Below are 72089 nucleotides of genomic sequence, written 5' to 3' on the forward strand. Positions count from 1 at the left end.
TAAAGAATGTGGGAACAATATACAGTAAATACCGTCACTGTCAAACATTCTAGAGTAACTGCAATCTGTATTTAGCAATAACAATTATTTTCTCAATCTATGCTCTTTTCAAAACTTAGGGAGTGCCAGTTTCTTTAATAAACAAAAGGCTTCTAAACTATAATGAGAATTACAAGTTAACAAATGTTAGTGCCCTTTATTACAAATTACAGCAATAAGCTACAAGACTGTCTATTCTAACATTACTGACTCTGGTACCCAAGGCTTACAGAGTTTATCAAGAGCTAGATTCTAGTACATGGCTTTATTTAGGTCTCAGGGAATGTTTCTGTACTACTAGTCTTTGCGCCCATCTGCATACCTTTTTATTTTTGTATAAGCATACACATTGTCTTCACATCCACTTCTTAAAATTATGAATTAACATACTGCAAATTAGTGATTCAACACAGTAGAAATTTCAGTGGAAAAAAACTGAAAGTTTATGTTTGTTCTTACCCATCTGGTGGACTGAATAACAGCAAGCCTTCCTGTCGAGAAAGCATCGTAGGATTCTGTGATATTCTTCTGGTTGTTTTTTGTGTTTTTCCCATTGCCAATCTGAAAGGAAAAATTGATATAGAATAAAAAATGGTGACGTTTTCATTACACTGATCAAATGTCTAGACAGCAGAAAGCTTTATAATGAGATGTTAAAAGACATTTCAATTCATCTCGAATATTTACATTTTGTGTAGAGCTCCTAGAATTCCAAGCTTGTTATTTATCATCAAGCTGCACTTTATCATCATAGGCTAGATTGTAAAAACAGGGAAAATAAAACAAAACAAAAACATCAACTGCAAACATATTCTGACGGATCATGCTGCGTGTTGATAGCCATTCCAGTATCTCTGAGCTTCCAAGATTATTTAAAAGTACAGGCTGTGTTTAGACCTTGTTGGATTTCTAAGCACCCATTAAATAACAACATAAGATCCATACAGAAAGTCCAAACACTCCACTGGCAGCATCCTGGGATGTGACATGCATGCTTAAGAGCTTGCACCAGGGGGGTTTGGACCTCGTGCTGCTGACAAGTGAGTAGTGAAGAGAAGGGTAAGAGCACTGTCCCACGGTGGCAGGTTTTCCCTTGGCCTCAACTTGGGTGTTACACTAAAAGGTTTATAAAATAATGGCGACAGGATTCCCCATTTGTTCTCCTTCTATGCCTATTTCTCTGCTTCAGGCTGGGATGATTTCACCCAGCTGAATATGAATTGATTCATTAGGAACTGTTACCAGGGCATCAAAGAAAGTCTCACTAATAAATTCAGGGTTTGTGCTTTTAATGGAGTACTTACGAAGAAGCATCTGCAGACAATACCGAAGTTCCCTCAGGACCAGCACTCACCTCTCCCTAAGTGTCTGCAGATCAGTGCTTGGGCCAGCATCATCTGCCCGCATCGCAGCATACATCCCCAGCCAGCGTCCGACGAAGGACCCGTGCCTCCTGTTAGGAAAGTTCAGCACAATCAGTGCAGGCTTTCAACTGGGTGCAGCACCACAGAGGACATTTCAGAGTGCTAGAAAACAGATAGGGCTGATGAAGCCTCCATGAACTGTCCTACAGATAAAAGGCACACAGCAAGACTTTGGTTCCATGCTGTTGGTCTAATTCTAATCTCTGCATTGCACAGATAAACAAAATTCATTTATTCCTTGTGGAGCTGACTTACTCTTTTCATTCTTCAAGCAGCATTCGCAAACCATTTACTGCATGCTATACAACATGATCACCTGTTTACATATAGACATAAATAAACACTGATTTTAATAATCTTCATGTTTGCATAAACAGTTAAAATGATGCTCAAAATGCGCTAATACTCTAGAAATATTTTCCCAGCCTACGATGCCATCACTTATCTTGCTATTTAATTTAGAACAATGCAGCAAATCTGCAGTATACTCACCAATAGGCGAAAACTTTCTTCTACACGTAAACCACAGTAAACCACACGTGAACACACCTTGGCTTATTGTCTGACTTTGGCTTATGGTGCGTCTGTTGCTGTGTCCAGCACAGTGCAGCCCCTAAATTGCTACCAAAACCTTGCCACAAACCTCAATCCCCCTGTTAAAAGAGACCCTCTTGTTTGTTGCCCTTCTTTCGACACTCTCTAACAGTTTTATGTCTTCATACATAAATATACAACAAAACATCAAAGAGCTCAGCAAGGTCCACCAAGGAGAGGAAGCAATGCAGGAGAAAGAAGACAGGACAACAGGGAGAATGGGCAGCATAAGGGAGGAGGCAGCCAGTGGCCTTAAAAACAAAGCCTAAAAAATAACTTCCACTAGTGGGACATAGTGAATTGGAGCTCTGGGGTCTGCATCTAGAGATGTCTTTTCTATTTATCGTCTTGTTGCGGAGATGGGTCCTCTGGCTTTGGTTGTGTTTTTTCATGTTGGGCAATTATCTCCCAAGAAGAACCCCCTGTTGGACAGAAAGGTAGAGGTGTGCTCCAGAAACACAGTGATGGCAAGGAGTCCTCCACTTCATTCTGGCATTTTTTTCCAGCTGGAAGCATTCCCAGTTGTCAACGGAATTGGTTTTGAGGAGTAGGAAAGACAGCATTGCTGGATTTCTGCTTTCTCCTCCATCCTATCAGACCACATCATGAGAGTTGTCTTTGTTTGATGTTCTTATGTCGCGTTCTGTTATTCTATATTTTTTTCTCTCTTATGTGATTTTATGTTCTTCTGTTATGTTATGTTCTTATGTTCACAACAGGACTCCTTGCCAACACCGCCTCACAGACACCTGGGCCAAAGAGCAGGGCCTTGAGCGGCTAGCTCACCATGACAGAGCTCATTTCCTTCCCAGTAGCTGCCAGGTGCCCTCTGGGGGCATTTCGGGGCTACAGCATGGGAAGACTTCCTTGGGGTGGGAAGCCATTGGGCTAGGAAATGGGCAATGTTCCCTAGGAAGGAAATCCCTGGGAAGCAAAAGCCTTGGGATGGGAAGTCTTGAATGGGGTGGGTACCATTCCCTGGGGAAGGAAGTGCTTGGAGAAGTCCTCCAAGAGAGAGGAATTCTTTGGGACGAGGTCTCTTTGGCTGAAGAAACGCTTCGTGTTGATGGGGCAGATTTCGTCTGGGTTGCTGGGAATGTGCCATGCGGTGAAATGGCAAGGATGGGCACTGCCGCTGAGGCCGAGAAGCTGGTCCTGGGCTGGGCAAGCCTTGGGCCGGGCAAGTGGTGGTGTGGAAGCGTCCTGGGCATGGCAAGTGCTGCGTGGGAGGGAAAGCCTGCTGGGGATGGCCAAGTCTTGCGCTGGGCAGCCTGCTTGGCTCCAAAGCCTGCAGTCCTCCCCAGGATGTCGGCGAGGGGCTGGTCAGCCGTTGGGACGGAACCCCCGTTGCCCGCGTTCCCCAAGCAACCGCCCCACTCTCCAGCCACCATGGCAGGTCCAGCAGCCGACTCCCGCTCCTCCCGGGGCTGCGGCCCTGCTGGCGAGCCCAGCGCCCCAGAGCTCAGCCCAGCGCCCTTTTTCCCACAGAGGGTTTCCCCAGACGGCTTCCGCAGCTTCCGCAGACGCAAAACTCCCCCTTCGTCATCCCAGCCATGCCGCCAACGGTGGCTGCCTGGCTGCTTCCCTCCCTCTCCGGAGCGATGGTGCTGCCCTTGCAGCCCCCCCAGGTACCCACCCTCCCCTCCGCACTGCCCCAGGCCACCGTCTGGCACGTGGTGCCGGGGGTCCAGGGGCAGGTGCTGCAGCTCCCCGCCAGGGTGCAGCTGCCACCTGGGGGGCACCTCCCAGCCCAGGGGCACCACCTGCAGCTTGGGCAGATCCCCGCCGCCGCCGTGGGGCAGCTCCCTGCTGTGGGGCAGCTCCCCCACAGCGCTCCTGTGGGTGCCCCCAGTGTCTCCCAGCCCCTGCTGATGTGGACGGGGACGCTGGTGCCCCAGGATGGTGCTCCCCTCTGCTTGGGGCCCAGGGCCGTGCTCCATGGGGAGCTCCTGCACCCCGCAGGCACCTGCCTGCTGCAGGCCCCTGCCTACCCCGGCCCCCCACCACTCCTCGTGCCGGGGCCTCCGCTGCGGGGGCAGGCGCTCCCCGCGCCCTGCACCCTCAGCAGCAGCCGGGGGCAGCTGCCGGAGCCCTGCTTGCATGCCGTGGGGCTCAGCGAGGACCAGGGGCCCCCGCTGCCCGGCCCCACTCCCCCCGAGCCTGGCCAGGCTCCAGCGACTGCCAGCACCCAGACGGCGACGCCCGACGGTGAGTTTGGGGCTGGCCCAGCCGGCCGCTGGGCGCCCCACACCCAGGAGCCATGGCAAAGCTGGCAGCGGGGGATGCTTGGGGGATTGCATTGGCTTGCTTTTTCCTCAGCAGCGACACTTGCAGAGGTGCCTGAGGAGCCCCTGGAGCTGCTGGAGCTGGGCCCCGATGCCTTCGCCGAGGCCTTTCCCCAGCTGGCAGGGGACAGCCAGCAGCTGCAGCACCTGCAGGACCAGCTCCCGGCCGACCTGGACAGCTCCGGCTTGGAGGAGCTGCTCAGCTGCCTGGATGCCGTGGATGCCTTCGCCGCCGTCCCCAGCAGTCCTGTCCTCAAGCGCTTCCTCTCGCAGCTGCCCGACCTCTGCGAGGACATCGAGGAGCCCAGCACACAGGGACTGGCAGCCACCAGAGCGCTGGGTGAGGTCCCCTCAAGCCCTGGGCTGCACCCCGACAAGGTGCAGGCTGGGTGGGCGCTGCAGCCCCCTGCAGCTGCTGTGCCGCCACTCAGCTCCCCCCTCAAGCCTGCAGCCCGGCCCCAGCTCAGGAGAGCCCTGCCCAAAAGGCCCCCCCAGCAGGAATTCATCCCTGCCCGCAGGAGAACCCTGCCCCAGCCTCCCTTGGCTCCCCTCAAGAGGCGCCCCGACCCTGACTGCCTCCCTGCCCGCAAGAGACCCCTGCCCCAGCCTCCCCAGGCTCCCGTCCAGAGCCCCCCCGACCCTGACTTCCTCACTGCCCTCAGGAGAGCCCTGCCCAAGCCTCGCCTGAGTCCCCTCCAGAGCCCCCCCGACCCTGCCCGCAGGAGACCCATGCCCAAGCCTCTCCCCAAAAGGCCCCCCCAGCAGGAATTCATCCCTGCCCACAAGAGAACCCTGCCCCAGCCTCCCTTGGCTCTCCTCAAGAGGCCTCAACTTCTCCCAGCCCTCAGGAGAGCCCTGCCCAGTCCCCCTCGCAGTCCCCTCCAGAGCCCCCCGCTCTGGAGGGGACTGCCCACGGCTCTGCCCACGCAGCCGCGCACGCTGCAGCGTCCGGCGCAGCCCCGCGGGGACTACGTGCCCTGCGTGGGGCCCTGGGCGGGCGGCGACGCAGCGCCCACACCGCTGGAGGAGCAGGAGTCATCGGTGCCCATCACGCCGCAGCAGCGTCCCGAGCGGGAGCGACTCAAGAAGCTGGCCCAGGAGGAGCGGCAGCGGGCGGCCCACCACATGAAGATCGGCCCCGGGCAATTCTTCGAGCAGCGGCAGAAGGACCACGCCAGAGCCTACTCTTACGGCTACCCGTGACCGACCTCGGGCTTCTCCTCGACGGCCCCCGCAGCACCCAGGCCCGCTCAGCACGCAGGCAGGCACAGAGACCTCTGCAGGCACCTGCTCCAGCTTCAGCCACGCTCCTCAGCCCTTGCCCCTCTCGCTTGCCCTCTCCCCTCTCTCGTGCTGGACCTACGCACTGCTTGCCACTCTCAGGGATGGGCAACGGCAAATGCCAATGGCAAATGCGCGCGCGCCTCACCCAGGAAGGTGGCAATGGCAAGCTGGGGGGATGCTGGCAGCAGCTGGGCTGGGAAAGCTTGCCCATGGCAACTGCTGCTTGGGACACCAAAGGGCTGAGAGACAAGACTTAGCTCTTCTTTCGGGGCATTGCTCTTCTTTGCTGCCTTCTGGATTACATTCCTCTCCTTAGGTGCTCACTCAGCAAGGCCTCTGCCTGCAGCTCTTCTTGCACTGGGACACCGAGGGGATCAGAACTGGGACGTTGTTGGGATAGGAAATGATCAGTGGGATGGGAAGTGATGATGGGGATAGGAACTCACTGGCACGGGAAAAATGGGTTTTATTTGTATTAAATTTACATTTTTAAATTTTATTTAATTTACTGGGTTTTATTTGTATTAAATTTACATTTTTAAATTTTATTTAAATTACTGAGTTTTATTTTTATTAAATTTACATTTTTAAATTTTATTTAATTTACTGAGTTTTATTTTTATTAAATTTACATTTTTAAATTTTATTTAATTTACTGGTTGTATTATTTATTTCATGAAATCCACTTTATTGACTGTGTTGTACAGTATGGCATTGTTTCATTATTAGAAAATGATAAGTATTTACTATTATTAATTAAACAATATTTACATATTTTATACATTATAAATTATCAATATTCTCATTTCTAATTTTGTTTGTTTTTATTCCTTTTCTACCCTATTAAACTCTCTTTATCCCAGTGCACTGCTTTGGACTTTAGTTTTCCTTCCGAGTCGTTGTGGATTCACTCCGGATGGGGGGACATTAGCGAACGCCTGTGTGCTTCAGATCCAAGGTCACCTTTGCCCTCAACTCAAGATCCATGTTTGCATCTGTTGTCATGAAGCAATGTTAACAACAGCAACAATTAAGTTACCTTATTTATTATTTCATGTTATTTCATAATTTCATGTTCAGTTATTTCATGCAGCCCGCTCCCGCTGCCCATGCTCAGGCCGGGCATGGATGTGGGCATGGCCAGCACGGACGGCAGAAAATGGGTGCATGGCTGGATGGATGGCTGGGTGGGAGTTGGGAATTCAGCCTTGGGATCAGAACTGGGAGGTTATTGGGATAGGAAATGATCAGTGGGATGGGAAGTGATGATGGGGATAGGAACTCATTGGGATGGGAAAAATGGGTTTTATTTGTATTAAATTTACATTTTTAAATTTTATTTAATTTCCTGGGTTTTATTATTTATTTAATTAAATCCACTTTATTGACTGTGTTGTACAGTATGGCATTGTTTCATTATTATAAAATGATAAGTATTTAATATTATTAATTAAACAATATTTATATATTTTATACTCGTAAGGGGGTGTCGAGAGGCAGGAGACCTTTTCTCCATTAACACCAGCGACAGGACCCACGGGAACGGGGTTAAGCAGAGGCAGGGGAAATTTAGGCTTGACATAAGGAGGGGGTTCTTCACAGAGAGGGTGGTTGCACACTGGAACGGGCTCCCCAGGGAAGTGGTCACTGCACCGAGCCTGTCTGAATTTAAGAAGAGATTGGACTGTGCACTTAGTCACATGGGCTGAACTTTTGGGTAGACCTGTGCGGTGTCAAGAGTTGGACTTGATGATCCTTAAGGGTCCCTTCCAACTCAGGATATTCTATGCTTCTATGATTCTATGATACATTATAAATTATCAATATTCTCATTTCTTATTTTGTTTGTTTTTATTCCTTTTGTACCCTATTAAACTCTCTTTATCACAGTGCACTGGTTTGTTCTTATACTTTTTCTTATACTGTGGAGCCCAAAACTGCACTCAGTACTCAGTACATGGAATAACAAGACAGACTGCCTGTCATTTTCTCTTCTCTGCAGAAGCTCTGTTGCTAACACTGTCCAGAAATCACCACTGTCACAGACAGTAGTAGCATTCCCTCCTCCCACAGTTGGTTCTTCCCCCCCAAGACTTAGACACCATCCAGAAAAATAAGAAGAATAATAGTAATAAAGTAAATAAAATAAAATAAAATAAAATAAAATAAAATAAAATAAAATAAAATAAAATAAAATAAAATAAAATAAAATAAAATAAAATAAAATAAAATAAAATAATAAAATTAATTAAAATAGTCAAAAGCCGTCAGGAAGGCAGTGGTGCAGACTGTGGAGAGCCTGGCTTCAAATCCTTCTTCTGTGAGGCTCTGAACCTATATCCCACCACAATGTCTCTGCTAATTTATGGCAGGGAAAGGAGGAAGAAAGAACATATCTCCTGCACTTTCCATTTATTGTTGACTGACAATTCTGTAGAGTTATAAAGCCTCAATCAGTGAGATACAGGGTTCTTCTCACATTGTCTCACTGTGCCCTAAGCGGAACAGCTCATTTAATAGATGCTTCACCACAAAATCATGAGTCATCTGCAGTTTTGAACTTTTCTGGGATCAAGTCCCTTCAGATGGTTGAGGAATCTGCTCCAGCACCTATGTAAACTGGTGCTCTACTAAGCTAGTGAGTGAACAAGAGAGAAATCCTCTGCTAGATGACTTTACAAATTGGGTCTGAAAATAGTGTTGAGGCAGAATAGTCCACGATTTTTGCCTTGGGTGCACAGAGGGATTGGGTGTTGTAGACTTCTTTTATTCTTCATTAAGATAAACATTTTCAAAAATGTGCTTGTTCAACCTTGCTCCCACTGTGTGCATGGGAGGGAGATAACTGAAAGTGGGGAGCGTTGCTTGGATCCTGCAAGTGGCTGAGGTCCAGTGGGGTTGGAGGCTTTCTTCCTCCTTTTGGAAATGCAAAGCAACCCTGCACCTCCCCTGCACTTGCAGGAGGATCATGACAGCCCAAAGCACAGCGGCTTTGTAATTGCTGCATACACTTCGATCGGATTTACGTGGCAAGGGTTTGGTAGCAGGGGCCTGCAGGGATGGCGTCTGTGAGAACAGTCCAGACAACAGCCAGCTCCAGATAGCTCCAAAAGGGCCCCGGCGCCCTTTTGTTCTGTCTGTCTGTCTGTCTCTCTTTCTCTGGGAGAAAAGCTCTTTTTTCTTTAGGAAGGCTGGGTTTCACTAGAACATTACTAGCCTGTAAGCCTCATGGCATCACCTTCCATCTTGACTGCTAAACCTCCTTGCTCCCTACTATCTTCTTTGCCAAGATACAGCTGTCCACGTTTACTTTTCCTACTTGGCTGGACTGAATATAAGAAGCGATCTTGCAACTCTTCCTCTTGTTTGCCACTTAATCATCACACCAAATGAAAACTATTTGCCTTTCACCTCTTTATTTCAGGCCTTCTTTCCTAGTGGTCATGCAAAACTGGGAAAAAAATAGTCTACCAAGTCGGGTTTTTTTTGGATTTGATAATAAACCTGCAGACTGTTAAGTCATCAAGCACTTCAAGACTGTTTGAAATAATCTCTACATTAATAGAAAAGGAGTACTCCAAACTTCTGCTCAGGAAGAAAATCACGGAAAATGTAAACTTTGATTTTAGATGTTGAATTTGTTGCAGATACATCTTCCTCATCGCATGATTCTATTTGGATTTAAACCATAGTATCTATGGACAGACCAAGAGTAGGACAAGAACAGCACAGAGTTCAGCATGAAGCCCATCAGGAGCTCAAGTTTGTATTCTTTGTATTCAAGTTGATCCTTCTCTTGCTGGAAGGACCTGCTTTTTGACTCTCCTTCTCTTCACTAGGAGCATGTTCCCTCTTGCTTTGGTAATGCTCTTTCTCAGTGTTTTTAGTCTTGTCCTTTCTACCTTGGCATCTCTCTGCAATAGCTGAGGAGGAAAGCTTTTTAGAGCTACATTCAGTGTCACACTTGAGAGAGGAAGTTTGCCTCAATTTCTCACCAGGCTCAGAAGACTCTTTGCCGTACAAAACGTTTTCTTTTGAAATGAGGTCACGTTCTTTTGATCTTCTTGGTTTCTCCTTGTCTCCACCGTCATCAAATCGGTACTCTGCGAGGTATTCATCATTCCCAGTAGATTTCAGAGGGTCCGTGACACTGCACAAAATAAAATCACATTTCTCACTTCTGCTGAAGGATGTGAAGATTAACAGTAAAACCTTCCAAAGGCAAACAAACAAACAAAAACCTCCGGACTACAGGAACACTCGCAAAGAAAGATATGCCATGTAGAAACCTCTCCTGCGATTAGGACACCTTCTCCAGCTCCCAGAGAAAGTGTTTTTTCCCCTCTTGCTTCTGAAGCCATTGCACTAAAAAAGCAAACGCATCTGTCTCCCTCCACATGCTGCTGCTCTGAATAAGAGCCAGAAGATTCAAAACCACCCTATTTGGTCTCCCAACATAGCCGAAAAAGACACCAGTTGAAACAGAGTTTTCTACCTCTCTCCCAAGAATTTACATTCACATATCCTGTGACTGCAAAAATAGAAGGCGGGGCTCAGGAGGAACAGCCAGTGTTGGAAATGAAAAAAAGCAGCCCGTTTCCTCAGAGTCTAAAGCCTATTCTACTAGGAAAACAAAACAAAACAAAACAAGAGGAGAGGAGAACAGCAGCGGGAAATTTACCTATTCTCCAGGTGTTCAATTGCAAAGCCTCCTCTGGAGGATCAACAGCTGTGAATTCAGCGTGCTTAGGAGAAATCAGATCTACGTCTGAACCACAACTATTTCAGTAGCATCACTAACTTATGTTACTCTGAAGAAGCAGTCAGCACCGTTTCTATGTTAGGAAATAGCTGAACACAGTCTGTTATTCACAGGAATTATTCAGGCAGGCTTCTTTAGGAAGGCTGGGTTTCACTAGAACATTACTAGCCTGTAAGTCTCATGGCATCACCTTCCATCTTGACTGCTAAACCTCCTTGCTCCCTACTATCTTCTTTGCCAAGATACAGCTGTCCACGTTTACTTTTCCTACTTGGCTGGACTGAATTTAAGAAGGGATCCTGCAACTCTTCCTCTTGTTTGCCACTTAATCATCACACCAAATGAAAACTATTTGCCTTTCACCTCTTTATTTCAGGCCTTCTTTCCTAGTGGTCATTTAAAAACGGAAAGAAAAAGTCCATCAACTTTTTTTTTTTTTTTTAATATTCAGCAGACTCTTAAGTCATCAAGCACTTCAAGACTGTTTGAAATAATCTCTACATTAATAGAAAAGGAATTCCTCAGACACACTGCGGCCGCTTACCTTTAATACACTCGTTGGATGAGACGGAGCTGTATTTCTTGCTTTCGCCTGCACTGGAAGGCTTCCCTTCCTTGTAAGGTTGTTTACTGCTCTCACTTGTGCATTGCTCACATGAAGAGCCATCTGGAGGATGGGATTCTTCCTTCTTCTCCCGCGTTATCTTCTGGAAACGAGGATCTAAGTGTTCCAAGGAGCCCTTCACTTTCCTGGTGTTTCTCTTTTTTCTTCTTTTTCTTCTCCTTTTTCTTCTTTTTTTACGCTTGCGTTTGGCACTGTCAAAGTGGAGCGCACAGAAACACAAATCGTGAAGTCTGAAAGAAACATGCAAGTTTAAAAGAGAAAAAAAGATGTGGCACTTGTTGCCTATATGAAACTTTATTTATTTTACCACAGGTGATGATTTGCAGCATGTCAGCTATTTTGTGGTGCTTTGTGCACACGCAACTTACTTTAGATGTAGCAAACTTAAGCCCTCAGATTGAAGGACCATAGGTCCTGGTTTGTACACAGATCCTTAACAATGGCTAGCTCTGGAATACGTGCAAGCAGAAAAAAACTTTTAACCTAATCCAGAATGGTGTACGGATGTGTTTCCAACTATGTGGTCCAAAGCTAGTGCTCTGACACAATTCAGCAATAGCTTTCCTGTCTTCACCGATCAACCTAACAACATGATCCCCAGCCAGCTGATGCTATCTAAGTAACTTAGAAACTACCAGAACAAAAAAAAAAAAAAAAAAAAAAAAAAAAAAAAAAAAAAAGAAGAAGAAAAAAAGAGAAGAAAAAAAAAAGGAGAAAAAAAAAAAAAGAAGGAATACATGAGAAGCACCCAGAAAAGAATTAGGATAAAAAATGCGGAGTATGCTGGAATCCTTGCTTACTTGGAATCCTTCTCTCCATGTTTATCCTTAGACTTCTTTTTCTTCTAGAACCTGTGATATTTTTGCATTTTTTTCACCACCTAAAAGCTCCTTTTCTATCTTTCTGTCTTTCCTTTCTATTTCACTTTCACTACCTTCTGCACGGGTACATTTTCTTTTTCTGTTTCCTTCTGTTTCATTTTTCTGGCGACAGTTCTCCAAATGAGCTGACACAGGTGGAAGCGCATGTCTTTCACGAGAATGTCTTCCAGAATGTTGCTGAGATACCGAGCAACGATGCAAGTCTGCTCGGGGTGTGCTAAAGCGACGTACATCTTCATCTCTCAAGAGGGAACCGTGAGGCCATCCACTTTTGTAATGATAATGCTTATGTGACCTGCCGTAGTAAGTTGCAGTCCATTTGTCAAAGGCTGCATCGCCGTGAGAGAACTTTCTCTCTCTACTGTCTCCTGTCGCATGAGGTGAATAGTAATCATTGGAATAGCTACATCTTTCCCATCTCCGTGCTTCATCTCGATAGTATCTTTCTCTGCTCCAACTTCTTTCCCCTTTGGATCGGTAATATCTATTGCTACCTTGTTCTGATCTTCCTCCGCTGCCAGATCTGGACTTTGAATATTTGACTGCTCTTCTGCCATTCTCAGGGCTGTTTCTTTCACCAGGGAAAGATCTGCACCTGCTTCCCTCCCAGTGCTCCTGCTTGTGACGCTTTTGCTCAACAACTTCCACGCTCTGAGAACACCTCCTCTTGCTGGAAGGACCTGCTTTTTGACTCTCCTTCTCTTCACTAGGAGCATGTTCCCTCTTGCTTTGGTAATGCTCTTTCTCAGTGTTTTTAGTCTTGTCCTTTCTACCTTGGCATCTCTCTGCAATAGCTGAGGAGGAAAGCTTTTTAGAGCTACATTCAGTGTCACACTTGAGAGAGGAAGTTTGCCGCAATTTCTCACCAGGCTCAGAAGACTCTTTGCCGTACAAAACGTTTTCTTTTGAAATGAGGTCACGTTCTTTTGATCTTCTTGGTTTCTCCTTGTCTCCACCGTCATCAAATCGGTACTCTGCGAGGTATTCATCATTCCCAGTAGATTTCGGAGGGTCCGCGACACTGCACAAAATAAAATCACATTTCTCACTTCTGCTGAAGGATGTGAAGATTAACAGTAAAACCTTCCAAAGGCAAACAAACAAACAAAAACCTCCGGACTACAGGAACACTTGCAAAGATATGCCATTTAGAAACCTCTCCTGTGATTAGGACACCTTCTCCAGCTCCCAGAGAAAGTGTTTTTTCCCCTCGTGCTTCTGAAGCCATTGCACTAAAAAAGCAAATACATCTGTCTCCCTCCACATGCTGCTGCTCTGAATAAGAGCCAGAAGGTTCAAAACCACTCGATTTGGTCTCCCCACATAGCCAAAAAAAACACCAGTTGAAACAGAGTTTTCTACCTCTCTCCCACAAATTTACATTCACATATCCTGTGACTGCAAAAATAGAAGGCGGGGCTCAGGAGGAACAGCCAGTGTTGGAAATGAAAAAAAGCAGCCTCTTTCTTCAGAGTCTTAAGCCCTCGCAAAGATATGCCATTTAGAAACCTCTCCTGCGATTAGGACACCTTCTCCAGCTCCCAGAGAAAGTGCTTTTTCCCCTCTTGCTTCTGAAGCCATTGCACTAAAAAAGCAAACACATCCGTCTCCTTATACCTGCTGCTCTGAGAAAAAAGGCATAGGGGCGAGCGGGGAACAGCCAATGTTTCTCTAGACAGTGGAGAAAAATGGAAAAACATTCTATGAAGGAACACGAGTTCTCCTTGAGGCACCAACCTGCATCAGAGTGATATGCTCAGTGCTGATCATTAGTTCTGTTCGTAACGCTGGACATACAGTATGGAATTGTACTAATTTCAATCCTTCCATTAAATACTATTAGTAGACAGATAAAACCGTAACGAACTTCCAAAAGGTCTTGTCTTAATCAGACTGTGCTCATTTTACCTCGTTTCCTCTGACAAGCTGTTCAGCTGGCTGGCTGTGAGGGACTCCGTGATGACTTCTCGATTGACTGAAGGCATAGCTCCAGGCATCTGCAATCAAAACGCACAAGTCAGCAGACAAAAAAATACTATTTGTAGTAGTACTGAGGACCAGTCTTGTCAGAATTTCTCCATTAAATGTTAAGCAAGACCGTTTTGAGTTGTATGCATTATCTACACTTCAAAGATAACCCCAACTCGCCTCCCAAAATCTACTTTATGAAACTTAGGAATTTTTATCTCAGCTGAGCTTAAGTTGGCAAGTTCTAATGTAAGCTCAGGTCTGCAAATTCTAATGGGATAATACCACAAAGTCTTACAATCACATTTGTGCTGTGTTTTCTCAGTATTTCACCTGAATTAGGAACACACTAAACACTCCCGAATACATCATAGGTGAGAAATTCTCGATGGAGCAAATCTATGTTTCAAGCAATCCGTTTGTTTTGGAAAAGAACATCTCAGAAGGTTTAACAGGTTCAACTCGGCAAGTGGAATCATCAAGTTTCAGTGCGTTTTCTTTAGATTCATTAACTAACCTAATAGCACCATTTAGTGAATTGGTTTTTGGCAGCTCATGCTGGGATCTTCCTTCGTCAGCATTCTGACAGGAAGAACTGGAATGCTGCAATGTACGGACTACCTTTCCAACCAAAATTCCATTAGAGGACATTGCATTGCAATTCCTTTTAAATAAGCCCTTTGACTCCTCCTCAGATTTTCCTGAAGATTCTGCACCGTAAGGGACTGTGTTATCAGAGCTGAGTTTAGGATTTTCATTCACTGTTGGCTCCACAAAAATCTCATCAGAAACTTTTTTGCTTGTTTGCATTTGCTTCATTTGCATTACCGAATTTGTAATTGTGGATGAAGGAACAGCCTGGTAGAGATCTTCATCCTCCGCAGCACTGCTAAGACAGTCAGGCTGTGACACAGTCCGACGAGCAGGCAATTTATTGTGAATACTGGTGGTGATCTTCTGTTTTCTTGACGGATCAGTAATTGAAGGCCTGGTAATTGTCTGGTTTTGAACACAGGCCATTGGTGGTGCTGAAGATGGCCTTTTTAGGGTGACACCAGTGGTCTTTGCGTCCTCTTTTATGGATCCATTTCCATTTAAACGGCTTGAATTCTGTATTTAAAAAGAAGAAATGGCAAGATGGATTAACGCAAACACTGCATTTAACATTTTGAAACACAAAACTCTCCTACTGAGTATTTCTACAAATGGTCTTAACACCTACAAAGAAAAACACACTGCCCTTTAAAGATAAATGCAAGTCCAATAAGCGTATTCAATTCCTGCTTTTGGTTTACAGCCGATTGGAATCAAATTAACATCATCTTTGAAAACCAGCCAAACAACTTAACATTACCTGCTGCTATTCCCAAATATATTTATTTTCCCCTTTAAACATACCCTGAAAAGCCTGAAGTAATTGTTCTGGTGCTCAGGAATAAGACAATTAGTTTTCCCTGTCTTAGCTAAAGTGACAACGATAGGAAAAACAAGTCCTCTTTTAAATGATTCGAGGATTAGTACACTCTGCTTAAATTGTCAAAGAGCGTAGCTCTCTGTGCTTTAGAAAGCTGTCTTGGAAGTATTAAGTAATGGAGTCGCATGGCTGCACAATTTAGCAGTAACCACTGTTTGAATGACTCTGGCTGTAGCATGAGGGCTGTGGAGAAAGCTGCAGCATGGGAAGGAAAACAAAACTAAGATGCCGAAAACCAAACTAAAAACCCCACACCAAACCCCAAACCCACTAGCAGTTTGGTGCCGTTACCTGCCCTCCCACTTCCCTGAATTACCTTAATCATATGAGAAAGAAGTCGTGGTCCCATAAATCCAGCCTGCTTACTATTAGCCCCCTGCTGACCAGGAGGGAATGAACAGGGATAAGATGGTGCTGGCAAGTAAAACGCACGTTCTCCAAGTGTCAAATCATAGCGCCTTCAGAAAAGAGCAGTGATCGGAGTTTAGTTTTTCTTTCAGCCTACTCTTGGATTAAATCCCATCCTATAATTTTAGAGGAACAGTTCATACGATATGGAAGCCTTCTCTACAGAAGGCTTCGCCAAGACTACAAACTGAAAAGGAGAGAACAGTCTTCCTACTAAGACTATCACTTTCAGAGCAATAATTCATTCTTACACCACAGATGACCTTCATTTCTCTCCTTCTCTAAATTAGCCAGCTACAGGTAACACATAGATAGCAATTTACACAAGTGCTGCAGTTTCAGGCCAAGCAACAAAAGATAATAAATGACACAGAGAATTTCAGGTTAGACAGAACTGAATTAGACAAATAATAATCTTTCCCTGGGATAGCAAGAAAAACACTTGCAAAACAGAAAAATATCAATAACAAGAAAGTAAATCTCTTCTGAACACATGTTAAGATTTGTTATTACCTGATATAAAAAAGTATGTAAGCTTGCTGACCAAGAACTCTCTTAATGTCAGTACGGACTACTTTAGCATCATTCATCTGATACCAAAGTCCATTACCAGCCTGCAAATAAAGACAACCATTTCTTTAGGTGAATTGCACGTGTTCCAAATGAAATCACGGATAGGAACAAAATACACACGTGTCAAATAAAAATATAATGAAATCTTTTTCCCTAGAAACAGTAGCTGCTAGTCACGCTTTCATTGGTTTGCCAGCACAACCTTTACCCTGTTAGAAATGCTGTTGACTTCTACCTTTACATAGCATATATAGTGTCCTGAGTGACAGCTGACACCGTGATGTACCAGCACCGCGTATAAGGCATAGAGCACTGGTTCTCCCATTGACTGTGACATGTAGGCTCTCAGGTCCAAATACTCCGGGTATTTCACCTCCTAAAGAGAGACCAAGAAGATAGAAAAATTATCCCAGAGTACTTCGTGGACTAGCCAGAGAAAAACACTTCCAAAAAACACAGACTAGAATTTATTTCTAGAATATATTTCTAGAAGATATTTCTTGATTCACTACAAATAAGTCTTCCCATAAACAATGTTGAAGACTAGAAGTTGCAGAGAACTGTTTCCTGATGAATCAGCCTTCTCAGAGGAAAGCATATGCTTCTTGTCAAGCGGGAACTTTATTGATAGTAAGAGAAAGAATAAGCCATAGTCGTTAGTCTACAATTATTGTCTGAAAATATTAACAACTTTCAGCTTTGGGGGATGTCCCATTACACAATGATATAGTTGCATTACAGTGGTAAATATACCTTGTTGATCTTTCCACCTGTGAAATCTGCAAATCTTTTCAGTGATATTGTGAGAACCTTGGAAGAACGGTGTATGGTAAATCTCTTGGATGCAGGAACCATCTTTTTACACCTTAAAAACAAGCAGAGATAAGTGTTTGAAGGCATCTTCTTTTTTCGCCCCCAAAACAAACTCGTTTTAATGTCTCACGCATGCCTATGCTATTTGAATGACATTTACTTGCATAATAGGTTGGTCTTTTTTCTTTTCATAAACCCATGCACTGCGTGTCAGGTTTGTTAATACAGTGAAGAAGGTAAATTCTCCCAAAACCCCGGGCATAGCGGGAACAGGAATCTCTCACGAAAGGGTATTACCAGGTTGGATGGCAAGGTACCATTTCTTGGTCTACAAAAGTGGCTATTTGAACTCCAATCCTGAATACATTCTTTCAGCTTTCAAGGGAAATACAAATAATGAAAGTGGAACAAGAAGGCCTTGGTCCCCAGGACTAGAAATTGCAAATAATCTCCAACATGGGTCGTCTATCAACATCAAAAATACAACAGAAGCACGTGGTCATTCTACAGGAGGGAGACATTTAACAGTAGGAAGTCTTCATGTACTGAGCTTGTCTGGAAAGACACTGAAACTGTCTGCCATCCTTTGAAACACAATAGTTCAGTTTGATACATTGCCCGCTCCAAGGTAGGACCTACAGCGTAAGCAGTGAAAATTAGCCGCTAGCCCAGAGAACAACGGAAACTGGGCAGTTTACATCAAGAAAAGTACTGTCGAGAGCTAATAAATAGAAAGAACAAAAGTATCTCTTTTTGAATTCTGATGGCAAAATACGAGCCAGAGAATTGCAAACCCATAGGGAATGCCTCTGAACAAGACTTCCCCCCTCCAAAGAAACAAAAATCCAAGTGTTTTATAAACTTCCACAAAACTCGTAAGTAGATCCAAAGTTTAGAGGTAGTCCAACAGAGTCATGCAACATATAAAACTGACATCTAGGATTAAGACCTAATTCGTCAAAATCTTACTCGCTACATACAACTTCCTCGTAAGGGGGTGTCGAGAGGCAGGAGACCTTTTCTCCATTAACACCAGCGACAGGACCCGCGGGAACGGAGTTAAGCTGAGGCAGGGGAAGTTTAGGCTGGACATCAGGAAGGGGTTCTTCACAGAGAGAGTGGTTGCACACTGGAACAGGCTCCCCAGGGAAGTGGTCACTGCACCGAGCCTGACTGAGTTTAAGAAGAGATTGGACTGTGCACTTAGTCACATGGTCTGAACTTGGGTAGACCTGTGCGGTGTCAAGAGTTGGACTTGATGATCCTTAAGGGTCCCTTCCAACTCAGGATATTCTATGATTCTATGATTCTATGATTTATAGCAATTCTCTCCACCCAGCTCTTCAGGTTTCACAAAGAGTTCCAGAGCTCTGGTAACAGATGAAACCGCCTAGAGGAGCGAGAAAGAAGAGCGTAAAGTCACCCTAAATTCAAAATTCCAGAGACGTACTAGTGGTTTATAAGAGAATCTTACTAACATACTCAAGCGATCTACTATGAGCACTGTGAAGAAGGAGGCAGAAAGAGCATGCTCAGCATTGACCTCACCTGGAAGTCATTTGACTTCGGAACAAATACTTTTCCAGTAGCCTAGACAGCATCTATAGTGTGCTTTGTCATCAATACTGGGGACAAATTCATCAGTCTAACAATTAGATGTACATTGGGGTAGAACAACAGAGAAGTATGACAGCATTATAATTTTTGCAGAAAGAGAATTCTTTCCCCTTAAACCCAATGCAAATGTGGAGACTATTTACATGGGTTCCACAGACGGACAAAGTCCAATCCACTTCCTTAGCACCACCAAGCTCTTACGTTTTAACATTATATGTGGTTTGGTTTTTTAAGGTAAACAAGTTTAATTTAGAAAGTTATGCATGTACTTAAACATCATGAATTATATTTAGAAAACATCTTACCTTTATATCCAAAGCGATATCAAGAAATGCCTCATACGTATCCGAAACTGCTTTGCAATTCAAGCACTTCACTGGAAGCAAAATATAAATGCTTAACCTTATGTGAAGGAGACTAACTGTCCAAATTCAAGTTGTTGACAGATACTACTTTAGACAAACTACAGACTGCTTTACTACCGACAAAAGACACAGATCAGTTCTAAGGACAGGAATATTTTTTAAAGTACCTCTCGATCTTAGAAATCCTCCAAATATTTGATGAATGATGGTGGTAGCTTGAGAAGATCTGTCCAATCTGGAAATAAATTAGAATCAGACCTCAGAAGATTTAAGGCGCACAGTTAACTCTTCAAAGAGTTTTATGAAAACTAAGGATGATGTAGACTTTCGTTGCTGATTGTAAATAAGGCACTAAAAGGTGCTAGAGATCATTTTTGATAGTAAATAAAGGACTAGAAGGTGCTAGAGAATGTATGAAAGTGAACTTGTTTATGCTTACTCGGTGCTTCCATTCAAGCACGCTTCCTGCATAGCATCAACAGTATAGCGCAAGAACTCGTGTGCGTCTTCTTGACTGCCAAAACGGAAATGTTGTCCTATTCCTAAAGAAGAAGATGATAGTATTCACCTCATTTAAAAATGAAATCATTCTTCTATTTCTAAAATCTCTCTTCTTTCTAGTGTTAAAACCACTTATACACATCAAATAAGTATTTGAAGATTACAAGCTATCGAAAAGAAACACATCTGAAGCCACTTACGACTGAGATTACTGATAACATGCGTAGGCTCGATGGCATCAACAGTGCAACGCAGGGCCTGGTTAATGTGAGTCTCCATTGTGCACATCATGCAAAAATCTTGTTCACGACCTGAAGAGTGAAAGAAGAAAGCATCCCAGTCCAGCAAAATATCCGTAACTACAAACATCTAAGTAAAATTTAAACTATAGATACGATATCCACTCTCCTTGCTACATTCTATTCTCCCAAGATGCCAATGTCCCAACAGTCTTGTAACATTTCATTTCACACAACTTTACAGAATAAAAATATCCACTAAGCCTGTATTCAAATGCATTTTGTGATGAGAAATCTAAAAGACTACTGCAAAGTCACATTTGTAAAGGCTGACAGGAATGTGAACTCCACAGGCTGAAAAATGTATTACTCTCTAAAATTACTACTAAATGCATTACTGTCCAATGCACTTCATTATTCCCACGAAGCAATAAATGATCCTTTAATAAATACATAAATAAATAAATACATAAATAAATTCATTAAACAAACATAGTGCATTAATTGCACTCCATATGCTATTCGGAGCCCACTGCTAATACAGTGCTCAAAGCCAGCTTCTACAGGTAAAATCAGGCAAATAAGTTTGTCTCAGAATCACTGCTGTTCTTTCACCTTCACAGCTGTCCAACAGATTTGAAATACTGTTAGAAAGTACTCACATGACTGGCCGTGCTCGAGAGAAAGCATGTAATTGGCAAGTGGGGGTGTGTAGGTCAAACACTGTAGAGTAGCATTAAGAAAACATGTGTTGCCAAGATTGTACAGGCCAACTCCAACACTTTGTGTTTCTCGCCAATCCATACAAATCTTCTCAGGTGGAAAAAGAATGCTCTGTGGTGGAGCAATTCCATCATTAACGACTGCAAGAAAGTTAAATTTAAAAAGAGATTTTGTTTGTTTGTTTCTAAGAAAGGTATTTAAAAAAATACTATTCTGCAGGAGCACCTAGAGGAGCTAGCTACAATCGCAGCCAGAAAAACTTATTGCAGACAGCTTTAATACCGCCAAATTCAAATTGGCTGGTCAACACAATGTTTTGGGGAAAAAAAAAAACAAAACAAACAACTTTCGTCAACCATTTTAATTTTTCTAAGGCAAGGCTAACTGCCATTCTGTTTGTAGTACCTAATGCCAAGTTCCTCTCCATCTATAATCTTTAACCTGATTAACTCAACTACTGTTTTTTTCCTTATTATAACTTAAACCACAAGCTTAGACTTGAAATTATACGGAAAAAAGGTAAAAAGTAGTAACTAGGAATGACGGTACCCCTACAGATACCAGATCTTTTCCTGAGCAATGTTATCATTCAAAAAACGTGTGAAAAATGGAAGCTGTGAATAGCAACAATCAAACACTTTTCTTTGCAAAACGGAAAAGACATGGATGAATCTGTGCATTACACAAAGCTCCCCAGATTTCTCTGTTGACTGTAAATATATCAAAATTAATTTCTGTAACATCAGTCACTTCAGCTGCCTCAGGGGATTTGCTTTTGAAGTCTTTGTTCACACTAGTCCCCTTCTCTATCAGTGCAACAAGTAAGAACTGCATTTTCTACTTTTGCTTTGAAGAAAATGGAGTCAGGATAAAGCTCACACTTACTTAGATCTCTTGGGGCAAAAGCCTTAGATTTTTCAGATGATCTACAGTAAAAAGCACCTCCACGTCCTTGGGCCACAGAGACTTGGCTTGAATCTTCTGCAGGCGGTATCTGGCCCCAGTTTGCGGTGCGTGACATCAGTATTTTAGTACTTGGTTTCTTGGATTTGCCAGACCGCCTTGAAGAGGGCTTTTTAGACTTTGAAGATTTGGGCTTCTTAACTACGGTCATTGTTGACATCTGCGACAGAGACAGAAGTTCTGGTTGACGTAAGAATATCAAGAAGCATTCCAAGAAGAAAAGAGTAGCAGAAGTCCTGTCACTTAATCTCAAAGAAACAGCCTTAAGAACTAAATCGCTGGTATGAATGATTTAAAAAGAATCCCCAAACTAAACACACAAAGTGAAAATTTCCATCTAAACTCTATCGGTATTACTTTTAGCTTCTGCAGAACTAGTGGCTGATGCCATTTCTTTCACTTCCATAGGATTTTAATCCATTACAACTCTGGAGTCTTTTTAATATAAAAATGTAGAAGACATTCTCTGAGGGGAATCAGTTATTTATTGATTTCCAGAGTTGCACAATTATCTGTTAATTATTACCTATGATCTAATAGATAATTGTTGCAATTATCTATTGCTGGCGTTAGTAACGGAACACTATTACTTCACTGCCTGCGTTTTTCTGTTTCGTGTGCACAAAGGTACCCAGAACTCACTGCTCCTTTTCTTCTGTCTTTCCAGGGATCGCCCTCTACCTCACTGTCTACTGCACCAATCATGAGGGGGTTGTTGTTATTCTATAATGAGCCTAGCTTTTAAATACACCTTTTCTGGGCGTCACTTTGTGATAGCAAGTTAATTTGTGAGAGCTCCTCAGTCTACATCATGTGGTCGCTTTTTCCAGGTGAAAAAGCGGAGCCGTAAGTGGCAGTACACTAAAGCCCTGGCATGTTGAGATCCAAGAAGAGAGATGTTTGGCCCTCCTTCTCACTCCTGGGAACCATATACCTCAAAACCCACAGAGGATGGGCTATATCTCAGAGAAATCTTGGGAAAGGAGAGCATGAAGAGCACGTTTGCAAATTTATTTCTCCCTGGGCTTCTTCTGCTTCTCCAAGAAATACGAGTTTGAATAGAACTTTGGCAGCAGTACTTCTGGTGTTTTACTCCTACCACATTTAAAACTCCTACAAAAAACTGAAACGTTAGACTAAAAAGCAGCTCTTTCCGTTCTGCTTTCTAAAGTTGCACGTTTTCCTCATGCAAAACAACAGGGGAATGTAAGCTAGAAACGGAAATGCTGAATGTAAAACAAAACAAAACAAACCTCAGCCCTCCAGGACAAAAGCCAATAACTGCTACAAAGTCCTTTTTAAAATGCTGATTAGGTTTCAAGGTGATACCGCTTTAAATAAGCATAATTGTGTGTCCGTAGGCAGAAGCTGAATAATGACAGGATGAACTTCTATACTTCATGTTTTGTTACTGTCTTACTGTAGCACACAGGGACTTGTTACCTATAGGGAAACCACTAACCTAATGGAGGGTTTAAAACATAAGCTAGTTTGTTATACCAAAATGACTGAGAGAACAAAGCATAAAGTGCTTTCAGATTTCTAGCACGCCTTGATTGCTATCCATTAAACTTCACACACGTTAAACAAAACACAGTAAATAAGAAAACTCCTAGTCCCACAGCTGGCAAATTGTGTGCAGAGGTTGTAACTAGAACTTTTTTCCCTTGACATTTTACATTTAAGATTGATTTTAAATCCATTCTATACACACTTTCCGTTCCTGAAAAAACAATACGCAAACCTGAAAAATGCATTTACATGAGAAATGAAGTCGTCCTTGTCCGATTGGAAGACTAAGGTGACAGCTCCTGGGCTCAGGGATTTTCAGATAAGCTCCGATCTTCACCAGTGACAGCTCCTTTTTTCGGATTGAAAGAGAAAATGTTTCAGCAACGCATTGAAAACACATTTAAGGGACAAGAAACAAAATCAAGACTGCAGTGAGAAGGAGAACAGAAAAACAATACTGGGGAAGAAGAAAGGAAAAGGAAAAGGAAAAGGAAAAGGAAAAGGAAAAGGAAAAGGAAAAGGAAAAGGAAAAGGAAAAGGAAAAGGAAAAGGAAAAGGAAAAGGAAAAGGAAAAGGAAAAGGAAAAGGAAAAGGAAAAGGAAAAGGAAAAAGGAAAAAGGAAAAAGGAAAGGCCTTGATCTTTATACTGACCAATGAGATAAGCCTTACACATTTTTAAGTTTATTTTTGACAACTGAATGAGGCGTTACCAGGTATTAAGTACGATTCAAGAGCAAATATTAACACTAGAAAGAAGAAATCCGATCCACCACCACTTTTTCAAAATACATCCATTTCTAATGTGGAGATAACGTCTCTCTGACAAGGTAGTAGAAAAACTGTAAATACCGACAGAGCTTCCTCTCCCGATGTTCCATATACATACCGATGCTGTTCCTACACCTACGCTCTGAGCATAAATTTATGTTGACATGAGTATCGGGTGTTACTCCTCTCTTTGTTTGCCTTGAGAGACACACCTCTTGTCCACTGAAAAGTAAACTCAAGATTCCAGATCAGTTAAGACAGTTGCTATCCCCCCATTCAGAGTTCTGCAGCAGCACTGTTCAGATGTGTTTAGCAGTCTCTTTAGAAAACGTTATCACTTAGGACCTGCTTCTCAGTAGGTACACGTTTGGCCTCCGCTTAGCGGAGAGTCAATCCCAGCTTAAGCTTTCGTACAAGAGCCCCTTCACGAAACAGACTTGGGCCCTGACATAACTGAGCTTAACCTTTAACCTTGAAGCTTCCTTAAAGAAGGAAGCAGCACCCAGGCCAGGAAATAGAAATTAATTGTCACTTTACCCTGAAACGCAGTGAGCTATTCTGTGCTGGCAGGATTGCTGCCGGGCTGGCCGACGAGGCGGCGGGCAGCTCCCCGGGGCCACAGGGCCTGTCACAGGGAGCCGCCGGGGGTCTCCAAGGTCCGGGAACAGCGGCAACAGCGGCAACAGCGAGGACAGAGGGGACAGCAGCAACAGCAGCAGCCACCTCAGCCAGGGCCGTCTCCACAACCGCCAAAACGGTCTCGGAATGCTGCCGAACTCGGAGCTCCAGCGTGACGCCTTTTGAACCTGGCCGCTGGAAGGACCTGCTTTTTGACTCTCCTTCTCTTCACTAGGAGCATGTTCCCTCTTGCTTTGGTAATGCTCTTTCTCAGTGTTTTTAGTCTTGTCCTTTCTACCTTGGCATCTCTCTGCAATAGCTGAGGAGGAAAGCTTTTTAGAGCTACATTCAGTGTCACACTTGAGAGAGGAAGTTTGCCGCAATTTCTCACCAGGCTCAGAAGACTCTTTGCCGTACAAAACATTTTCTTTTGAAATGAGGTCACGTTCTTTTGATCTTCTTGGTTTCTCCTTGTCTCCACCATCATCACATTGGTACTCTGCGAGGTATTCATCCTTCCCAGTAGATTTCAGAGGGTCCGCGACACTGCACAAAATAAAATCACATTTCTCACTTCTGCTGAAGGACGTGAAGATTAACAGTAAAACCTTCCAAAGGCAAACAAACAAACAAAAACCTCCAGACTACAGGAACACTCGCAAAGATATGCCATTTAGAAACCTCTCCTGTGATTAGGACACCTTCTCCAGCTCCCAGAGAAAGTGTTTTTTCCCCTCTTGCTTCTGAAGCCATTGCACTAAAAAAGCAAACGCATCTGTCTCCCTCCACATGCTGCTGCTCTGAATAAGAGCCAGAAGGTTGAAAACCACCCTATTTGGTCTCACAACATAGCCGAAAAAAACACCAGTTGAAACAGAGTTTTCTACCTCTCTCCCACAAATTTACATTCACATATCCTGTGACTGCAAAAATAGAAGGCGGGGCTCAGGAGGAACAGCCAGTGTTGGAAATGAAAAAAAGCAGCCTCTTTCTTCAGAGTCTTAAGCCTATGCTACTAAGAAAAACAAAACAAAACAAAACAAAACAAAAGGAGAGGAGAACAACAGCGGGAAATTTACCTATTCTCCAGGTGTTCAATTGCAAAGCCTCCTCTGGAGGATCAACAGCTGTGAATTCAGCGTGCTTAGGAGAAATCAGATCTACGTCTGAACCACAACTACTTCAGTAGCATCACTAACTTATGTTACTCTGAAGAAGCAGTCAGCACCGTTTCTATGTTAGGAAATAGCTGAACACAGTCTGTTATTCACAGGAATTATTCAGGCAGACTTCTTTAGGAAGGCTGGGTTTCACTAGAACATTACTCCGCGAGTCCCTTCTATTCCTTTTCCCCTTAGAATCTGGGGATGTTTCAGCTAAAAAGGAGGGCAGAAACACTCTCCGTAGGTCTCCACCATGTAGTAAAACAGTGCTGTGTACCTGGTTAACCTCTGCAGCCAGCAAAGCATTTCTATTTGCAGCAGTGCCCTGACCCCAGCCTCTTGCTGAGCTCCGTCCTGTGCTGCTCGGATGCTCCCGCTGCTCAGACACGGGGGCTTAGAGAGCCACCGGGCCAGCACAAGCCCCCGAGCTCACTGTCAAACTTCACTTTTGGCATCTTTCACTTCACCAGCGCCACCGGACGAGGAGCCCAGCAATGCCTGACGCCGCTCCGGGCTCACCTAAACGCGGGGCAGGAAATTCAGATTCAAAGCTGCGAAGGTTTTTCTTAGTGAAAGCATGGAATGAGTGGCCATCGGTGACTAACCTTACAGGAAGGCATTCACTTTGTGAATGCTGCAGTGAGTGAAGACTGAAGGCGTTTTCTGAGTGACCTAAGGAGAGCCCTCCCCGAAAAGCAGGACGTTTTATTGTCTATGTAACATCTCCTTTGAAGGCTCGAGCACGAGATCCACCAGGTTTAAAGTCTCAAGACACGGATCTGCCACCACAGAAGCAATACATTTCATCTACTAAGCCTAAATACCATATTTTGCCTCCTCTGTAGGTTTAAAAAAACACGGCCACGCTTGAAGGAATGCATTCTCAGATATTCTACGTATTTACAGTGCTTTAATTAATACCACAGACATGTTGTGCTGTTTAGGGGAATTTGCAATTACATTTTCATTTCCAACCAAACGCAGCCTGACACAAATTGGGAGCAACAGGAACTAATCATCTGGAAGCCGGGATATGCATCATTCGCCATTTTCTAAGAAAATGACAAAAATATAAAACCCCAGCAGTCTGAGAACGTGAGCATTGAGGTAAAGGCCTGATCAAACAAACGCGCCCAACTATGATTTGTCCTTTTAACTCAGCAAAAGTCTGCAAACTGCCATGGTAGCAAATGAGGAGAAGGAGCTGGTATTTACAGAAGTTGCAGCTGAAGATTCAGATAAACCATTCGGGTCGACGCTCCCTTCCTGCAGGTTTAAGCTGCGGTCACATCGCCTATTTCAAACCCTTTTGATTTCTACCAGTCACCCCACCTATTTTGCACGTTTTCCAATCAATGAATTCGCTACATGATTTCTGGGGCACAAGAGCAGGCCTGGTGAAGAGGAGCATGCCTGGGGCCATCATTCAATCAAATCAAAAGCGTCCAGGAGAAGCCCGGTTTCTGCTAAGAAGCAGAAACCCCCCGAGTTTTCAGGCGGGCTCCGCTCAGCTCCCCTTGTGACTGCTGCTCGGGACACGACCCTGCCTTGCTCAGCACCCTCGACTCCAGCAGGTGCTGCTGCTGGCAGCTGCCCTATGTATACAAAAAAAGAAGAAACCAACACAGTATTTTCCTGCTTTTAAGTATATCCCAAAGATTTACTAGGCATTGTGACGTTCTGCAGAAGCCCACAGCTGTAACTAAGGTTTGTGGGGTGTAGAGGGGCTGGGGGCTAAACAAGGCCAAGAAGAGCCACATCTCCTCCCCATTTGTCTCCCCTGTACTCTTTTTAGGACATCCAACATTCCCAGATCTCGTTTTGTCCCAGTGACCAAACAGGAGCCTGGCACTCATGCACTACGCCTTAAAACCTCTACAAACCGTGCGCCTAAGTCACAGCACTCATTATAAGCCTGTTGAGGGATTTCTTGAAACAGCAAAAATCCCATGGCTTGCTGTAGCTGAGCAAACCAAGCTACCAGGGCAACTATGAGAAGTTCCCATGACAGTGTTCCCACATCGCCCAATTGAGGAATTCAGAAAAATATTGTTACCAGTAGCTGGCTTCAAGGACAAGGTCTATGTGACTGCTAATCACAAGGGGGTTGTTTTCTTGCAGGTGGGGTTGTTTTCTTGCAGTTGTTTGTCTGAGTGCTTTTGACCAATAATCTTGTGTGAAACACTGTCCACCCCTGTTAAGTTCTCTATAAAAGTTGGGCTATTCGGGCAATAAAATGGAGCATGATCTGACTCTACTGTGTGTCTGTCGTGCTTTCGGCCGTGCTTCCTGCAACATATGGCGCCCGAACAGGCTGATACCTGAACAGGACCCGAACAGGACATCGCAGCTTCGCCGGGACAAACATCGCAGCGCAGCGGGACACCAGCAGCACCGGCACATCGGAACGCAGGGGGACCAGGAAACCAGCGGCACCGGGACCGGCGGCGCCGGGACCAGCGGCGCCGCGATCTCGCCGCGCTGTCGGGACTTCGGAGCACCCATCCGACCGGCGCTTGAGCAGACCAGACACCGGCCAGGAAACACGGTACACAGGCCTCACGGTGAGACGCGGTACTCCCGCTGAGAGACGCAGAAAACGGTGGGAAACGGGGTTTTGCGGCGGGACGTGGAATTGCGGAGGGCCGCGGGAAACGGAGTTGCGGCGGGACGTGGAATTGCGGAGGGCCGCGGGAAACGGAGTCGCGGCGGGACGTGGAATTGCGGAGGGCCGCGGGAAACGGAGTCGCGGCGGGACGTGGAATTGCGGAGGGCCGCGGGAAACGGAGTCGCGGCGGGACGTGGAATTGCGGAGGGCCGCGGGAAACGGAGTCGCGGCGGGACGTGGAATTGCGGAGGGCCGCGGGAAATTGACGTGATCACGGTGCGATGCGGGACATCCGAGATCGAGCTGCTACGGGAGACCAGAGACATCAGTGGACAACGGCAGCCGACCCTCACCGTGTGGCGAGTCGGCACAGAGCAGAGGGGCGGACATCAGGACCCTGCAGCCTGTCTGACGTAACCATGGAGGCAGCGGCGGCTGTGCTGCTTCTCTTTGGCATTCTTTTTATAAGAGGTTTATCTTGCAATGCAAAAAAGACTATTCGTCCCCAGATCGGTGTTATAACTATGTTTCTGGATAACATTCCGTGGGGTTGCCTCAGTCTACGGACTATTAATGACGATTTAGCTCTATTGCAGAGCAGGAGTGCAGAGACGCAGATTACACTGCCAAATGACCACCGTCAGGCTCGTTCACAAACAGCTTCTAGGATTGCAGCCGGCACTGCCTGCAGCCGTATAGCAGACGTTACACTCTCTTTCCTAACTAGTAATCATGTGTCTTATCCATTTGTGGTGAATGGTCAGTGGCAAAAAGAAAAGGGGGAGAGTAAGGGGCGGCAAAGACAGAAACGGTACCAGGAGGATGCCACTGACACTACTAGCACGGGTAATAGGAGTAGTATAAGTGACATAGGTGCAGGGCGGCGGCAGGCACTGCCGCGCTGTGGGGCATTCTGCCTGCTGCTCGCCCTCACCTGCCTATGCACTGCTGCCGACAGTGCTAGAGCAAAATGTGAAGACTGCTCAGACGGCAGTGATGAGAGTGCTTGTGTGAAGAAGACGTGTGCTGAATCTGACTTTGTGTGCAACAGTGGTCAGTGTGTGCCAAACAGATGGCAGTGTGATGGGGATCCGGACTGTGAAAATGGGTCTGATGAGATTGCTGATCTGTGTTATATGAGAACATGCCAGGTAAATGAAATCAGCTGTGGTCCTCAGTCAACCCAGTGTATCCTGGTGTCCTGGAAATGTGATGGTGAAAAAGACTGTAACAGAGATCCTGATTGCAAGGATGGAAGTGATGAAATTAACTGCCCTTCTCAGACCTGCAGGCCAGACCAGTTCAGATGTGAAGATGGGAACTGTGTCCATGGGAGTAGGCAGTGAAGTGGTGTGAGAGACTGTCTGGATGGCACTGATGAAGCAAACTGTAATGATGTTATTCAGTGCTCAGGACCTGGCAAATTCAAGTGCAGAAGTGGAGAATGCATAGATATCAATAAAGTGTGTAACCAGCAGAGAGACTGCAAGGACTGGGGTGATGAGCCCCTGAAGGAATGCAACATACATGAATGTGACTGTCCAGCTGGGTTTGAGTTTGTAGACAAGAGAAACTGTGGAGATATTGATGAATGTCAAAACCCTGGTATCTGTAGTCAAATCTGTATCAACCTGAAAGGTGGCTACAAATGTGAATGTAGCCGTGGCTATCAGGTGAATCCTGCTACAGGAACCGGGAAAGGGCCATACTGGTACAAAAACACAAATAACACCTGTGATTACAATGACGCTGCTAAGCAGGGTTTAGGGGTTTGTAGCATGGAGACAAGGGGTAACAATTACAGTGTTTGGAACAATTGTGCAGCTTTGGCCTTACCTCCTGATGTGCTTCTGATTTGTGGGGATGGGGCCTGGCAAGGTATCCCTGCAAATGCTATCAGATGTCCATGTTACTTAGATAAACTCATTGTATTTGCTCCTAGCTTGTTACAGTTGCGTGAGATCACCAGACATAAATGGGCATTGCTTGCATCGGATTGCAATGATAATGTTGAATTGTGTGGGGTTGCAGCTAGAGCGGCATTGGCAATTTCAGTGCCTGGGGTGGCATCTGCGGCCGCACGTAACAACTTAGAAAAATTGGTATGCTGGGCCAAGAGGCAAGCCTATGCCACGACAGAGATACTTGAGGAGATGTTACCAGATCAAAATAGTCTGCGACATCTGCTTTTACAGGATCAAGCTGCTATTGACATCTTGCTTTTGGCTCAAAGGAATGGGTGTGAGGACTTTAAGGGAATGTACTGTTTAAACCTTTCTGATCATAATGAGTCAATTCACAAATCCATTACTTTCCTGAAAGAGCATATGAGAAAGATTCAGTATGGTATCAATCCTTTCAATCAATGGTTCACTGACTTGTTTGAAACAAGGTGTAGATGGTTGCTGGGTTTAGTCACAAGGGGATTAAGGATTTGGTTTATGGTGGTGGTAATCATCGTTGTGTGTTGTAAGTATAGCTAAAGAGTCACTTGTAAAACTGCTGTGTCGGGCTTGGTTTGCTCAAAAGAAGAAGGGGGAGTTGTTGAGGGATTTCTTGAAACAGCAAAAATCCCATGGCTTGCTGTAGCTGAGCAAACCAAGCTACCAGGGCAACTATGAGAAGTTCCCATGACAGTGTTCCCACATCGCCCAATTGAGGAATTCAGAAAAATATTGTTACCAGTAGCTGGCTTCAAGGACAAGGTCTATGTGACTGCTAATCACAAGGGGGTTGTTTTCTTGCAGGTGGGGTTGTTTTCTTGCAGTTGTTTGTCTGAGTGCTTTTGACCAATAATCTTGTGTGAAACACTGTCCACCCCTGTTAAGTTCTCTATAAAAGTTAGGCTATTCGGGCAATAAAATGGAGCATGATCTGACTCTACTGTGTGTCTGTCGTGCTTTCGGCCGTGCTTCCTGCAACATAAGCTGGCAGCTCTTTCTGGTCTCACAAACTATATGTGGCTTGAGAGATGCTCTCCAGATTCAGGGCGCTGAACACCTGCAGCCTTTGCCATAACCATGACAAAGTTCAGGAGCTCCCTGCTGGCTCCAAGGCTGGCTCCAGCAGCGGCTTCAAGCTGTGGGTCAAGAAGGCCAAGGCACCCAACGAGAACCTGCAACACCAAGTGGCTTTCTGGAACGGCTCCAAACACAACTGGAAGCCTGTTGGTTTTTTTGGAAGTGAGCTCTTCTGGACCTGTTAGGTGCAAGCAGAAGTCAAACTTTCAAAGCATGTTTGCATCATTAAGCTCTCCATGATCCATCTCCAAGGTCTTCTAAGAGCTAGTAGCAACGTGGTCAGAGTTCTTGCCTGTTTTTCCCTTCACGTTCTCCCACGTCAGCAGCCGTGTGCTCCCTTTGGGCTGACTTCCAGAGCTGGGTAGAAAGGATCCCCTGGAAGCAGAGATGCTGCTTTATGCAACACCTTGCAGCTCACTGCACTCTGAAGGGTACACGAAAAGAGGTGAGTGGTCCTGGTGTGGTTCCTTCCAGCTCTCAGAAAGGCAAGAGAACTGGAAATGAACCATTAGCCAAAGGGAGGCACGGCGCAGCGTTACGAAATGCCATCTGGCTGCTACAGGATAAGGAAAGGAGGCATTTTTGGTGGCTCCCATCTCCACAGAAAAAGAAACAACTATTTATGCAGCAGAGTGGTTGGAGTATTTCAGGAGGCCCTGAGCTACCCCAAAAACCAACAACGAAACCACAAACCAAACCGAAACCAAACCAAACTAACATGATGGACTGCAATAAAAGATGAACATCAGAATTAATACTACCAATGACAATAAAGATGTTGAAAACTTGAGTCATCACATCCCTTGTGTAGACTGCAGGAGGAAGCACCTTTAGTGCCTGATGTGACAGTGTCAGAAAGTTAATTAATAACACCACAAAACTGGATTCCTGTGAGCACACACTCGGCAAAGGTGATACAACCGACAGCCGGACTTGAACACTGATACTGGTACCTGACTGGGAAACAGCGAGGAAACAAAGGGAGGAGGGGAAACCGTGCTATCCTGAAAATTGCATCACTTGTTTACAAGTCACCGGCAACTCCGAGGCAAACCATCTCGGGCATTTATGGATCAGTGACCTCACGTCTCTGGCACAGGACGGAGAGGGAATACCGACCGTGAGTTCACAGAAGGGAACAGCGCGTCCAGGCCCTCCTGCACTGCGCCAAATGTGGTCAGAATGTCCCCTCCCCTCATCACCCCAAAACTTATCACGTAGGACTTCTATTAAACAGACCCCAAAGAGCTCGTTCTGTCAATTTTGCAACAGGCTCAGGATTTCTCAGAATTAGAGAGGCTAATTTCATAATATACAAAAATACTGCATCTGGCACAGGGGAATTCTCAGCTAGACTTCAGCCTTGAGACACAAAGCGAAACTGACCATAGAAATAGAGATTGGCCAGAGCTCAGCCACAAGCGAGTATGCCTCAGTTATATTTATTACCTGCAAGCAGAACTAGAAAAACAGTTTACACTGACTTGCTGCTTTAGAAGTTAGTTCCATAAAGACGGAAGAAATTCTCAACTCAAACTTGAAGAAAGCATCAGACTTCAAAACCAGTCGTAGATCTTTGAAGTAAGACTGTTATGAATTCAGAAGTCGCATCCAAACAAAAAGATCATTTATATTAATGGTAACTAGATTAAAAAAAAAATTAATCCTGTCCCTCAGGCTTTGTAAGTGACTGGGGAGAAAACAGCGCAAGGATAGTAATAAGCCTAAGTGAAACACCACAAACTGCTAAGGGAAGCAAAAGACCCAAGGAAACAGCCTTTTTGGTACATTAGGAACAAAAGGAATCCTAACAACAGCACAAAGTCCATCACTTGACAGAAATTCTTCAGCGTAGAGAAATTTACAAAAGGCAGAACCGTTCAAAAGCCAGCTCTAACAGGCTCCAGGGACGCGTGGACACGCAGCGATAAACATCGGTTTTCCCAGTAATAACCAGCAGAGATAAATGACGACAATTACGGCTAGCAAACGGAGCGCTGGATGCAGCTGAAGCAGGCACAGGTCATCGAGGGCTTGGCAAGAGAAGAGAGAGCCCAGGAGAGCCACAAGAAGCATTCAAGGAGTAGGAAAGCCTCACAAAGAGAATGCGTGCCCTACCTCCAAGTGTTATGTCTCAAACTTGTCTTTGTTAAACAAGCACAGTGCACAGGTGCTTTACGGAAATGCAGAGGGCTTTTTGGCTGAGGAAAGCTAGTAGGACTGCCAGCCTGAAGTTAGCAGTCACCTCGTTTAGAAAAAATGGCACCTCCTTCTAACGAGCTCCGGAGAACCCAATTAACAGCGTAACTGGCAGAGGCTGCCTTGCTGGCAATGTTTCAAGACGGTAACAAATGGGTTTTCTACTTAATGTCTGCTTGTTCGGGGAGGTTTGGACTTACAGCCTATGGCATTTGGGTCCTGGGGTTTGCCTCATACAGGTTGTTCTCCACAGCTGGACCAGGTTCCTCAGAGCACCCACCAGCTCCTCGTGCGTGAAACCCCTCTGAGCAAACACCAACACAGCACAGGCTGCTGCTTAACACCAGCAGCGCAGCTTTCCAAACTCCCCTCTCCTTTCCCCCTCCAGCGGGCTGCTCGTGTTCACCTCAGGCCTTCCACAACAAAGCCCCCTTTGCACGGATCGCCGTGCACTTTGACAGCCCCAAGGCGCTCTCTGGGGCGCCTGTCCCGGCTGGGACCGCCACCTCAGCCTTGACTCACCCTTCAACGAAGCCAAACTCCTCCGTCAAGCCTGACGGGGAGCCCCAGCACCTACCGGGCAGCGCTGACAGCCGCAGCCTCTCCGCTCCCTCAGCGCCCCGCCGCCGCCTCCATTAGGCGCCTCGCCTCGCCCCGCCGGCTGCCGATCTCCAGCGCCGCGCAGCACCTGGGGGACAGCCGGGCGTCAGGGCGGCCCCCGGCACCGCAAAAACCCCCGGCAGGGCTGGGGACATGGCCCCGCTCCCCTCCCACCGCCACACCGAGCGCGTGTGTGTATATATAGAGGGGGGGGGAGCCCGGTCTCGGCTGGCTCCGTCCCGTTTCAAGGCACGGAAAGCGAAGTTGCTCGCCCTGCCCGAGTGCCCCCCATACCCCCGGCTCTGTCACAGCCCAACCGCGCCCCGTTCCCCCCTCACAGAGCCGGGGAAGGGGTGCTCGCAGCCGCCCCTCTCCTCAGGGCCGGCCGGGGGAGCGCCTCGCCTTCTCCCCGGGGGTCTCCCGTGGCCGCTTGGGGTCGCCTCCCGCAGCCGCCTCGCCCCCCTCTCCTCTCAGCCCCGCCGCCTGCCTCCTCCTCCGCCGCCGCCGTTTTGCGTCTCCGGGAGTCGTCCGCTGCCGGCGGGGCGGGCGCTGAGCCGTCGCCGAGTCCCAGCTCCGCCGGCCGCCCGGGCCCTCGCCTCGCAGCCCGCGGCGCCCACTCGCATCCTCCCGGCGCCTCGCAGCCTCCCCGCCCCGTCCCCGGGAGGGTTTGAGAGCCGGGCAGGGCCGGGCAGGGCCGGGCAGGGCCGGGCAGGGCCGGGCAGCGGCGGGCAGCGGCGGGCCGCGGTGCCTCAGCCTCCCCCGGCAGGGAGCGGGGCGGAGCCGCTCCGCCCGGCAGGCGGCGGCCGGCCCGGCCCGGCTCGGCTCGCCTCGGCTCAGGGCATAAAGGCGCTGAGGGCGCCCGGCTCCCCGACCTCGGCTTCTTCTCCAGCCCCGAGTTCCCCTCAGGTGCCCGGTGCTGAGGGAGGAATGCCCTCCGGGGCTGGCTGGGACACCCCCAAAACCTTTGGAGAAAAAACAAACAAACAGCGAACAAACAAAAAACCCACCCCCAACCCCCTTTTTTTCCACCTCCAAGTTGAATAAAGAGGAGCTCTTCCTTCAGTACGTGTCCAGATATCTGAGTCTACGTTTTGCTTTAACTCCCACTACGTACTTCTCTTCAATACGCTGTGTTTCCACATACCGCTGCTTTTAGCAATGTTTTTACCTCAGACGCTAAAAGTTGATCTTTTCCCCAAGTCAGAAAAACCAGAATGGGGCTTCTGGGAACCCTTAGCTGTGACAGCTGTTCATGTACAACCGAGATTTACGCCTTTATATATATTTAACTGTGAAGGTCTTCTTCTCTCCCGACTAATAATGGGGAGAAGTTTGCCCAAAACTTCGAAGAGCAAAAGTTTTGATGCCAGGAACGCTCCTGCTTCCTCGTTGCCTGTCATTCCCTTTTAAGTATGAAATTTTCCAGTTGCAATGCAATGAGCTGACTGTGGTTCCATAGGTAAAGATGCATTTAGGATACCAGGTTTTCAACATCGTCTTGAAGTGGATAAGAAGAAACACATTTTTGCCTCAGTGATATGTTTTTTCCTCTCCTTTGCCTGGAGATGCAATGAAAGCTTCCTGTTGTCCGCTCAACACAGGCACCTTCTTCACGGTAGCTTTTTAAATACAGTGCTAACAACACAGCTCTTTGTTCCCTTCTGTACGTCTACTGAAACGCAGATTAGGTGCCAGGCGTAGGTCAGTCTTGGAAAAAGCTTCCACCCCTAATGTTATAAGTTAGACCACACAATTTTCTGGTCTATTGAAATTATTTTATTAATCAAGTAAGCAGACACAAGCAAAACAGCGCTGGGTGGCTGGGGAGTCTCCGCTCCACCACAGCACGCAACTTCCCCTTTCCAGTGTCGCTGTTTTAGAGCATTCAAGTTCTGGCTTGTCGAGACTTGACCTGTCGACTTGTCGACTTGTCGAGACTTGTTCTGAGGCTGCGCAGTCTGTTGTTGGGGGTCGTTATTCTTCCTCCGGTGATCATGCGTTGTGCTTGTGTTCAGGTGGGGGCAAAATAGGATGTCTTGAGGTGGGTGGGTGGTATCTTACAAAATCCTTGTTTTAACAAGGATTTAACAAGATGTTTACCCAACCCTCCTTCCCCATTTGTCCCCATGTTACAATGCCATGAGTTGTGAAACCTTATCTCCTCAGTAGATTCTTTAAATTCTCAAGGACAATGAACAAGCCCCTACTAATTTATCACAATCCCTCCTTTTTCTTTTTCTAACATATTTTGTTCATTGAATTTTTGCAATATTTTCTTGCTGAGCATCAAAGTTTCTGCGTCGTCCTCCTCCTGCTCAAGAGATTCATACTTAGCATACACAAGCATAAGATGAGCAGCTTCCAATTGTCTTTTCACAATTGCAATTACTCGATTGAATATACATGGTCCAAAAGTCAGTGTTAATATAAGTAACAACAAGGGCCCCGCTATGGTTGTTAGCAGTGTAGTAAGCTAAGGTGAGTAATTAAACCAGGATTCATACCAATTCTGAGGAGCCTCATTTTCCCTTTTGCGTTTTTCTGATCCTTCCCGCAATTTAGTCATTGTATCTCTTACCACCCCAGTATGATGTTTACCAGATGGTATTCAGCCACTGTGTGATGGGTATACATATACTCTTCAGTGTGGTATAGAATCCTTGGTATAATGACCACCTGTACACAAAAATTGTGAGATGTGTTAAACAATTTTAAAGATAGGCAAGGAGTGACTCTCAACAATGAACATACCCACCTAGTGTTATTTGCAGGAATTAATCATTTGTGTGTTTGGTACTTTTTTTTTTTTTTTTTTTTTTTTTCAGTGGCATGGCACAGATCATTTTTATCTCTTGGAACTGTGCCGATACATCTACCTTTTCCCATAACTTGAGTCAAAGTTATCCCAATTTCCTGACCCCAACTGCACTTGGAAGGATTTGACTCGTTTGAATATTCAGACCTCCCCATATCTCCTATAGCTTCATAATATGGGGGCTTAACACTTACACATAGCCAGCACCCTTCAGTTATCTCAGGATTAGTTCGATTTAGTACCTGGAAACTAGCATTTATAACTTTCCACATACTACTCTCGGGTACAACCCCTTTCTTTTTTTTTTTTTTTTTTTCACAATGCTTGGAAGCAGTGTGGGTAAGGATAACTCTGTTGACTTATTAGAAAACACTGTAGTAGGTTGGGCAGTCCCAGGTATCTTTACAGTCTGGACAACCAAACCTTCCCCTAATAACTCTTTATTAGGCCCGACTACCTTGGAAGTCTCGGGTTTTTCCTTCTTTATTGGTATGAGTCCTCCCCTATCTGTTCCATGTTAGTAAAATCTGACATTTTTCCCTAGTACCCAGCTAGTATCGTCTGAGTTTGTTATATTTATATACAGAACCTTGCAAATTTCTTTATTTCCGTGGAAGGTTCCTGTATACCCTATACCATGCCCTCGCCACCTGTAACAAGGATCCAATTGTCGGTTACAACCTTGCAGCCCATATCCCACTTGTAAGAATTTATCCTGACCAGCCCCGAGTGTCCAGTCTGTAGCAATGGTTTCACACCCCCGGTATGCACAATAATACACATTCAGGCATTTACAGTACCCCTTTCCCAGGTTAGAACTTGGGCAGAAATAAAATCCCATATATTCCCAGCATCAGGGCCTCGAGATCAGCTGACATAGTGTAGAAGTAAAGCTTGGTCCCCCCCGATGTTATCTGGGTTGCAATAACCTGTTGATCTTCGAATCGACTTAAAGTCCATTTAAAAGGTTGGTGGGGGTGGTGTTGAGTCACTATGCAGGATGAAATCACTGCGAGAACCCCCAAATACCGATAGGAATGGCTGAGGCCCATTTCTTTCCCCACTTATTCACTCCTCTGCCTCACTCGTCAGTTGGGTTGCAGCCAACTACGAGGTTTTAGTTCTTCTCGGCAGCAGTAGTGTTCTTCAGGGGAGAGCCTCTACCTTAACCCACGGTACCTATCGAGTTTGTCGCAATGTGAGCTTCAGGTCTTTGTTTCCTGGAGCGATCTCCCACTTCTTGTCACAGATGGGTCCTTTAACACGGATGGCATGTGTCCATCCTTTCTCCGCAGTCCGGACGACTGTTTCTGTAGTAAGCAAAACAACATAGGGGCCTTCCCCATCGTGGTGTTAAAAAAAGTCTCTTTCCAAGTCTTAATTAGAATTGAGGGTGATCAAGTGGCAATTCCAAGTCATAGGGCATACCATACAGCATTTCAAAAGGAGAAATTCCTACATCAGTTCTGGGCTGTGTCCATATGTTTAACAGTGCAAGGGGTAAACATTTTACCCAAGAAGACTTAGTTTCCAGCATAAGTTTTGTTAGTTGTTTCTTAATTTCACCATTCATTCGCTCTACCTTTCCAGAAGAGAAGGGGTGCCAGGGGCTGTGAAAATCCCACTCAATCTCTAAGGCCTGCTTTGATCCTTGCAGTAAAGCTTTACACCCATTCAGTCACGTGGTCAATTAGGACAAACAAGTAACTCAGTAAAGTCTACCTGTATACTTAGGAAAGGTCAAAGCCCTGGCTCCCGTCCCCCTCTAGATGGGTTACAGAAGACCTTTTTATTTACCTTTTGACATATAGTACATCCTCTGCATGTGTGTTTCCCTAAAGTATATATTCCTACACAGACATGCTTTCTTAGAAAAACATCACACATTGCTTGCACCTCCCAATGACTCTTCTGATGTAAAACAGTTAATATTTGCCTCATTATCACTTTATTCAGCATTTCTCTCCCATCGGGGAGTATCGATTTTCCTTAAAATGATCCACATATTTGTAACATTAATACCTCCTTGGGAGGTTGTAATTGCTCCAAAATCTTTTTTTAGAATTTACCCAAATAGATAGGTGGCCCTGTAAACCCCTGAGGTAAAATTGTCCACCTATATTGTTGCTTCTGCCCCCATTTCAGGGTCTTTCCAGTCAGAGGTGAATATACATGTATGTTTGCTCTCAGGGCCAGAGAGCACTCCATTAATAACACTGTTATTCCAGTCTAACAATTTACTATTTGAATGCCCAATTTAATCATCAAATCCCTTCCCATTAAGTTAGTCCCTGCCTTGGATACATACAATAATTGTCCAGTGATCATTTTATCCCCTGGTCTCAGCTTAGTATTCCCCAAAAGTGGCACTGTTATCCCAGTCCCTTCTACCCCCATCACATTTAGGGTTTCATTAGTTAATTTAATCCCTGATACTTTACAAGTCAGTAATCACTTAGCTGCTCCAGTGTATTGGGTTTGATGGCAAGGTTCTGGGGGGGGGGAGGGGTGATGGGTGTGGGGGTGGGAAACTGCAGTGGCAGCCCCCGTGAGAAAAACCCAGAAACCTCCCCGTGATAGATAAGGGACAATTTCATCTGGCCCCAAAGGGGCCCACTGCTGCCCAGAGCCAAGCCATAAGCAACACAGTCCGTGCCTCTGTGAGAGCACATCCACGAAAACAAACAAAGAAACAAACAAAAGCCTGCTGCTCAACAGCAGTTGGGAGAGCGAGAAACCCTCCCGCAGACACTTAAGTCAGTGCAGAAGGAGGGGGAGGAGGCGCTCCAGGCGCTGGAGACGAAGCCCCCCTGCGGCCACTGGAGAGGCCCCTGGTGGAGCAGGCTGTTCCCCCCTCCCCAATGCTTGGGAAACTGACCAAACACCACAGCAAATATGCAAATATGCCAAAACTTCTAGAATGCCTACATCACCTTTCCCTGCTCATTCAATTTCAAATAGCTCTGTTAAATACTGCATGCCACACCTTTAACACCTTCAGCAACCCTTTTAACACTTCCTTTATCTTTCTCCAGCCTGTACTTTTCTAATACCAGCACCAAAGGCTCAGTCAGAGTCCAACTTAATTCCATACCTTTTCCCTCCAAGATACTGAAACAACATATCAATCAATATACCATATTTCATCCCATTTTTCTTCTTTCCACAAAAACAACATTGACTGTAATATGGTGTTATAATTAATAGTTCCATTTAGGGGCCACTCTGCTCCATCCTCTAGTTTATAAAGTGGCCACCATTGATTACAATATTTGATAAGAGTTCTTTTACTTTCTGTACCCTTTCACCCCACTATATCCCTCCAATGTGTTAGTATACATCCTAGAGGGCTTTTCCTCGGGATTTCTTTGCTTTGAACTTTTCCTGTTGTAATCTACAGTGGTCAATATTCCACTGTTTTCCTAGAAGCTCTTTAGTAGTCAATCCCAATCCCTCCAAAATCCACAATATATAGATACACAAGTAAAATCAGACCACTGTAAATTAACTGCCTCTTGACAATTACACTGAGGACATTTAAACCTGATGAGCCGATAATATGCCTGGGCAAATTTTGTTCCCTTAGACATACACCTCAATGGCAGTCCTTATATTTACATATTTACATATTAACATATGTATAAAAGTGTACTTTAACAAAAATGCCCGGGCTTTTATATATATACAATATACAATGTACAGTTATTATTCCAGTTAGAATTATTCCTCAGCAGCTGCAAACATGCCAGTTGCCATTAAAGCTCGCTTACCCTCCTCCTGTCCTTTTCTTAAAATCTCAGACATCCTCAGAGTTAATGGGGATGGCCACATATTCCATTCCTGGCTGGGATCCCCCCATCACTATTTCTCGTAGGGGATATAATCCCTCCCTTAAAGCAGATTTCTGATTTCTTGCCCTGCTTCTGGTTACCGGCCCCTGTGTTTCATGATCCGATTCCGATTCTCCTGGATTAGCTAATTCGGGGAGTCCATTAAGGACAGGAGCTGTTAGTGCGGGCGGTGGAATATAGGGTGGGGGCGGTGTTAGGACTTCTAAGTCCTTTCTCTTTTTATCCTGCCCTCCTTTTTCTTTTAGAGATGTAGATGCGTCCTCATATCTGAATTTATCCAGAGGTGCGCATACTCACTTTCTTCCAGACTAAAAGGTTCCTTTGAGTTTACATAAATATTTAGGCCTGACAAACCCAGTCTTCAAAAGACCCAAATACAGGCCAGTAAAGGTGGTCTCCTCAAATCTGTTTACCATCCCAAACTTCAACACAATAATGTATCATTTTTACTTTATTCCTTCCCCGCCTAAAAGGGGAATCATTCCAATTTTTAATCATTATTCCTAGAGGACTATCGGGGGGGAATGGAGGACATATCCTTACCACTATTTCCCCCACCCATGGAACCAGAAAGCTTACTCTTTTTCTGGCCCATCTTCCAGAGTGCCCCCCCCCACACACACACTCCCCCTTTTCGTGGCCCAGTCCCTCGCGGGATGTGGGAACCGCACTACCGAGGGGTCCGCTCTCGCTTCGTCCGCAATTGGACGTCTCAGTTGTCACACTCTGGGAAACCCAACCCCAACCGAACGGAACACCGGCCTATCGTTTTTTTACTCACTCCTCCTCTGAGTCTTCGTTCGGTCTTCGTGCACAAAGGTTGCCTGAGGTTTACCGGTTTTATTTGCTTGTATCCAATTTAGGGTTCGTCGGTAAAAGGTCCCAAGTGAGGCCTGCATTCTCAGAGGCCGCCGAACTCGGCGGGGCGCGTCCCCTGAAATGCGCCTCAGTCTGATGCCTTTATCCGAGTCACGGCACCAAATTGTTATAAGTTAGACCACACAATTTTCTGGTCTATTGAAATTATTTTATTAATCAAGTAAGCAGACACAAGCAAAACAGCGCTGGGTGGCTGGGGAGTCTCCGCTCCACCACAGCACGCAACTTCCCCTTTCCAGTGTCGCTGTTTTAGAGCATTCAAGTTCTGGCTTGTCGAGACTTGACCTGTCGACTTGTCGACTTGTCGAGACTTGTTCTGAGGCTGCGCAGTCTGTTGTTGGGGGTCGTTATTCTTCCTCCGGTGATCATGCGTTGTGCTTGTGTTCAGGTGGGGGCAAAATAGGATGTCTTGAGGTGGGTGGGTGGTATCTTACAAAATCCTTGTTTTAACAAGGATGTTTACCCAACCCCCCTTCCCCATTTGTCCCCATGTTACAATGCCATGAGTTGTGAAACCTTATCTCCTCAGTAGATTCTTTAAATTCTCAAGGACAATGAACAAACCCCTACTAATTTATCACACCTAACACACTGACAGAAACGTCGGCATTGAGTTGCACCTGGCTCACGATTTGCCAGTGTTTGCCTAGAAAGCTCCATGGTTTATATAGCATAGATAGATCCTGAAACAATTGAGAAAAGTTAGACTTGGAGCACTGTGTTCAGCAGTTCTGGGCTCCCCAGTACAAAAAAGACAGGGGTCTCCTGGAAAGAGTCCAGCGGAGGGCAACAAAGACGATAATGGGGCCTGGAGCATCTCCCCTGTGAGGAAAGGCTGAGAGACCCGGGGCTGTTCAGCCTGGAGAAAAGACTGAGAGGGGATCTCCTCAATGTGTATAAATATCTGAGATGTGGTGGACAGAGGGATTTGGCCAACCTCTTTTCAGTGGTTTGTGGGGACAGGACAAGGGGCAATGGCCACAAAATGGAGCCCAGGAAGCTCCGCACCAACATGTGAAAGAACTTCTTCACGGTGAGGGTGACGGAGCACTGGGACAGGCAGCCCAGGGAGGTTGTGGAGTCTCCTTCTCTGGAGATATTCAAGGCCCATCTGGATGCCTACCTGGGCAACCTGCTCTAAGGAACCTGCTTTGGCAGGGGAGTTGGACCCGATGATCTCTGGAGGTCCCTTCCAACCCCTACAATTCTAACAAAAAGGACTGGTTCATATTCATACTGGTGCCTCAGTGGTGGAAGACGCTTATTAGACTGGCCTAGAAACCTGAAGTAATGTGCTCAGGAGTGCTAGCTAGCATCCCAAAAACTCAGCCCCGTAGAATGCAGTCACGGGAGAAAGATGACAATGCACTTATAACAGATTAGGAAAAAAGCTAGGAAGCAGAAATGGATATTTTTATGGTGTGTACTCTTTTGAGCACCTCAGAAGTTCTTTTCACCTGTCTTGTCTGTGATTCCTCAACTTCATGTTCATTATATAAAGGATTTCTCAGAAAGTCATTTTAGAGAACAAGAAAAGCAAACCATATACACAATCCCATTAAAAATGTCAAGCACAGATAAAAAACATCATACGATGGGTGAACAATGTCTGACAGGTAGGGCTCAGAGGGTTATGTTAAATGGGGCTACATCAGGCTGGTGGCTGGTCACCAGTGGGATCCCCCAGGGCTCCGTTTTAGGGCCAGTTCTTTTCAATGCTTTTATAAACAATTTGGATGTAGGACTAGAAGGTGTTTTGAGCAAATTTGCTGATGACACTAAACTTGAAGTTGTTGACTGTTGAGGGTGGAAAGGCCTTGCAGAGAGATCTGGACAGATTTGTTATAAATGGCTCAGGATTCAAATTAGGATTAAATAAAAAAATAGGATTTATTAAAAGAATATAAAGGAATAGAGGTAAGCAAACAGCGCTGGGTGCACCGGGAGTCTCCGCTCCACCAGGACGCACACCAGTTACATCAAGCAGCTGATTTTTATGCTCCTAGACTAATACATATTCATTACTACTTCTAAAAAAATAGATTATAATTAGCTTCCGGGGTCCAGTCCCTCCTACTGGAGCATGCGCATCAGTCTCCTCTGGGGGTCTCTAGGGGTCTTTCATGCTGAAGGCTCGTAGTCTTCCTCTCACCCTTTGTACTAACTCGGCACTATTCCAAGTTTATGGAACACTCTCTACAGGTCTTGTCTCCCAGCCGTCCTTCAGCTTCTTTTTCCTTCCTCTTAATCTCTTGGCCTCCTAGCCAGATACCAAAGATCCGCATAGTATCCCATAACAGTCACTAGTTGTTATCAGTTGTTCTGAAACTCCCAGACATCAAACACAGACAGCTTTCTTATTTGACGCTTCACGAGTAATTAAAACTTTCTTCCCCAGCCATTCACAGACACATCTATAGCAGTGTTAAGTTAATCTCGAAGAAGACAGGAAAAAAAGGCTGTAACTGTTAGAAATAGAAGTCCAGAATAACAAAAGCAAACAGGTTCATAAATTTAAGGAGTGTTTTCTGAAGACCTGATAAATTGACTAGAATGAGGGGGAGACTGGGACACACTGCATCTGTGGTTCAAGAATTAAATTGCCAGTGCAGGACCCAGAGGCAGACAGGATTCAAACAGAATTGTTCTTTATGGACATGAATTGTTAACACATTCCTCACAATGCTCATCTTCTGTTGGTGATGTATGAATCTGAGTAACAGGTACTTTTGGCTGCAGGAGCTGTGTTCACAACTCTTACTGCTTGGAGCAGACTGCACAGAGAGTTGCACTAACAGCCTGCTAGTGATATGCAGATCAGAAAGTTGGGAAACTGGGTCATTTATGGGAGCTGTCAATCCATGCCATGATGGTGTTGCAACTTGGATTATTGAGGGCTCTTTTTGTAACAGAGTTACTTACTTCCTTGACACATTAGTGAAAGTCTTCTCTCAAGACTATGGCTCTTGCTAATACATGACACAAATGGAAACAATTTCAAATACTTGCCAGCAGGCTTTGCTTCCTTTTACCTTCATGCGGATTTTTCCTGTAGCCTATGTAGTAGGGAATATTGTGTTCAGATAAATAGGGTTTGGGCAACAGGCTGTTATTTACTTCCAATATTTTACCGCACTTCAAAACTCTTACTTGAAAACTACTGTAGAAGTTGAAATGATGCTTCAGGTCATAGTTTGATCTGTGGAATTATGAAACTCCTTGTGGTATTTGATTAAGGAGGCATTGGGGAGGCATTGGGGAGGCATTGGGGAGGCAAGGACAATCCCCAGACAAGGACTGTATATCTCGAAACAAGACACTGCAACTCATGATAAGGAAGCGGCAGACGGACAGAGAAACAAATGGAAGGACTATAAATCTCAAAACTGGACATTGGAATTTGTTATAAAGGTACAACAAATGGAAGAATTAGCAACAACCAGCGCTTGCAATTAAGAAACGTGCCAATTCAGCAGATTCCTGACCAAAGGTGAAAAGTACACTGTGAGGAAGACTCGGGGTCTTCCTCCCAAAGACCCCTGCCCACATCCCAAAGACCCCTGCCCACAATTCTTGGGAGGCTCTACGCAGGTGCAAGGTGCCAAAAGGCTAATTAGCATGAGAAGCGAGGGAAGGGGGGGATAGGTAAGGAATATGTATAGGCGCTTGTAGAATATTGAGAGATTGATTGTATAAATTCAAGACTGCTTTCCGCCTTGGGTATGCACGATAGGTGGAGAGATCCCCTGTGCATCATCCAGCGCTGCAATAAAGACTATACCACTTCAAGGAATTTCGGCTTTGATCTTTGAATCATATTTGAACACTTTCTTTCTGTGATCAAAAAGCTTCCTTAAACAAAGCCTCAAGCTCAATTACACCAGTGTGTTTTTAATTTTCTACGGCTGGTTATTTCTATAGCAATACAGAATAACACTGCTCATAATTCCTGAGGTGGGGGGAACTATACCAGCCTCTGAAAGGGTGCTAGCAAGCACCTCTAATTAGCTGAAAGCTTTTGAGGTATCAGCCCATTGTTTTTTCAGGGAGGGGGGAATGGGAGCCATACTTTGAAACTGAAGTGCTAGGTGCTTAATAAAATGGGTCTGCCAGAATTGTAGGTGTGGTGCTAAAATATGAAGCCTGGCATGGTGGTAGGCCTTGGTGAATCACTGGATCCATCTTTAGGTGTTGCAGAAGTGGGATAATTTGATCCTGCTGTAATATGAATAGTATTGAAATGTCCTACCAACTGAATTAGCAATGTTAACAACTATCTGCGACTCAACTAGAAAATAACCTGCAATCTCATGTATTTGCAATTCACTTTATAAACTCATTGCCATCCATGATGATGATGATGATGTAGAAACACCGAATTCAGGAATAAGGTTTTGTAAATTGATATCATGTTGTCACTGTAGTATTTCAGTGAATTGGAACAGCAGAATTCCATGGGTAGTACTTGTTAAATGTACTTGTCAGCTGGGCTCTTAATTGCATGCCAACTACGATAAGACAGCAAAGGTATACTTACTGGTGTATTTATATTGCTGTATTTATAGACGAAAGAAGGGAGTTTGCAGCCACTTTATGTACCTGTGTAGAGGTTCAGCTACGTGTAATTGTTTTCAGATTGTATGTGCAAAAAGAAGGATTTGGCAGCATTAGCCACTGCTGCCACTGTACAAATAAAGACTGTTGTGCCGTTGTACTGTTTACATTAACTATAAATACACCACAGTAGAGAGAGACTAGAAATTCCAAGCTTTTACTGAAGAGTCATACTATAGTTCTTTTTTTTTTTTTCTTAAGCCAAGCACAGCAGGGAGTCTGCAGACAAAACTTTGAGTGTTGTCTGCTTTAGAGCAACATCCAGCATCATAAGTTCTTGTGGAACATGACTGAGCACTTTTATCTGGTGCTTTTTCTTGCTGTAAAGATGCACCTGTAATCTTTTCTCTGAGCTTCAAGTTTCAACATATTTCGTGTCCAGCTAGTAAGAGCATGAAGTCTCTCAACTTTAACTAATTTCCTCAGCTGGTTAACTATATAGTTATTTAGCATTAAAATATTTGTCAATGTATGCACACGTGTGCATATGTGCACAGTCTTGTCTGCACAAAAATCCAAATGTATCCTGTTCTGTCATTTAAAGAGTGACAAATATGAATTACTTATGATGTAGATATGATTGACCTGTATTTTCTAGATACATAGTTGTGGTCTGATCAGCTAATCTGAATATCAGCATCAAGTAGATTCACAGCTCAATGGCCGTTTTCTCCTAAGATGACCAGCTTCATCTTCTCTTCTTTTGAGAGAAATGGAGTTGAGTAACTTTGTGTGACGAGAATGCTCTTTTCTGTAACCTTTTTGTCTCCTGTAAACTTAAGAGTAGAGCATGGTTCTTTCATCTCTGAAAAGTGAAATGACATATTCCTTTTAAATCATTATTTTGGGGAATGGTCTCTGCCATGCTATTGTTGCATGTTGACATACCTGAGTATATATGGAGCACCTATACAATTTTGGACTGGAGAAATTCTGGAGTTAAGTGGTAAAGAGAGCCTGTGGAAACTTCTGCAGAGTCTCATGTTCTTTTGTAATAGTACTTAATAAGGAACAGATTTGTAGGTTATCTAAGCAGATAACTCAAGAACTTGTTTCAAACTCTAAAGATTCCTTTTGAACAGTAATTTCAAGAAGTATGTATTATCTCACTACACCTCTGTCATAATATGTCAGCATATCTAGATGTCTGTTTTCTATGAAATTTGTAATCAGAGATGGATATCATCACTTTCAATAGTCTGCTAATTGACCAAACTCTGCATGGAAAAACTGCAGTTGGACAAACATAGATATACCCAGGATCTAGCTTTAATGCTAGGTAAATGATTTGATCTTTAGAATGGTGTCCCAGGGATGTACATGTTGCTTTTAGCTACAGGCAACAACAGAAGGCATAAGTGTTGCTTAGTTCCGTCTCCCCCCAGCGTATCCTCTGTGTCTTGCTGTAAGAACAGGTGAACTTGATGTTTGTGGACGGTACCAGCTGAAATGCTGGGTTCACCTCGCTGTGGAGAAAACTGCTTGCTGAATCTCCAGTGCATTGCAAACAAAATTAAACTTCTTGTAAAAGAAGAGATAAGGTTGCTTACCCCAAACTGGAGCTTGCATATGTGTATTATCTACTTCATTCTTAAATTGTGTTTGTCAGGCTCCGGGGATGGCATCTGAAATAGTTTTTAAGCACTAAATTATTCTATTCTATTCTATTGTGTCTTTTTCCGCCCAGAACATGAAGACCAGCTTCTTTCAGAGCCACCTTTTTTCCACGAAATCTCTCAAGAGCGAATGTATTAGCCTAAAATGTGTTTGGTAGATTGTTTTTATTTTATTTTATTTTATTTTTTTTTATGTAATTCTTCTTTAGTTACCTAAGGTAATACAGTGTAGTCAGTTACAATATAAATAAATTATACTGTATCTTTTTGATTTCTCCCTCATTCCCCCAATTCCAGACCTGTCTTATGCTTTTTGAGCCAAAAAAAAAACCACTTCTGTGGTTTAATGATATGAATTATTGCTTGTTTGATCAAACAATGTTTTCATTCTACCTTCTGTGCTACTTTCCCAGGAAACTGATAATTAAAAGAAGCCAGCTCAGTAGAATTTCAGACATGGCAATGGAATCTGCTATAATCAGTTCAGTCCCTACCACTGCATCTCGTTTTGCCTTACTACAACTGGAAAGTGATACTGATTCAGAGCCTGGAAAAGGCAGAAGTGGCCGACGTGCTGGTAAATCTCTAGCTTCAGAGTGTAGATCTACAAATGTGAAGAAAAGAGAGAAAAGAAGAAAAAGGAGAGAACAGCAGCAGAGTGAGGCCAATGATGTAAAGGGATTATATTTTCAACAGTGAGTAAGGTTGTTGTCTCATCAAGAGTTTTTGCTGTCCCTGAAAAGTCATTGGTTTTGGTTTTCCCTGTGAAAGAAGAACTACTTAATCGCAGATTACATCTTTACATTGTCCTGTCTTCTGTTTCTGAGAAGTACTTACACGCTTTAGGGAACTGAAGCTGGAAATACACCCTTTTGTTTCAGTCATTTCACAGCTTAGCTTTCTAAATGTCTCTTTGTTTATCAAGTCTTTAGGGTGGAGTAAGCTCTGTGCACTTACAAATTGCTAAAGCAGTGTTCCATGTCATGAATGGGACCGACTCGGTCTTATCTGTTGTTTTTCATATACAAATCGGACAGAATCCGTTCGCGTTTTGCTCCTTGAGCTCTGTCGGCATTGTGTCTACCGATGTGTCTGTGTGTGGACGTGTGCCTGGGCACTCCCGGCGGCTGCTGGGCCAGCAGCTGCGAGCAGTTGTGAGCGTGGCTCGCCTACTTGGAGACCGCTTGTGTTTGAGGGAAAACTCAGCCTTTACCGCTGAGCTCCACCGGAGCCGTGAGGAGACGCTCTCCTCCATGACGAGCGCGGCGATGGAAGCCGCATTTCGCACCCCTGCTTTGACCACAAGCAGACGGCCCCCTCCACCCTCCCCAGGACTCGAGGGCGAGCTGTGCGCGTCCCTGGGGGCCGGGGGCTGCCCCCCGGTGTCCCCTCACACCCACCCCTCAACCCCCGCTCCGCCCGCGCCCTCCTGCCGCGGGGGGCCGCTGTGCGCGGCGGGGCGGCGCCGCCGAAGGTTGCGGCCGTTGCCTAGCGAGGCGCTGTCACCAGCAGCGCGGGCGGCCCAGGCGCGGCCCGCCGGCCCCTCAGCCCGCCCGGAGGCTGCCTCCCGCCGCCCGGAGCAGGTTTGGAGCGGGGAGCGACGGGGCCGGGGCCGGGGCTGGGGCTGGGGGGAGCCGCCCCACAGCGCCGCTGAGCCGGCATTTTGCTTGGTGTTTGTTTGAGGAAGTAGGAAATGGGATCTCTCCCCTCCTCCGCCCCTCCCCTCCCGCGACTGGTTTGGGTGTCATTTTGGGAGGGGGGGGGAGTCAGTAAGTTTTCAGTATGTGCTCGTGATTGCCGTGCCCTTTCTGAAATGAGCAGGATTTCAGGCTCTTGCAAAGCCTCCTTGACTGAGAATCAGCAAGAGAAGAGCAGAAGATGTGTTTGGGATCCGGCAGCATTTGATACCCATCGAGGCTTTGGAGTGTTTCTGGTAGACATTTGTAAAGAAATCCTATTCGATGCTTCTTCTTGTGCTTCAGAATTAATCCGTGGGGGGCAGTATAAGGAGCCATGGTTGCTGAAATATATAACTAATAAAAAATAGTTCCATATGGGCATAAAGAGACGGATTAAAATCAGAGGAATGCTTGGTGTGTAGTAATCACAACTATTTAAAATCATACCCCCCATGTAAGCAACACGACAGCTTTCTGTGCTTCTGAAATTCTAAATACTTGGCCCTTGTAAGCAGAAGATGGCTTTCAAGCACGTGTGTGTCTATAGGTATTAATTCCGGATAAAAAGGTTTTTTTGAATAATTTCTGTTGCCTATGCATCGGTACTGTAGCAGTGAGAAAATAAGGTTCATTGTAAGTCTATGCTTTATCAAGAGTTCATTAACAAGATCTTACAATATTGTTGCTTCATCCGGCAGTATAACGTCCAAACAGAAAGTCTGACCACTTTCAGACCAAAGGTTAAGTCTGCTAGCTTAGAAGGTAATAGAAGCAAAATTAGTTTCTGCACTGGTTTAACAGTTGTTAACATATCTGCTTTTTTATCACAGTTCCTTTCCAGGGTGTAATGTTGCTTATGTGCATCACTCTTCATGCTGATAAATATTTTAAATTACAAACAAACTTTGATTATCATACTTATCCACTTATCCAAAGCATAGAGAAGCATAACTAGAAACATGGGAAAATGATATGCATAAAAGCAACAGACAAATGCAGCAAGCATAATTTAGGTGATTTAAAATGTAAGGATTTGGACCTAAGAAATATTCTGCCAAAAGTCTGTAAAAGTTGGTTTTATTATTTACTGAACTATAAAATACAAAGTTTAGAAATGTAAATTTTGCACAGTGCAGATGACACACGATGTGAAAGTAAGCAAGTCACTATCACATTCCTTCAGAGACTGATGACGTCTAGTTGCATGATAAATGTGCCTTAGGGAGGCTGTGGTAAGCTCTCATAGGACTAACATGAAGATCAGTGTTTGCCTTGTGGCAAGCAGGTGTTGGAATAATTCGTTAAGTTTTCCTTTAAGAGCACTGTGTAAAAACAATAAGGCTATGCAAAGGAATAGTAAATGTTGTGAAATAAAAGGAAGCTGATTATGCTAGGTGAAAGGCCACAATCTCCTTTAAGCACCTGCAAGAACAACTGCAAAAATGCTGATGTTTATAAAGTAGCCTGCTGGGACTATAATGAAGATGTCAAAACCTCAGGCGGGCAGCCTTTCTTTAGTCCCCTTAAACCATCTGTGGATAATGTGTGGAGGGGGGGATGATCTCACAAACCATGTAATCACAAATTTCGTGTCTTTTAGTCTCTTAAAACAAATATAAAAACAAAGATCAAAGCCACCATCTAGACTGTGCTGATTGACTTTTTGAAGAACAGCCCAAAGCTAGCATAAGCAAGCATTCAGAGTTCTAAACAATCAGTATCAAAAAAGACTAAACAAGAACATGTTTATCTACCAAATATCTTCTTGTATCCTTTTTCTGTTTAAATCTTCAGCCAGCTGGACATTCAATTTATTGAAAGCATGCCTTCATTTACTAAGAACATGAGTATATTCTTATGGATATGAAAATATATATTTATAGACAAAGTAGAGAGAAAATACATATTAAGCTGTACATAAAATGAGGCAAATGGCTGAGAAAATATGTACTCAGGCAATGCATCAGCTGGTTATCTTTATTTTTTCTTTTTTTTCTTTCTTTTTTTTTTTTTTTAAATGGGAAGTTTTTATTACAACTTATTACATAGCTTGTAAAGTAATGTAAAATCTCTGATGTAAAGTCTTATATTTCATATTGAAATGCAAAGAACCTGGAATTAAAACTACCACTTAAAGATGATATTTTTATGGAAACTTGAATCCTATCACTGTTTTTGATTCGAAGTGTTCTGAATCATTATTTCTCATAATTACATGCAAATTAACATCTCATATGAACACATGGATTTCTATTTTATTTCATTAAGAGACAGAAAATAGCAATCACAAACAAAAAGTAACTGAACTCTTTCCAAAGTCTGAAAGTCTACAGACAAAATTTGCTTTGGTCTTTCAATAACCCAAGCACTTGCCCAAATTTTTAATCTTTCTGGATCCTGCTTCTCTGCAAGTCTTCCAATGTTTTTGCTAGACATAGCCTGATTTCATATGGCAATAAATATTTAAAACAAGAACAGACCCAAAAGCACAGATTTCCTGCAACAGACACCGAGATTTAACTCTGAGTTTTTCACTAATCCAGGAGCTCCAATCGTCAAAAATAATTTACAGCCTTTTTTGTCTTGGTCCCTCATTAGCTATGCTAAATGTCCTTGGCATCAAGAAATGAAGTAGCCATTTGCTCACTGTAGTATCCTTTGAATGGCTGTAAACCAGTAACATCAGGAAAGGTACTGCTTTGCCTCATTAGATTTATTGAACTAGCAGGGAACCATTCTGTTGCATGACTGAAGTCACTATTTGACTAAGTAAACATTTAATGTATTTTAACTAATGTTTCATGCCTACTCACAGCTTACAACTATTGCAACTATATATTTCAGCCATTTTCCTTTTTTTTCCATAACTGCCTCTGATTTTCTTCAGTCTAAACAAGACAAACTATAAAAAGGTCTTGCTCTGCCAAACTGCCAACCTGCATTGGTAATTTACATATTAATAATTACATACATAAAAGAGTAAAGCATTACTTAGCACAATTCATTAACAAAAAGCAGTTTGCATGTTGCCAGAGTTGAACATCACACAAGAATTGCAAGACCTGTCGCCTTTACATTAATATGCAATGCAGGACTTCAGCAGGTGCTCTACCTCCTGAAATCATTTTCATGAACAATTCGTCATGAAAAGTATTCTGATGGAAATATAATTTGCAATAGAGACCAGTGAAAAAATCAGATGTTGTCTCTGGCAACTGTACCAAAATTTCCAGTCACTTGTATGGGTCAAAAAAAAAATTAAATCCAGTTCCATACCCTCACGTCAAATAAAAAGATAAACTTATTAAGTACTGTCCATAAGGATATGAGTGTTTTTATCTGCTTTTCATGAAAAACAAAGAAAGAAAAACACACGCACCCTATCCCAAAGTATCACCTCTCCTAAGGCTTGAAATTTGCTTTTAATTGAAGTTTTAACACATCTGTGCTCCATTCCTACCTCATCTCTGTGTGCCAATGGTGTCCATACAGAAATACATACTTCATAAGAGAAAAAGAAAGATGATGACAGTTCCCTTGATCAATTTTTAGCAGGCTCCTCTAGGCAGCTGTAGCTTTAATCCCAGAGTCAGAAATTAAGACTAAATCTGTGAAGAAGTGCATTAAACAAATTTCACCCACTATGAGGGTGGTGAGGCAGTGGCACAGGCTGCCCAGAGGAGCTGTGGGTGCCCCATCCCTGGCAGTGCCCAAGGCCAGGCTGGATGGGACTTTGAGCAACCTGGTCTGGTGGGAGGTATCCCTGCCCATGGCAGAAGGGGTGGAACCAGGTGGTTTTAAGGGCCCTTCCAATGCAAACCATTCTGTGATTCTATGAATTGTTGGAACTGTACTGTAGCATTCCAGCCAAGCTTTGTGTACTGGGTACACATGGTAAGGGTTTGGCTGCAGGGGTGAGCAGAGCCCAGCAGCTGCCTCATGTCAGAGCAGAGCTAGCTCCGGCCGGCTCCAAAAGGTTCTGGCTGCTGGCCAGAGCTGAGCCAGAAAGTTTAAATCACGAATTTAAACTTTCCACTTACCACAGCAAACTTCTATGTATGTCACCTCTTGGTTGCTTAGATCTCTTCCTGATGCACAGTAGCGCAAGGCTCAATTTTAAAAAGTCCCTTATTAGGAAACCAGGATGAATGTGACAAGGAGGGAACAGTTTATCACTTCATTCTTTCTCTAACTATCTCCCATTCTTCACTTCTAGGGCAGGACGCTCAATTCACTATAAGCAGTAAAAAAAAAAAAAAAAAAAAAAGGCAACAGGCTGTAGCCACCAGGAAAAAAACAGCTATGATGGAAAGCCTTCAAGGTAAATCATTAGCTCCTAGACCTTTTTAAGTCCAGTCAACTGATCTCGTCATAAAATGAAGATGAAAGACATGGTCAATACAAATTCAGAAAATGGTAGAACAATCTGTTTCTTCAGACACAGAACATCTGCATCCAGCTAGTTTGCAAGTAATCCGATGTGCACAGGAGGATCAGGTGGAGCAGTCAGTTTACTGCAATACCACTTTTCTCAACTTATAACTTTGTAAGTGCCTTGTTTTATCTCTGCTTGTCAAGCCTTTTGTACCAGGTATGTTTTTGTACCGTGCCTTCTGCCTATTCAGGAGAAAGCAGAATGATAAGGACAATATGCTTGCTTGCCTACTGCATGCTACAGTAGACAAATCATGGAAACCTTAAACATGGAAGTTAAAATTTTCATGAACGTCTTAAAAACAATAATAGGAAACTTCTTTAATAGTTGCTATGATCAATCTAAGCACAACTTTTAATTTCCAGACCACTTGTTTTCAATTTTTCATTTCTAGACTATGTCTTTCTAACTGTGGGATGGGAAGTGGACAATAAAATTAAAAAGAATCATGGATGGATTGAAGATAAATTAATACTGATGAAGATATATTTGTATTAACAGGCTATGAGCTGTGTCTATTTTCAGATTAAAGTTTGCTATAAAAATACGAAGCCAGCATAAGTTTAAAGCCTTCAAATATATTTTGGGTATTTGCATAATTACACTTGCAAATTAAAATTCCACTATTAAATACATATATATACAAGCACACCTTTTTATTACTTTTTTTTTTTTTTAATGGATTGGCACTGGACATTTTCTGTAACAAATCTTTAAATGACGTTTAGATGTAGAGCTTAGTGATATGGTTTAGTGGAGGACTTGTTAGTGTTAGGTCAGAGGTTGGAATAGGTGATACTGGAGTCCTCTTCCAACCTAGATGATTCTGTGATTTTGTAAAATATGAATGACCGTGATTTTACCACACTTATTACAAACAATTAAATATCATGCCAAGTTTATTACATCAAGGCACATATCTTTGTTGAAGAAGATAACCACAATGCAATTTTAACATTTAAATGATAGTACCCAGCACCTCAATTAACCTAGTGCTCATGGCACTGAAAGGAAAAAAAAAAGACAAAGAACTCCATATGCATCTGCACATTTCTTAGCAAACAGCAAATTAATTCTGAGTGAGCAGTTTTGAAGTTAGATACATCATGCATTTGTGTCTCTTGGTAAGAAGTCAGTTTCTCTCGTATGCACGGTTGAGCTACAAAATAAGGAATTACCAAGCACCTGACCTGTTGTATGTCCACACAGATATGGAAATCAAGCTGAATTGTTTGCAGTTTCTATCTTTTCTAGAAACCCTAACAGAACGCAATGAGGATAACACAGGTTTAATTCCTATTTTCCAGACAAATGGCAGTCCTCCCTCTAACATAGTCTATACTTACGGGTTTAGCTTTAGACAAGTGTACTTCAGAGAACTGAAAGGATTGGCCATCTTAATGGTAACAAAGGAATTTCTCAGAATTACTGACCACAGAGATTCATAGGAGCAAAGAGTAAGAAAAGATTTTGTAAAGGTTTGTGTACTCTAGGAGACCACAATCTCTTTGTCCCCTCCCCCCCCCCCACCGCTATAGCCAGAATTGCAAATGGCTCTGTAAATGTTATGGAGAGCTTTTCTGAAATCAATTCTAATAGCTTTGAATATAACTATAATCAGATTTTGTTTAAAGCTCTTGATATGTTCTTTGCACAGGATGGCTATCGGGCACATATAATTGAACATTATATAATAAAGAAAAAATACATTGGCTTTTTGTTCTAGGCACTAGTTTCCATGGACTACTTCTCATTGTATATTACCATTTTCATAAAAGCAGCTCCAAACAGTTGCAAAGACTTATATATGTAGTCATTTTTTTGCAACGCCCACAAGCTTTAACATTTCAGTTGTTCAGAATCTTACTGGCCTATGCCCCTTTCCCCAACAAAGGAAATAAGGGCACAAAAATAATTTCTCTTCTTGTTTTCTAATGTCTTAGAACAACACATATTCTACCTACACCTGAAGAGGCAACAAGTCACCAAATTTCAGGAAGCATAAAGCATTTAAGCAGGGAAGTCATGCATACGCTATTTGGCATGTGTGAAAACCATTCAATTTCAAACATTCTTATCTGTATGGAGAATTTAGGCACTTCAGCAATTCCATGCAAATGGTCCAATACTGCTTTCACCATGTTCTCTCTTAAATAATGTTAACCTCATTCATCTCCAGAATCACAAAATTGGTGCAGTTTACTAAAATTTTGAATGAATTCTCCACCTATTTCCAACACTTGCTTGGAAACAGAGCTGAGAGTGACACCTTACCAAATATGTTTCATTTAGAAAAGATTAGAAGACAAAACGTAAGTTTACTGCAAGGAAGTACATAAATTTTAAATTAGTTAGAAATATTAGTACACACAAAAAGCAATATACTATTTTGAATAAATTCCTGGTGCATTACTAAGTAACTTTAGGTAAAATAATGTTTATCTAAGAGAAACACGGAATTGCTTTACAGGCAAGGAGTAACCTAAAGAGGGGAGGCTTAGTTTAGATATAAAGAAGAAATTATTTGCTCTGAGGGTGGAGAGGTACAGCAACAGGTTGCCCAGAGAAGCTGTGGATGCACTTACCCACAGAGAAGATGTGGAACACTTCCCCACCCCTGGAAGTATTCAAGGCCAGGCTGGATGGGTCCTTGGGCAACCTGGTCCTTGGGCACCAGGGAGGTGTCCCTGCCCTTGTCAGGGGGCTTGGAACTCAATTATCTTTAAGGTACCTTCCAAACCAAACCATTCTATGATTCTGGGATTCTCACATCCTCTTTCCTTACTACCCTTTTGGAAGTCAGTACTCTTCAGACAGCTGCAGGCCCTCTTTCAACTTACATTTCTGGGAACAAAAACAAATTTTCATGTTGAATTTATGTCTCACTTTTGAGTATTTGGGCTCCTCAGTGTTGTATTTGTAAATATTTCATTTCTCTGAGTTTGCCCTTTAAAAACCAAGGGCATTAAAGATCTCTTCCTGTTTACCCATTTAAGTTAAAGCAAATCAATGAAGAATCATAGGATCTAAAGTTCTTTTGTTTTTTCCTAAATTTTTTCTTAATCCTCAATATCAGATTTGTCATGGCAAAGAAATCAATGAAGATACTGGTTGAATGTCAGTACCTAGGCTCTTGGATTATTACTACCATTTTTTTCCCCATAATCCATATTTAGAAAGCTAAAATGTCATATATGACTAGAGTGAACACTCCTATCTACTTTTTTCCCTTTAATACTGTTAGAGAGATCTACAGTTTCCAAAAACTACCTCATCAGAAATTCCTTAGTATCTCTTCCAGACTTCACTGACTCAAGAAACAATGTTATTGACCACACATCTTAGCTTCCTTTCTATTTTCTCTGAACATCATCTTAATTTTTGTAATTACTTTCGTTAGTTAACCTATAGAGCTGGGGTTCAAGCAGATCAAGTTCCTATGTCTAGACATATGTTCCTATGTCTATGAGACTTCCCCCATTCCACACGAACACCTCTATAGTGGCATGCTGACCACAACTAATTAATAATCAAATCCATTCTTCAATGGAGTTACATATCTGGTTATCCCTATTATCAGTATTTATATCTTCCTTTTTCCCTTGCCACTTCTCCTATTACTCTTTTGCTATTTTTACTACATTTGCCATTTTCTTTTTTTAATTCTTCTTAAGTACTAAGTTAGTTTAAAAGAATTCATTACTTCTTCCGAAGTCTCATTTTTGACACTTTCTTTTACTATTTTTCCACTCTCAATTTGAAGATTACACTATTGCAGTGGAATCTATCCATCATGAAGAGCTTGATTTCGTTGAATGTTACCTTGTAGTCAGGTATTCTAAATGAATCTTGAAGTGATTTTTGTTTCTTTTTTAACTTTTATTTATTTATTTATTTATTAAGGGGATTAAAATAATTTCACCCATATAGCCCCAGCACCTTTCCTAATCTTGGGCAATTACTCGTTAGAGCAAATAATTGTCATTTGTTCCAAGTACCAGTCTTTGCTAGTAGTGACATTGTTACCAGCTTACCGTCCCCCTCCATACTAGACACCCAAAATTTTCTTTTTAAGTGAAAGAATGTCCTTCTAGAGAATGGAAGTTTTTACCCTGACATCTTTTAAGGCACTGATCCTTTATTTCCGTCTTACTATTCTAATCTTACTAATTACTATTTAACCCCCAAACTACTCTTTCCCATTATGTTTTTGTTTGTTTGTTTGTTTTTAACATAATTTGCAAATTGCTTTCAGCAAGACATTAAAGATAATGTTATTTCATTAATTTAAAATTAGTCAAGGTGATTCTCATGATATTTTCTGTTGTTCTTATGCACAAATTGCAAAACACAACTTTTGTTAGCCTCACACTGAATTACTTAATTACAGGATGAAATCATATTCAGTAATAACAACTAAAGCACTTAGCCGTGTTCAAGAATGAAGTGAAAATCATTTAGATTCTTGCAAGTGGGTTCTCAGAGTTCCAATACATTTTTAAAGATACTTTTATATCACATAAAATGCATTCTTTTATATGATAGGACAATCCATAACAGAAGAAAATGAAGATCTTCATCCACTACAGCACTCTTTACTCTGAAAGAGAATGTCATGCTATAACCATTACAAAGAATTTCATTATTCTCTCAACCACAGCAGCCACCCAGTGGCTACTCTTTTTAATACTCAGACACGCATAAAACCAGGAATTTAGGAGATGGTCAGAACTTGCAATTTTCAGTGATAGCCTCTTGCATTAAATATTCCTTTTATGTGAAAGAGGAAATAAAGCCATCAACATTTTTTCTTTGGAAGCAGACTCTACACAAACATTCAGAAGAAGAGGAAGAAGAAAAAAACAAAGATATGGATGTAAATGTTGTGAGGCTCTTTTGTCATTACTGTTTATATATATATATATATAAACATATATATAAACATATATAGTGTCTGTTTGCTTTTCTTTAAATAAGAGACTGTTAATAAGAAGATATATTGTTAATAAAGTTTTAATAGGAAAATATTTCTGTGTGATAGGCTATTTTTTTTCTTTAAACTATAAATCTAGAGAGAAAAAAAAAGTTATTAAATGGAAAAAAAGTTATTAATGGATGTTAAAAGTATCAAGAAATTTAGACCAACAGCACTGACAGATGTTTCTGAACTACATTATAACTCGTTATGAAAGTTTTGCAACAGTTCTCAATCTTGCAGGAACATAAGAGAATTTATTTCATGCCTTATTTAAGTGTCTTTTTGCGTAGGTGCCAGAAAATGGCTTCATATCCAAAAGCTTGCCTGTTTTTTTTTTTAACTGTATTGGTCTAGCTAAAAATGTTACTCTCCCTGCCATTTTTGCCTTGAAGATATCCGTAAACCTTCACAGTTTCAATATTAGTGATTATTAGACACTTTAATATTTATAAAGCAATTATATACAGCCAAAGAGGAACTTAAATAATAAAATTCATTTAAGATGACAAGAAGCATGAAGTTCTTCATCCACATTCTTATGATCTTCCAAATACTCTACTTGAAACCACTTCTTTCCATTTTCTAAGTTCCAAGTTTAACAAAATCTGTGTACATAATGTTTCAATAATGAGGAAAACCTCTATAAAATTCAAAAACTATAACAAATATAAATTATTATCAATGAATAATGCATGTTACTACCAGACAAGAAGTGACAGACGATTACAAAGAAAAGAACCAATACACTTTGTTGTAAATGGCATCGGTTTCTGCTGTGCATACCTAAGTATGTTGGAAGATATATACTTATTGTTACAGGAGTTCCCTCCAGCAATCTTAATATTTGGAAACTGCTATAGTGCACTCTCATTTCAATTGAATGAATGCCATTCTTTGATATTCCTGTATAAGAAACAGAATCAGGAATGATTCTTTGAAATATAAACTTGTGTAATAATTTTGCGTTCTTTCACGTTATTACTAGCCTCTACAACTGTATTACTTGTGCTTTCAGTAAACTGATAAAATTTTTTGCCATTTCATCTATAATGATAATGATCTCTAGGAAACAAAATACATAATTAAAAAATCATAAGCTGACCTTCAATGTATGTTTGACCAAAGTCTGGAATTTCTCTTTGAACTGAATCTGATAATTGTGTTCTGTGCTAGAGACGATCACGTACAGTCAGGACTATGCTGCAGCTTCCTTGACACAAAGCTACACAGTCAGTGTCACCAGTCTTCCATACATGTGTAGGACAAGCCCACTTTCTGCATCAAGCTGAGTGAAGGTCTACATGAAGTCTTTTAGCAGCACCTACAGATTCCTGTTTTTTTTTTTTTTGTTTGTTTGTTTTGTTTTGTTTTTCTCTCAGAGATAGCCACTTCTTTTTGTCACATTTTCTGCTTACTTAAATTTCTTTTTCTTCTCCATCATTATTAGCCCCCAACTTCAAGATGACCCATTTATTTCTGCCCATTTTTCTTTGTAGAGGGTTCAGAACCTCTAACTGAGAACCCAGGAATCAAACATTTTGACACATCTACTTGTTGGTTTGACACCTGGAATTTGATATATAAGTTCAGGTTGAGGAACTGGTATGTTCTCCAAAGCAGACTGCAGGCAACACACAAAAAGTTAATGGAAATATGTAATTTCTTCATACATCATCCCTTCTCATGGAGGAAAGTAGTTACTAACTTATCTTTGTTCAACTCCTTAACCTGAAACTACTTGCTCTCAATAATTTATATTTGACTTTAATTACGTTTCAGTTCTAAGTTCCAATGAATTCTGATAGACCATATTACTGAAAACATTTGCTTAGTGTTTGCATCATTTAACCAAGGCTAGGGTCGATAAATATTAGCTAGCAGTAGGCCTACAGTCCTAATTTTTATTTTTTTTTAAATTCCTTCTGCTGGACTACAGTACTACCTGAAGCTATGACTTCAGTTTTTCCACTGCAACATGCTTAGCCACTGACAGACTAGGCTGTTGTATGGATAATACCCTTGCCAGAATTTTAAACCCTGCCCAGTGAGATTCAATTTTTATTGGACATTGGAATTAATAATGAAATCAGTTCTTAACTGAATTTAGCAAATCCCAAAGACCTTAAATTCTCTAATACTTGATTTTTTATTTTCCACTTGGAGTTTCTGAAACAAAATGAGAATAATATTAATAAAGTAGTGGAAGTAAACAAAACCAAGCATTAATATTGGATTAATATTAATGATCCAATTAATGGAGCAGTTTGTCATTCACTGATGGATCATCAGATTAGCCATAAAACATGCAACATGTTACAAAGAAGGGTTCAACATATCCACTATATAGAATAAACAACTGATGTAGTGTATGCCTCTGTACCTGATGTACGTAGTGTATAAGTGAATGAGAAATTTGGAAGAAGCACTAAAGTAGAGTGAGCCAGAGCACAAGACGGTATGAGAGATGAAGAGGGACAATGTGACTGTGTAAGAAAAAGACTTGGGCAACACACAAGACTAAGCATGAAGAAGCACGTGTGAGAAAGACAGAGCAAGAGAGCACGTGCCCATGACTGAACACAAAGGAGCATACAGAAGACTGACGAACAGCAAGTGAAAGGGCAAGAGCCAAGACAATGAGAGACAGCAAGTGAGCCAGAGGTAAAATGAAGAGAGTGCGTAACAGAGGGCACACGGGGGAAGGGGTGCACACCCAATGATGGCATGAGAGCACAACAGAGATACAGAGCACAAGGTCTCTTCTCTGGTATCTCTTTCAAAAATCAGCACATTATAGCATCCAGATATTTTCTCATATTAGGAAAAATCAGGCAATGTCACCCACATGAGTGATCACCACTCAAACACTGTAACTTCACATAGCATTTGGCATGAAAGGCAAATTACTGGTTTGGAAGGTGGGGGGGTTAAATCTGACAGGGAGCTAACACACACACAAGTGAAAGAGGAACTCTTCACACGCTACTTTCGTGTACAAACAAGAATTTCATCACAGTGGAGCAAAAACATATAGTAGCAATAGCACAGGTGTCCTATGATCAGCAATATCAACAATAAAACCACAATCTTACCAAAGACAGGAGAGAATATTTAAGGTTTTAAAAACAGAGTCAAAAGTTAGTAATTATTTAAAAAAAAATGACTCACCCACTCACCTAGTGCATTTTAAATTGGAGAGCAAAGTTAGGAGAAAGACAGCAGCTGTCTCTTTCACCAATTACCTGCCAGTGCTAAAGTACTACATTTGCATCCACAAAATGCAATGCAAAACTAAATTTTACTGCATTAAGAGAACTGCTTAGTCTATCGCTTCACAGTTCAGAGAAAACATAGAAGACCCAGAACAGAATCTTGATGCACTTCTGTTTTAAAATGCAAGTCCTGACAACCTGACAATGTTTCATGTAGCCCCTTTATCTCAAAAAATATATAATAATAATAAAAATTAAAATTAAAAATCTCTCTCTCATATGAAACTTGAGCTATCCCAGAATGTATTGTTTCATTTCCAGCACACATGAAATGTAACAAGATATTGCACTTTGGTTGCCTTTTAAAAACAGAAGCACAGCAGAACTCAACATTATCCATAATCCTTTCATTCACATATTTCCTCTCACCTCTTTCATTTTTTAATCAGAGAATTGAATTATTATTGGCCTTAAAAGGCTGATACTTTACCACATCTTGCAAAGTACAAAAGCAACTTTACCTTTTCCCTGCTGCAGCCTGCCTTTTGTTCTTCTTAGATTAGTCATTTTTAAAATCTTCTCCACTGTGAAATCAAACAGGTCGCGCAGGCAGGGCGAGCAGGAAGGGAGGAGAGCAACCCCCGCCCACACGAACGCCTCTTAACGACGGTCTTTAGCTAGGCGATAATGGTCTCCACAAGGCACGGAGCGCTCTGCAGGAGGTCGGTACACACCCAGACCGACTGCCCGTTAAAGAATGCAGCGGTTCAGGTCACCGGATGCAGGGAGTGTCAGAGCCTGCTGCTGCCGTCGGCGGGAGGCAGAGACACTGCGTGCGTGAGATGTGAGCAAGTGGATGACCTGATCCGCATGGTGGCGGAGCTCAAGGAGGAGGTGGAGAGGCTGAGGGCCATCAGGGAATGTGAGCGGGAGATAGACTCCTGGAGCAACTCCCTGCAGGGCCTCAAGGAGAGGTACCGGGGTGAGACACCCCAAATGGGGGTGGACCCCCTGCCCTGTCGCCGTCGGACAGAGGGAGGGGATCTGGGAGTTGAGGAGGAGTGGAGACAGGTCCCTGCGCGACATGGCAGGCGATGCCCTCCCCTTCCGGCCCCACCTTCCCAGGTGCCCTTACAAAACAGGTTTGAGGCCCTGGAGATTGAGAGACCAGCAACTGAGGAAGAGATAGAAAGTGTTCCCAGGAGGATGCCTAGGGTGAGGAGGTCGACTCCACGCATCAGGACTGCCTCCACCAAGAAAGAAAGAAGGGTGATTGTCGTGGGAGACTCTATCCTTAGGGGGACAGAGGGCCCTATTTGTCGGCCTGACCCTACCCGTAGGGAAGTCTGCTGCCTCCCTGGGGCCAGGGTCAGGGACGTTGCCAGGAAGCTCCCCAACCTGGTACGCCCCTCTGATTATTATCCTCTCCTGATAGTCCAGGCGGGCAGTGATGACATTGATGACAGAAGCCTGAAGGCTATCAAAAGAGACTTTAGGGGGCTGGGACGGTTAGTGGACGGAGCAGGAGTGCAGGTAGTATTTTCGTCCATCCCTACGTTGATAGGGAGGGGTATGGAGAGGACAAGGAAAGCCCACTTGTTAAACACGTGGCTCCGGGGCTGGTGCCTACGCAGAAATCTTGGGTTTTTCGACCATGGGGCAGTTTACTCAGCACCTGGCCTGATGGCTGTAGACGGGTCCCTATCCTTTAGGGGAAAAAGGATCCTGGGCCAGGAGCTGGCGGGGCTCATTGATAGGGCTTTAAACTAGGTAAGAAGGGGGATGGGGTTGAAGCAAGGACTGTTGGGGCTGTGCCAGGGGGAGCAATGGCAAGGCCGGAGGATAAGGCAATGGCCCAGCTGAAGTGCATCTACACCAATGCACGCAGCATGGGTAACAAACAGGAGGAGCTGGAAGCCATCGTGCAGCGGGCAGGCTACGACTTGGTTGCCATCACGGAAACGTGGTGGGACCAGTCTCATGACTGGAGTGCTGCGATGCCTGGCTATAGGCTCTTCAGAAGGGACAGGCAGCACAGAAGGGGTGGCGGTGTGGCTCTCTATATCAGAGAGTCTTTCGATGTTGTAGAACTCGAGGCTAGGAATGACAAGATCGAGTCCCTTTGGGTTAGGATCGGCAGGGACAACAAGGCTAGTGTCCTGGTCGGGGTCTGCTATAGACCGCCGAACCAGGATGAGGAGACGGATGAGGAGTTCTACAGGCAGCTGACAGAAGTTGCGAAATCGTCGGCGCTTGTACTCGTGGGGGACTTCAACTTCCCTGACATATCCTGGAAGCACAACACAGCCCAGAGGAAGCAGTCTAGGAGGTTTCTGGAGAGCGTGGAAGATAGCTTCCTGACGCAGCTGATTAGTGAACCTACCAGGGGTGGTGCCCTGCTAGACCTTCTCTTCACAAACAGAGAAGGACTGGTGGAGGATGTGATTGTCGGGAACAGTCTTGGGCAGAGTGACCACGAAATGGTGGAGTTCACTATTCTTGGCGGGGCCAGGAAGGGAACCAGTAAAACCACTGTATTGGACTTCCGGAGGGCTGACTTTGGGCTGCTCAGGACACTGGTTAGTGGAGTCCCATGGGAGGCGGTTCTGAAGGGCAGAGGGGTCCAGAAAGGCTGGGCGCTCTTTAAGAGGCAAATCCTAATGGCGCAGGAGCGGTCTATTCCCATGCGCCCAAAGATGAGCCAGCGGGGAAGAAGACCAGCCTGGCTCAACAGAGAATTGTGGCTTGAGCTAAGGAGAAAAAAGAGGGTTTATAATCTTTGGAAAATTGGGCAGGCCACTAAGGAGGACTATAAGGATGTAGCGAGGCTGTGCAGGGACAAGATTAGGAAGGCCAAAGCTCATCTGGAGCTCAATCTGGCTACTGCCGTTAAAGATAACAAAAAACGCTTTTATAAATACATCAACACCAAAAGGAGGACTAGGGAGAATCTCCATCCTTTACTGGATGCGGGGGGAAACTTAGTTACAAGAGATGAGGAAAAGGCGGAGGTGCTTAATGCCTTCTTTGCCTCAGTCTTTAGCGGCAAAACCGGTTGCTCTCTGGATACCCAGTACCCAGAACTGGTGGAAGGGGACGGGGAGCAGGATGTGGCCCTCACCATCCACGAAGAACTAGTTGGTGACCTGCTACGGCACTTGGATGTGCACAAATCGATGGGGCCGGATGGGATCCACCCGAGGGTACTGAGAGAACTGGCAGAGGAGCTGGCCAAGCCCCTATCCATCATTTATCAGCAGTCCTGGCTATCGGGGGAGGTCCCAGCTGACTGGCGACTAGCAAATGTGACGCCCATCTACAAGAAGGGCCGGAGGGCAGACCCGGGGAACTACAGGCCGGTCAGTTTGACCTCAGTACCAGGGAAGCTCATGGAGCAGATCCTCTTGGGAGTCATCATGCAGCACTTGAAGGGCAAGCAGGCGATCAGGCCCAGCCAGCATGGGTTTATGGAAGGCAGGTCCTGCTTGACGAACCTGATCTCCTTCTATGACAAAGTGACGCGCTGGGTGGACGAGGGAAAGGCTGTGGATGTGGTCTACCTTGACTTCAGCAAGGCTTTTGACACCGTCTCCCACAGCATTCTCCTCAAGAAACTGGCTGCTCTTGGCTTGGACTGGCGCACGCTTCGTTGGGTTAGAAACTGGCTGGATAGCCGGGCCCAAAGAGTTGTGGTAAATGGAGCCAAGTCCAGTTGGAGGCCAGTCACTAGTGGCGTCCCCCAGGGCTCGGTGCTGGGGCCGGTCCTCTTTAACATCTTCATCAATGATCTGGATGATGGCATTGAGTGCACCCTCAGTAAGTTCGCAGATGACACCAAGCTAGCTGCGTGTGTCGATCTGCTCGAGGGTAGGAAGGCTCTGCAGGAGGATCTGGATAGGCTGCACCGATGGGCTGAGGTCAACTGTATGAAGTTCAACAAGGCCAAGTGCCGGGTCCTGCACCTGGGGCGCAATAACCCCAAGCAGAGCTACAGGTTGGGAGAGGAATGGTTGGAGAGCTGCCAGGCAGAGAAGGACCTGGGAGTGATGGTGGACAGTCGGCTGAATATGAGCCAGCAGTGTGCTCAGGTGGCCAAGAAGGCCAACGGCATCCTGGCTTGTATCAGAAACACTGTGACCAGCAGGGCTAGGGAGGTGATCGTCCCCCTGTACTCGGCTCTGGTGAGGCCGCACCTCGAGTACTGTGTTCAGTTTTGGGCCCCTCGCTACAAGAAGGACATCGAGGTGCTTGAGCGGGTCCAAAGAAGGGCGACGAAGCTGGTGAGGGGCCTGGAGAGCAAGTCCTATGAGGAGCGGCTGAAGGAGCTGGGCTTGTTCAGCCTAGAGAAGAGGAGGCTCAGGGGTGACCTTATTGCTATGTATAAGTACATTAAAGGAGGCTGTAGAGAGGTGGGGGTTGGCCTGTTCTCTCATGTGCCTGGTGACAGGACGAGGGGGAATGGGCTAAAGTTGCGCCAGGGGAGTTTTAGGTTAGATGTTAGGAAGAATTTCTTTACTGAAAGGGTTGTGAGGCACTGGAACGGGCTGCCCAGGGAGGTGGTGGAGTCACCATCCCTGGAAGTCTTCAAAAGACGTTTAGATGTAGAGCTTAAGGATATGGTTTAGTGGGGACTGTTAGTGTTAGGTTAGAGGTTGGACTCGATGATCTTGAGGTCTCTTCCAACCTAGAAATTCTGTGAAATTCTGTGAAATAGGACCTCAGCAATAGGACCTCAGCAAAAGGACCTCAGTATTGTGACCTCAGCAATAGGACCTCAGCATTCTGACCTCAGCTATAGGACCTCAGCAATAAGGCCTCAGCATTTTGACCTCAGCAATAGTACCTCAGCAATAGGACCTCAGCATCGTGATCTCAGCATTGTGACCTCTGCAATAGGACCTCAGCAACAGGACATCAACAATAGGACCTCAGCATTGTGACCTCAGCATTGTGACCTCAGCATTGTGACCTCAGCATTGTGACCTCAGCATTGTGACCTCAGCATTGTGACCTCAGCATTGTGACCTCAGCAATAGGACCTCAGTCTTGCGACCTCAGCAATAGGACCTCAGCAATAGGACCTCAGCATAGTGACCTCAGCATCGTGACCTCAGCATCGTGACCTCAGCAACAGGACCTCAGCAACAGGACCTCAGCAACAGGACCTCAGCAACAGGACCTCAGCAATAGGACCTCAGCATTGTGACCTCAGCAATAGGACCTCAGCATTGTCACCTCAGCAATAGGACCTCAGCAATAGGACCTCAGCATTGTGACCTCAGCAATAGGACCTCAGAACTGTGACCTCTGCATTGTGACCTCAGCAATAGGACCTCAGCCTTGCGACCTCAGCAATAGGACCTCAGCAATAGGACCTCAGCATAGTGATCTCAGCATTGTGACCTCAGCAATAGGACCTCAGCAATAGGACCTCAGCATTTTGACCTCAACAATAGGACCTCAGCATTGTGACCTCAGCAATAGGACCTCAGCAATAGGACCTCAGCAATAGGACCTCAGCAATAGGACCTCAGCAATAGGACCTCAGCAATAAGACCTCAGCAATAAGACCTCAGCATTGTGACCTCAGCAATAGGACCTCAGCAATAGGACCGCAGCAATAGGACCTCAGCATTGTGACCTCAGCATTGTGACCTCAGCATTGTGACCTCAGCATTGTGACCTCAGCAATAGGACCTCAGCAATAGGACCTCAGCTATAGGACCTCAGCTATAGGACCTCAGCTATAGGACCTCAGCTATAGGACCTCAGCTATAGGACCTCAGCATTGTGACCTCAGCAATAAGGCCTCAGCATTTTGACCTCAGCAATAGGACCTCAGCATCGTGACCTCAGCAATAGGACCTCAGCATTGTGACCTCAGCATTGTGACCTCAGCATTGTGACCTCAGCATTGTGACCTCAGCAATAGGACCTCAGCAATAGGACCTCAGCAATAGGACCTCAGCAATAGGACCTCAGCATTGTGACCTCTGCATTGTGACCTCAGCATTGTGACCTCAGCATTGTGACCTCAGCATTGTGACCTCAGCATTGTGACCTCAGCAATAGGACCTCAGCATTGTGACCTCAGCAATAGGACCTCAGCAATAAGACCTCCGCATTGTGACCTCAGCAATAGGACCTCAGCAATAGGACCTCAGCATTGTGACCTCAGCATTGTGACCTCAGCAATAGGACCTCAGCAATAGGACCTCAGCAATAGGACCTCAGCAATAGGACCTCAGCAATAGGACCTCAGCATTGTGACCTCAGCATTGTGACCTCAGCATTGTGACCTCAGCATTGTGACCTCAGCAATAGGACCTCAGCAATAGGACCTCAGCAATAGGACCTCTGCATTGTGACCTCTGCATTGTGACCTCAGCATTGTGACCTCAGCATTGTGACCTCAGCATTGTGACCTCAGCATTGTGACCTCAGCAATAGGACCTCAGCATTGTGACCTCAGCAATAGGACCTCAGCAATAAGACCTCCGCATTGTGACCTCAGCAATAGGACCTCAGCAATAGGACCTCAGCATTGTGACCTCAGCAATAGGACCTCAGCAATAGGACCTCAGCAATAGGACCTCAGCAATAGGACCTCAGCATTGTGACCTCAGCAATAGGACCTCAGCATTGTGACCTCAGCCTTGTGACCTCAGCCTTGTGACCTCAGCCTTGTGACCTCAGCCTTGTGACCTCAGCATTGTGACCTCAGCATTGTGACCTCAGCAATAGGACCTCAGAATAGTGACATCTGCATTGTGACCTCAGCAATAGGACCTCAGCATTGTGACCTCAGCATTGTGACCTCAGCATTGTGACCTCAGCAATAGGACCTCAGCATTGTGACCTCAGCAATAAGACCTCCGCATTGTGACCTCAGCATTGTGACCTCAGCAATAGGACCTCAGCAATAGGACCTCAGCATTGTGACCTCAGCAATAGGACCTCAGCCTTGTGACCTCAGCCTTGTGACCTCAGCCTTGTGACCTCAGCCTTGTGACCTCAGCCTTGTGACCTCAGCATTGTGACCTCAGCAATAGGACCTCAGAATAGTGACATCTGCATTGTGACCTCAGCAATAGGACCTCAGAATTGTGACCTCTGCATTGTGACCTCTGCATTGTGACCTCAGCAATACGACCTCAGAATTGTGACCTCTGCATTGTGACATCTTCATTGTGACCTCAGCAATAGGACCTCAGCAATAGGACCTCAGCATTGTGACCTCAGCATTGTGACCTCAGCATTGTGACCTCAGCAGTAGGACCTCAGCAATAGGACCTCAGCATTGTGACCTCAGCATTGTGACCTCAGCATTGTGACCTCAGCAGTAGGACCTCAGCAGTAGGACCTCAGCAGTAGGACCTCAGTGTTTTAAATATCTCAGGATTCAAATTAGGATTAAATAAAAAAAATAGGATTTATTAAAATAATATAAAGAAATAGAGGTAAGCCATCAGCGCTGGGTGCACCGGGAGTCTGCTCCACCAGGACGCACACCAGTTACATCAAGCAGCTGATTTTTATGCGCCTAGACTAATACATATTCATTACTACTTCTAAAAAAAAATAGATTATTATAATTAGGTTCCAGGGTCCAGTCCCTCCTACTGGAGCATGCGCATCAGTCTCCTCTGGGGGTCTCTAGGGGTCTTTCATGCTGAAGGCTTGTAGTCTTCCTCTCACCCTTTGTACTTACTCGGCACTATTCCAAGTTTATGGAACACTCTCTGTACACTCTCCACAGGTCTTGTCTCCCAACCGTCCTTCAGCTTCTTTTTTCTTCCTCTTAATCTCTTGGCCCCCCTGGCCAGATACCAAGGATCCTCATAGTATCCCATAACAGTCACTAGTTGTTATCAGTTGTTCTGAAACTCCCAGACATCAAACACAAACAGCTTTCTTATTTGACGCTTCACGAGTAATTAAAACTTTCTTCCCCAGCCATTCACAGACACATCTATAGCAGTGTTAAGTTAATCTCGAAGAAGACAGGAAAAAAAGGCTGTAACTGTTAGAAATAGAAGTCCAGAATAACAAAAGCAAACAGGTTCATAAATTTAGGGAGTGTTTTCTGAAGACGTGATTAATTGACTGGAATGAGGGGGAGACTGGGATACACTGCATCTGTGGTTCAAGAATTAAATTGCCAGTGCAGGGCCCAGAGGCAGACAGGATTCAAACAGAATTGTTCTTTATGGACACGAATTTATGGACACGAATTGGAATTGTTAAAACATTCCTCACAATCCCTTATCTTCTTTTTAATATCCCCAATTCGTTTCTCTTCTGTTATTAATAATTGGATTTCATCAGTTTGTTCTTGGAGGGTCCAATCCTTAAGCATCATAATTGACATATTCCCTTCCTTTTTTAATGAAGTTATTACCAATGTACTATTTATCACCCGGTGTATTGATAATGTAAGACAAGGTATCATACAAGGTATAGACAATAACATCTTTACACCACATAACAATAAAAATAACACTCTTTTAACCCATGGTCCACCAGGCAGCCATGAAAATAAATCCCATTCCATATCCTTCCAGGTTTGTGTTTGCTCGCTCACCTCCCCCCTCTCCTTCTCTGGGATGGGAGAGAGAAAGGGGAAAGTGAAGCCTGTGAGTTGAGATAACAAGAAAATAATAATAATAATAACAATAATAATGATGATAATATTACTACTAGTAATAATGTATACGAAACAAGTGATGCACAATGCAATTGCTCACCACCTGCTGTCCGATGCCCAACCCAACCCCGAGCAGTCCGGCCCTCCTCCCAGCCTGCCTGCTGGCAGGACAGTGAGAAGCTGAATTTGGCTTGGTCCTTGGCTTGGTGTAAGCACTGCTCTGTAACAATTAAAAACAATTAAAACATCAGCATATTATTAACATTCTTCTCATCCTAAACCAGAACATAACATTCTATCAGCTACTAGGAAGAAACACCCTTTTTATCAATCTTTAAACAGCAATTACTAAAGCTAAATTTTCCACAGACTTCTCCTTCTTGTGCTAGTAAATAATCCAAAGCTAGGCAATTTTGATACAAAGCAGTTCTCATCATTTATAACTATTTCTATTACAGCTAATAACCTAATTATTCTATTAAATATATATACTGGGGTCCTATAGTCCCACGATCTGTCTTCTGCCCACGTATCTGGATCATAATAGGCAAACACCTTCAGGGTTGATTCAGGCTTGTGTTACCGTTCGGCCTGTCAGGGTGATCCAGCTCCTGGAAAACGAATCACAAATTTATATAGGTTAAAATAAAGGTTCTTATGTTATTTTCTCAGGACAACCTAACCTTAGTGTGGGAGAAGTCCAGTCGAGGCCCTCTCACTCGGCAGTCAATACCCATAGGGGTTGCCTCCCTCGGTAGACCATACACACCACAGTGGAGGGTCCTGCCCTGGTCTTGCCTTCTCCCTTCCCTCACTTCAAGCTTGTCCCCTTTATTTGGCATCCTTAATTCATGCAGAGCCTCGTTGCCAGAATATTAGTTCTTCCTTAGCTTGAGTTTCAGTTTCCCAGGAGCGGACTCAACCCTCCGAGTTTCAGTAGTTACTGGTCCTTTTATTCTGGATACATGGGTCCCTTTCTGCGGTTCTCACAGCTGTTTCAGTAGTCAGTAAAACAAGGTACAGTCCCTCACACCGAGGGTTCAGTGATTCTTCCCTCCCGTGGCTGCTTGTTGAAACACTTTCTTTTTTATCTTCTGACAAGTTAAATAACAGTTATCTAATTTGCTTTGCCGTATGGCCCTTTCCAGGTTCCTGTAGCAGGATTCATCTGATAGCCTTTCAGGTTGATACAGATTTGACTACAGATACCAGGGTTTTGGCATTCATCACTAACTCCACAGTTTCCCAGCTGGACAGTCACATTCATTTATGTTGCATTCCTTCAGGGGCTTATCACTCCAGTCCTTGCAGTCTCTCTGCTGGTTACACACTTTATT

General features: G+C 44.1%; 1 protein-coding gene and 2 long non-coding RNA genes across 3 annotated transcripts; 1 reads left to right on the top strand and 2 right to left on the bottom strand.

The window, feature by feature from the left end:
* Nucleotides 1–8762: 8762 nt before the first annotated feature.
* On the bottom strand, nucleotides 8763–21714 carry LOC119715173 (ubiquitin carboxyl-terminal hydrolase 42). The gene is given in 18 exon segments (XM_072044359.1): nucleotides 8763–9540; nucleotides 9622–9776; nucleotides 10933–11243; nucleotides 11948–12688; nucleotides 12761–12915; nucleotides 13803–13891; nucleotides 14691–14972; nucleotides 15653–15794; nucleotides 16258–16358; nucleotides 16553–16693; nucleotides 17071–17182; nucleotides 18414–18520; nucleotides 19053–19123; nucleotides 19280–19347; nucleotides 19552–19654; nucleotides 19814–19924; nucleotides 20515–20715; nucleotides 21461–21714. Coding segments are annotated over 16 exon segments (2775 nt in total). The 5' UTR covers nucleotides 21699–21714; the 3' UTR covers nucleotides 8763–9540; nucleotides 9622–9776; nucleotides 10933–11130.
* Nucleotides 21715–23303: 1589 nt separating this feature from the next.
* On the bottom strand, nucleotides 23304–34971 carry LOC113841638 (uncharacterized). Its single transcript, XR_011812608.1, has 4 exons — nucleotides 34514–34971; nucleotides 34004–34114; nucleotides 24828–24982; nucleotides 23304–24755 (listed from the first exon to the last, which is right to left on the bottom strand). It is a non-coding gene; the product is annotated as an uncharacterized lncRNA (long non-coding RNA).
* A 13134-nt stretch (nucleotides 34972–48105) lies between these two features.
* LOC140003591 (uncharacterized) lies at nucleotides 48106–55012 on the top strand. Its single transcript, XR_011812491.1, has 2 exons — nucleotides 48106–49384; nucleotides 49623–55012. It is a non-coding gene; the product is annotated as an uncharacterized lncRNA (long non-coding RNA).
* Nucleotides 55013–72089: the final 17077 nt, after the last annotated feature.

Source organism: Anas platyrhynchos, chromosome 13 (genome assembly GCF_047663525.1).
Source record: "Anas platyrhynchos isolate ZD024472 breed Pekin duck chromosome 13, IASCAAS_PekinDuck_T2T, whole genome shotgun sequence".
NCBI classification, from domain to species: Eukaryota; Metazoa; Chordata; class Aves; order Anseriformes; family Anatidae; genus Anas; species Anas platyrhynchos.